Source organism: Papaver somniferum, chromosome 3 (assembly GCF_003573695.1).
Source record: "Papaver somniferum cultivar HN1 chromosome 3, ASM357369v1, whole genome shotgun sequence".
NCBI classification, from domain to species: domain Eukaryota; kingdom Viridiplantae; phylum Streptophyta; class Magnoliopsida; order Ranunculales; family Papaveraceae; genus Papaver; species Papaver somniferum.
In genome coordinates, this window is record NC_039360.1 from 196,169,797 (window position 1) to 196,241,885 (window position 72,089).

The following is a 72,089-nucleotide window of genomic DNA, read 5'->3' on the forward strand; positions in this document are numbered from 1 at the left end:
CAACTAAGTCTGTATTACTGTCAACTTCCATACGCCTAGACGCGCCATTTGAAATTACATCCACATGCAAATCAAAGAAAGCTGATTGCTTTGAAGAATGTAATGCAGAGATGCCCTGGAGTGTTACATCGGCAAGAATAGGAACTATCGCTTAATTCTGGAAATAGTTAACCAGAATAGTCGTTGGAGTCAACCAGCTCCACATATTACAGATGCAAAATTTCAAATCCTCTAAAGTTTAAAACGATGTAACCTCATATGCAAAATGATATTGCTTATGGTATACATGAGAATAGATGGAGAAGTCTGGTTTGGGACCAACGTCAGACATGTTAACCCTGTAAATGATCCAAAAATTAACTAAGTCTCTGAATGGATATAAGTTATACATATTGATATGTATTGGCATCTACTGTATTGCACGATACATACTAAGAGCGTAGGCTATATGTAGTACGTATTGGTATGTAACATGTAGAATAACTAAGTCTCTGAATTCCTATACGTTATACATATTGATATGTATTTGTATGTAACATGTAGAATATATTTTACAACATATCAATATGTTTTGAGTTTCATCTTCTATAAATAGAAGAACTGCAGCTATATCAAAAAGAGAATACAAAATTACTACACGATCTATCTAACAAAACAAACCTATATAAAAAAATACAGTAAAACAAACCTATATCAGATTACAAAGAAACTAAAACAGAACAACATCAGAGAAAAGGTGATTATAGTAACATACATTGTTCGAATCTTAGATTAACCTAATTCGATTTTAAGATACCTAATTGAAACACACAAAAATCACAATGTAAATCGAACGGAAACTGAATTGAACAATATAAATCATCACAAAACTGAAATCATAAAAGAAAGATAACAATGTACATCATAGACAACTATTCTGATAGAAATCAGATCAGAATAAACCTAATTATTCATCAACATTCCAAGAACAACAGCAGAGGACGCTGATTTACGAGATAAATACCTTGTTCGAATCTGATTTCGAAGCACAGATGATTTACGAGATAATAGCTGTGATTTACGAGATAAAATACTGTGATGAACCAAAACGCAGGAGCAGAGAAAAACCAAAGAGAAACAATCTGAGATGAAAAAAAAAAGAGAAAGAAACTGAATTTGATTTGTTCGTGGAGTTGCAGAAAGGGTATTTTTGGTACTTTTAAAAAACTTGTCTTGTGTGACCCGCACGTTTTGGACTAGGGAATAAATATTCTGGTCCAAAACATGTTTTTGGACCAGCGGATAATTTTATTCTAGGGGTGGATTAGAGAGTAACCAGTACTGGGTTTCCTGGACTACCTAGTAATTCCTAGTATATATATAGGTCGCCATGACCCGGTTTTTCTTTTCGAGATTTTGCGTGTACCGGGTCGTGGCCGTATCGCGTTTGTCGTGCAGCACAGGATATAACCCAACCCATCATCGCTAATTTCAAATTTTCACTTAGTCTCACACACTATTTAGATCTCTCTCTCTCTAACTCTCTCTTAAAACTCAAACCAAAGACTCCACTGAAAAATTCATATTCTCTCTCTAAACATCTCCATTACATAGCACAAAGCTTTTATCAAATGGGTTCGACTGAAGCCGACTTCGATCATAGAGTAAGAAATCCATAAATCTTGATAATGATGAAATCTTATCTTCTCGCAACTCTAATTTCTCAGTTAATGGTGTTTGTCAAATTCTTTTGCAGGCATCTAACAACCAGTCGAGTTTCGGGTTAGGGTTAGTTTTCTTTTCTTTATTTTTAGCAGGGTTCAGTCCAAATTCGTTTTTAGGGGTTTTAGTTGATGTTCATTTTTGTTTACACAGGGAATATGCATTTGCAAATACTGAAAACCTAGATCATTGTGCAAAGTATTTGAATCAAACACTCGTTACATTTGGATTTCCTGCTTCCCTTGATCTCTTTGCAAATGATCCAGTAAGTTTTCTTTTCACTTTCTATCTTCATTTGTGCGTTTTCATTCGAATATAACTTAAATTTTATTATTTTTTTTTATGTATTTAGATCTCAATTGCTCGTACTTGCAATTGTATGTATTCACTTCTTCAACAAAGACAACGTGATATCGAGTTCCGAGAATCTACTAATGAGCAGAGACAGAGGTGAATGTAATTCTTTCGTCTTCTTGAGTTTACTTCAAAAATTATGTAGTATAGGAAAATTGAGGAAATTCGATATTTCTGTTTTACTTTTTGATTGGTGTATTCATGTGTTATGTCTCCTCAATCTTGGAAAAAGTTCTGGATGCGATCCTCTATTTTAATTGGTGTCTGGTGAAAAATATCAAATGTAGGTATTAGTTATTAAATTTTATGCCCTCACTTGCAATGTGGAGGGGTAGTTGCTTGATTAGGGTCAATGAGGACCGTTATGACCTTCTCAATTGGCCATTTGGTCGAATATTCCCCCAGTCTCTGTCACATTGTTCCTTCTGTTCCGTTTCTTTGGTTGGCTATTCTTCGTTTCTGTTTTTTGAGTAGCGAAAAATAGTAAAAAGAATTTTTCAATACTTTTGCCATGTGGAATAATAATGCTGACACTAACAGTACATAGTACTTAGAGGAGTGCGATTTTGTTCACCCATTTGCAAGGGGGTAATCATCATGAGCGAACCTAACTTTGCATGTGGCCTTATACTTTCGAAGAATAAGTAACCAGGAGAAGACTGTGGTCATTGTATAGCTATAGCCACCAACCCAATAAGAGGGTAACCTCCATAATACACTTGATGCTATTGCTTTTTTGAAATGTCTTTCCCAATTAAGGTTGTAAGCTGTAACTCAGTATAAATGACATGTATGGTGCTAATTGTAATTCAAAGAATTTTTTTATTGTTCTGTGGATAACCATTAATATTCTATGGAGTGTCAAAGTAAGATATAACAAAAAGTAAATGTGAAGCATTTCTTTCATTCATTGCATTATGTAGTGTAGTTTTAGGTTGTTAACCTTTCTTACTTATGTGGTTAACTAGCAGTTTCCTAATAATTTTTTGTTTTCTCATGTTGTAGGCTGCTATCTGACATGTCGAGATTAGAAGCCAAAGTTGAAAGGCTTGAGGCGCAAGTAGCAGTGAAAGATCGAGAGTTGGCTACACTAACCAGAAAGGTTTGAATTCTTAGGCACTTAGTTTCATAAACTTATCTTTCGAGAGTAAATATATAGGTTCTGTTCTATTTCTAATGGTGGATCAAGGATAATTAATTCTGTATCTGTTATGTTAGAACCATCATATAACATCCCACGACTTTTTACATGGTTAGGAAGCTAAAGCTGCTGCTACCTTCAAGGCCCAAATTGATAAGTTGCAGCAAGAGCGAGATGAATTTCAGCGGATGGTCATCGGTAATCAGGTTAGTGACCATAAGTCGTAAAGTCAACTTTTCATTCTTTATATGTTCCACTTTGTTATCTGTCAGTGTATTATTTCTGACAGTCATCTCTGTGTACTCAATGAAACTTGAAAGCAAGTTCGAACTCAACAGATACATGAAACGAAGAAAAAAGAAAAGGAGTACATAAAGCTGCAGGTAAGATCATATTAGCCATCTCAATCCTTATGAAAGCTTGTCCGTAACTTTTTCCTAATGGTATTAATTCCATAAATGTGTATAACGTGTTATTCTGCAGGAGAGGTTAAATCAAGTTTTAATGGAAAAAAAGAAGGAGTCAAAATCAGGCATGGAGATAATGAATTTGCTTCAGGTACTCACATGCCCATATGCAGTAGTACGGGAATGTCATGTGAGGCATCTAACCCTTTGCTTATATATCCATCTTTACAGAAAGAAGGGCGTCAACGTGGGACTTGGAATGGAAAGAAGGCTGACAGTGACTTTTATAAAATGATTGTACGAAATACATGTCTTCATTCTAATTTATGAATTTCTTTTGGCGCATATTGCTTGTTAGCTCTTTACTAACACCTCTTGTGCAATCAACAGGTGGATGCTTATGAGGTGAAGAAGAAAGAGCTTATGGCCGAGAATGCTGACTTGAGGGCATTATTACGTTCAATGCAGGTACCTGACTAACTGTGAGCAGTGTTTGAGAGTTATCTGTTATGCTAGCCTGTATCAATTTGATAGGCTTGTATTATTGGTATTGATTACTGCAGTCTAAAAACTGGGAGACTAGATTTATCAGCAAACTTTTTGTTGTGTGGGTCAATACAGTTGATTGTAGGATATAATATAACCTATTCTATAATCAAAATAAATGGCTTTATAAAACATGCTAACAATGTAGCTTATTTCTTGTCTCGGTCGACCATGGGTTTCTTCATTTCCTTTGAAAGGATAGAAATTGCGCAAAAAAAAAAAAAAATAAAACAAAAAAAAATCGGGTTGAACTTCCTTTGATAAATAATCATTTTATACATATACTTGTACATTTACTCCCTTGTTAATGTAATTGCTCTTTGTCTACGAGAATAACAATGTCTATAGGGATGCATTAAACTACTACCAAGTTCTTGATGTTTGCAGATGGATATGCGAGAGTTCTTGAATGCTCCAAATGGGTTATCTAAACAAACTTTGTTTGACAATGAAAGACTTGATGCTGATCCACCGCAGTCTCCATTGGGTGGTACAACGGTATTATTCAGCCCCCTTTTTGTTTATATTGCAAATTGATAGTCTGGTGGGATTTTTTTTCTTTCTTTTTTGTCGTTTTTATGTCCTTTTCATAAGTTGACAGTTTAGATTTATTGTGTATATAATGAGGATTTGTAAATTCGTTTATCTGTGTAATTTCCAGGATGTCTTTGACCTACCATTTCCCATGGCTAGAAATCAAATTGAAGAGAGCCTGCGAACTAAAATGACTTCCATAAAGGTGAATAGATTGTTACACGCATTTTTATACCCATGTATTCTTTTTTTTTTTCCATAATACTATTGTCTTCAAACTCGTCTCTCATCATATCACATGTATTTATCTGTTCGAAGGAGCGGATGGTTCAACTGCAAGATGCACAAAAAGGAGCAGATGTTACATCAGAGGCAAGTGAGAGGGAACTTGAACTTGAAGCTCAGCTCGTTGAGGCAAGGAGCATTATCCAGGAGCAGGTGCTGTAATTTTCTGGTTATGTAGTTTTGATATCCATCTTTCTGGCGTTATTGAGAATTGACTGTTTTTACATTGGACCTTCATTAGTTAGATATCAAAGATATGTTGGCTTTTTCCTTTCTTGAACTATCTTGGTTATTTCTATATCCCCGCGTCTAGGTAGTAGTTAGCAGAAATGCGTATTGTTTTAAAGATGTTGAAATGTTACCAAGATACATTAAGACTATTGGTGAGCGGTGGGTATATTAGAGTTTGTAGTTGGCATTATCATCACTTCTAAGACATCTCTCTGTCTCTTTTATTAGTTGTTTTTTTTGAAATTTGCATGGATGTGTTAGTCCTGTTTGAGCTTTCCATTGGTTTTTTCTGATCATTCTGTATTTAGATGCAGGCTTCGGTAATGTCCAAGCATCTGTCCAAATCTGAGAGGCCGAGGTAGCAACACGACTTTGTTTTGGATGGCGGTTCTTCAGTTTCTTGCATATTTATGCACTTTCATTTATTTATGCAGACGAATGAATGACCATTTAGATTCTGGCAGGGAGTTAATCCTTTCAACACCAGCTAAGGTATCATTGTGTCCCTTCTCTTCGTCTTTCATTATCTTCAGACAAAAAACAGAAGTGCAACTTTCTTTTATCTATTTGGGATAAACAGGAAGAAATATATTTTCTTTTCTTCTGTGTTATTCGTGTTTTTGTAAATAATGACAGTCAAACAGACCTCTTTCCTAACGAACTTGATTCGTAAAACTTGACCTCTTTCCAAGATAAATCCCTAACTGCATATATTGCTTTTGAGGCCAATACATTTATATATATATTTTTTTTATTGATGAAGTACATATATTGAATTTAAACAAAATAACTTGCTATAAGAATTTCTTCTTCTCAGTATAGGAGCACAATTTTTGAATCCTGCTATTTGAAATTCTAAAATTTAGTTAAAAGACTTTCTGCAATACTCCCAGTGGTGTTATTCGTTACTGAAATTTGTTCCTTGTTGTTCTTCCAGGGAGTCTAGAAACATCAGTAGAGGTTTCTTCGGAAGCCCTGAGAGTCCGTCATGCCAACAAAGAACTAAGCTTGTAAACTTCTGTAAACTTACTCTGATTGATAGCACTAATTAAGGTCTCCTTGACCTTTGCAATAGACATTGTAGGATAATTAGCATACTGTATTATGAGATTATTTGTTATCGAACTCAAAACTGCCTTTTATTGAAATTAGTTGTTTATATGAGAGTTCGTATTTGCATCCCCTTTCCCTTTTCTACTTTGTAAACCCCCCAAAACACTCAGGACTTCGTTGTATAACTGAATATAAAATCTTAACTCTATATGAACATTTTGTACATTGTCAATAGAGAAACTCAGATTTCTATAAAGAGGGAAATGAAAAGTAGGCATGGTATAGATGAAGCTACTTAGCATGACGTATCAGATAATTTTGTGGGGTGCTTAGGTGCAGAAGTTGGTACGCAGGAACTGTGGTGCATATTCATGTTTCTCTGATGTTTTTTTGCTTTCTTAGTTGTTCCCTAACAAACTAACGGATTCAAGGTTCCAAGGGTTAACGTTTCCACTGAATGCATTCCCTAACAATTTCATTAGAACAAGAATTAAATTAATTTGAAAATAATTAATAGCGTTTTGTTGAAGACAAATCACTTATTACTACATTCATGAAGCAAAAGCAAGATTAGGGTTCCTGACACATTTCCAACAGGTACAGTTATATCTCTCTTCACAACTTCTCAAAGTGACACTCCAGATATGATTTTCTTCGTCCTTGATTTCCATTTTTCTAGCCCTGATCTTCGCATTGGGTCTCTGAAAACCATTCCAGATGCCTGCAACATGAACACCCTCGATGTAGAACCCACTTTCTTCTGCAACAAAAACCTCAACTAACCCAATCATCACATCTCCAAAAGATTTGTAACTTTCTTCTGGATCTCTCATTTGTATCAGCACAGCAATAATTATACATTCTTTTCTCGTCTCTGCTCTTTTTTCTTTAGCGGCCTTTCCTTTTGCGCCCATCATAATGGATAAACCCTCCAGAGCCAAACCTTCCATCTTCTTAATCGAGTTTCTAAGTATGCTCTCCATTAAATTCTTTTCAAAACCACGTGACACCTTCTCAGTTAAATTTTCGCACGCAAATTCCCCCATTGGCATTGATTCGAGCAACCAACAGCACATATGGCTTTCACCCATGGATGTCATTTCTTGCAAGACCTGTTCAAAAAAAAAAAAGAAACAAAGTTTACACGATTATGAACATTTCTTGAAGGAGAATAGACGATCTCTACAAAGAATTAGAGTAAACGTAAACCTGAAAAGCAGTACTAGATCCAGTTTCCTTGTACAAAATTTTTGGGGCAGAAATCTGCATGACCATTCTTCCCCAAGGTCTACTTTTATTGGTGACATAGACATATTCCCCACTAACAAGTCTCATAAGCTTAGATTCTAGGAGAACATTATTGCTAATCCCACTTCTGTGATCTCCTTCGAGCTTATCATTTTTTTTTTTTCATTTCTACTATCAATATAGTCTCTAAGATTCTTCTCTATATCTATCCATTTATTAATTTGAAGAAGATCGAGTTCTAGTTGCCGGACTCTTTTCCAATAAACGTATGCTGCTTCTTTCCCATCAGTGAAGTGATTCTGAGGATGTTGTTCGGTTGGGGGAGGAGGAGGTGGAGAGCTCGGTTTTTTGTTGGAAGTATTTATAGAGATATAAGAAGAAGCCTTCTTTGAGACCGGTTTGATCGATGGTCGGATATATGTTTTTGAATCCTTGCAAAGAAGGTGACAACAAGTAATGTAAAATGATTTGAAACCTGAACAGTTTGTTGAAACTAGTACTGGTGAAGAGATTTATGATTTCTTGTTCTTGTTTGATGTTTCCATTTCTTACTCAGTTTCTCTTCATACATTGATGATGCAAAAATAATAATTCTGTGGAAGAGTTTATATTCTAATATGCGGAGATGAAATTTGTATATTTTTGTATTTGACTGGTTCAAATTATTTAACGTTGTTTGTTCAAATTGGAGGATGATATGGAGTTTGAATTTGATTTTTTTGGTAAACCTTAAAGATAGGCATCATTCCAATCGGATATAAAAAGGAGTTGCGATTTTGTATGAAAATGCAGAAGAGGTTGTTTTAGGATTATTATTACTACAGTATTATATTTCTACTTAACAAGAAATTTTATCGAAACTCGAAACTAAATCATCAATTTAGACAACTCAAATTTGAACCTTTCAGGTAGAATTTTGGGTATAATCTTGTAGATACTGCTGAGAGGTAAAACATGCCGGCCAGGCCTTCCTTTCATCAACCTAGGAAGCAGGCAAGACTTCAACATCCTACTTGGACTCCAGCCATACCCAGCCGAAGCCTTAGCCTAGTATGTGTTTGGAGAAGGGTTCATGAAACAGTTAAAGATAATGGATGATAATTATGTAAATATTAGTAAAGTGAAGGGCATGATAATAAATCTGATTAGTTATTAATTTTAAAGTGTATTATTTTTAACAAAAGTCAAGATTTAATCGAGTCAATATGGGTACGTTATTTTCGTTTATGAGCCCCTAAATTGGACGAAAGTTACACCAAACACTAATATTAGACGGCATGTAAGTACCAAAAATCTATTAGTCATTTTTTTCTTCTTTTCTTTGTGGCTTTTAAGTATCTGCCCATAACTATGCTCAACTGATAAAAAGAAAGATCTAGAAAGAAACAGTGTCTTATTCGCATTTCTACAAATAAGATTAGGAGAGCAAAAATCATTCATCAACTCCCCGAAGCCGGATCTTGCCGAACCCTTGCCAAAATGAAGCTTCATTATGATCGAGGGACTTCCAACTTGTAAGAATGAAGCTTCATCGTGCTTGGCCGACTCGCAGCTTATGCACATATCTGTACACAATTGAAATTTCTTATTATCAAGCGTGAGATTCTTAATAACAATGCCTTATTTTTTGGTAAACAAGTTTTGGCCCAAATAACCTAGCTTATTTTCTTAGTTGCACCTGAAGAACCCTAAGAAAAATTGTGCACGATTAATTTTCTTGGTTTCTTTCCCAACATAATAAGGTATATGAAATATGGGTGCGTATTGCGTAAATTGGCGAACTTGACAACGCACTGTAACCATTCCCTTTCTACCATGGAAAAATATTTTCTCTATTATTAAGTACTCAATTTCTGCTGAAACCTCTGAATGTTTACCTTTTTTTTCCCTGAATCATATATTTAATTGATAAAACTAAAAAGGAGTCACAAAAAATTAGAATCAAAACAAGAGGAGCCAACTACATAGGCTCAATAAAAGAGAAAATAACTAACTTTTGTCAGACCAAAGAATTAATAAAATCCTAACAAAATCTGTAGTATGTAACTCCTTGCATTTCTACCCTAGGAAGAAAATTTGGTCTTCCAATGAATATTTTCTTTCACCTGCACCAAGTCTTGTTCCTTTTTTTTGCTGCTGTGTCTGCAGAAAAATTTACCTCCCTGAGATTGTGTTGAAATATGACAGAGGATAAATTACTAACTGCTTTCTGCCATCTCACTCTGATAAACCATGGAACTTGATTTCAGGCAAAATTTTCAAGTACTGACTTAGAATCAGAACACAAAATGATGTTTTGCAACTTCCATTCTACAACCAATTCCACAACACACACTATTGCATAATGAATGTTTACTTCTCAGACGGCTTACTTTCGAATTTACTTCCCGGTGGAAACCCTAATTATTATGCCCATAGCGGCTATCACCAATTCCGATGACATCATTTTTTCTTCTTTTAGAGTTTATTTTATGCGTGTCGTAGGTGCAGCAAATTACTTCAGCTATCTTCTACCATAATAATAAGTAATATGCAATAAATAAGGTTCATTCCCATAAAGAACAGTGAGTATTCAGTGTTTTTTTTTTTTATAGGGTTCAAAGCCCAAATGTTATATTAAAGTTTAAACCTCAAAGAGGTCTACAGTCTACTACCTACAAGCCCGGGTAGTTAGGAAAAGAAAGATAAAAATCCCTCCACCCCGATATTGGCGAGTTTCGAACTCAGGTCGCTGGTATCATCACCCAACAAATTTACCACTGTACCATACTGACATCTGCAAGTATTCAGTTGTTATGAGAGGTTTTTTGTTCATATTGTAAATTAAATTATAAAATTAATTAAAGGTTAAGTTGCAAGCAACAGAGACAAATGTGATCGAGGAATCCTTCTTCGTTACTAAAATCATCGAGTTAATATACTTATCTATTTTTCATTAATCACAGGTTATCGCCAACTGTAGGATAACATGTACGCTTAGCTATTCCCGAAATTCTTTTTCTCAGAGGATAATAAGTTTGCTTTACTACTAGATTTTATCCATATAAGACACCAAAAAGTACACTCTCAAGATGTAATCCACTTGAATGCTTTAGGATGTGTGAATTTAGGTTTGATTATATCAGTTAAACTCAGTATGCTCGGTTCACTTACCAACGTTATTATTATACGCGATTTTTTTCATAAAGCAAGATCTCACGTTATCTACTTACGCTTTTAGCATTACAGATTTTCTAAATATTTACTATCATTAAAAAACTTATTTAGTTGACGACCTAAATAATCAATTGTCATCATTCTTTACAGTAAAAACAAGCGATAATCATGTGAAAAGCTCAAAATAGTTTCATACAATAATTCATTATGTCTAGAACTTAAAATTCATCCCCAATCGAATAAGTGTTAACTAGTCATAAATTTAGTAAAACCCATGATATAAGAGAAAATAAAAAATCACTATGATAATCAAACCGTTATGAAACCACAACTTTCCTTCCTTGTGTTTCATTCTCCTCCGAAGCTTGGAACGTAGTGTGTATAGATCCTCTCAGTCCAATTAGAATCGTTTTTTATATAGAAATTCAAGTGTAAAACTCCTCATGCTCGAATTCTGGTTGAAAATTAGCCAAAAATAACCAAAGTAAGTCGCTTCCAAATCTAGGCCTGAAGTTCGCGAACTTAACTTATGGAAACGTGTCAAAGAGAAATCTGTCAACCATATAAAAAGTACATAAGAGAAACTTCTTGACTTGGGTTCACGAACCCATATGGTAAGTTCCTGAACTAACTATATACAGGAGAGGTGTTTATGAACTTTTCGTCGTTTTTCTCATAGATCATTCGTTTTGCATCGAATGACCTTGTTTTTTGTCCTTTAAATTCGTATTTTCGTTCTCTACCAGACAGAGGTATTAAATTCTAGATTTGAACGAGTCCCACGTGGTTCCATTTGTGGGTTTCACTTCCTTAACACTTTTATAGCCATCTCCATTGATTTTTTGGATGAATTACCTAAAGAAACGAATAAATTGAGAAAATAATAATAATACAAGGTAAAATGCAAGAAATCTAAATAAATATATCCCTCAATTCATGTAGATTAAGCACTTATTATTACCTTTAAACTTTCTACCAGTTCAAAGTCAAATATAATATGCTTCAAATTTCTAACATGTCCTTCAAAATTATCTAAGAACATAACCTAAAACAAGGTAACTGGATGAAACCTGTCTAGTTGAGTATATACCCAATTATAGAGCTCTCCAACTGACACTTTAAATTTGTAATGACAGACATTGACAGTGTCGGGATACAAATTGACAACCAACAGGGCTAGGGGTGGACCAATAGAGGTGGACCAATTTGATCACCTTCCATACACCACATGATTTGATAGGAGTAGAATCACAAAAGCAACATCCAATGACTAGATTTTAATGATCCACGATTGGTTGACAACTCTATTTTAGACCCAGAAATACAACGACTAATGATAATAACACCCAAATAATTGTACAATTTGTGACTTGGTGAGCAGTGGACTTCCGCACCAAAGGAAAGACAAACACTCCAACAAGCATGGTTCACTCGTAACTAGCTCATATTCCAAGGCCAATAACACGGCGATGCATAATATGAAGTGAAGCTGTAATAGCTTGTTGGGGTTGCAATTTAATCGTATCTAAATCCTTAACTTATAATTTTATACTAATATAAAGAAAAGGGGTAATTGTTTGGTGAAGTCTTTTCACATGACAATAATACCCCCGTTAACCAAGCTATTAGTTAATATTTGTATATTTACAGGAATGCCATTGTTTTAAAAATGGATCAAAAGTATTAAAACTTAGATATCTTCAAAAATATACATCAGAAGCTCTTTAAATTATCTATATAATGAGCACAAATAAGGATACTAAATTTTTATTTTAAGAATTTTATTTTTCATTATTATCAAATTTGGTGTTGTTAAAAGAATCCAATTCAAACAAGTACATCGCACATGTGGCCTTACTAGTATAAAAAAGGAAAAGGGGGACAACGATCAAATACTTCGTTTAGAACTCACGACATTATTGATATGGGGATCTTTGATTAGTTTGACTTTTTTGTTTTGCTTTATTAATAACATACGTTACTTGTTTGATAAGAAAAGATTTTCAAATTTAATGCTTTAGGTATAGAACACTCAATAAGTTAAATTATTAACAGAGTTACATTGTATATGCAGCAAGTATACACCTGCTGCCACTTTTACGAGTGCCAAAGGTAGGAATCCTTGGATGGGCGGCCAATATGCCAATATTTCGAAACTTTCGACATTGCTAATGGGCGCTAGATCAGCGAAAAGGGTGCAAAAATTCATATAAAACAGAGGATTTTTAAGTCTGTCTTATATGAGTTTAGCGTCCTTAATTAACCGCCACGGAAATTTTTAAGCATTTTTACTGTGAAATATGCCATACAATTTGTACAATATTTTGATTAAATGTTAAATTCATAGTAATTTTTTAAATTTTATCGGCATAAAATTTTGATATTTTTACGGAGTTTTATATTATTCAAACTTGTTAATGGTATTTGTAAGAAAATATCAAATTTATATAAGATATACTGAGATGTAAGCCCTGAGAGGAGACAAATATACAAAAAATCTAAGGGTATGTCCGGGAATTTGGAAATGGAATAACATAATCAAAGATAGTGTATCTTCATTTAGTTTATGATAAACCTTGAGATTGATCAATTTTAACTCCACTTGTCACTACACCATTTTTCCAGAATAGCAACTAAGATGTGCAACAGCTCTTACGCAGTTGCGAATTCGCAACTGATTTTGCAAATGCTCTAAAATTCGTAACTAATTATAGCAGTTACGAAATTTGCAACCGCAATAATCCGTTGCGAAATTTTGGGCCCCGTTACAATTTGCAACGGCTGACAAAAACAAGCGTGCAAACCAACCGTGTGTAAGGTAACACCTGAATTGCAGGCGTGCACACCAACAGTGTGCAAGGTAACACGTTATAACCCTGGTTTCTATCCTTCTATCCCATTTTCTCTTTCCATTCTAGAAACAACTCCTTCCTCCTCCTTCTCCTCCCCATCCCCGTACTCATACTCTTGCAATTTCTTACTCTCTTCTTCTTCATCATCATTATCATCATCGTTGGTCAATTGTTTGACTTAAAATCCTTCTTTCAATCTTTCTAAATCTACCAACATAGATAAATAGCAGATTTATTTTAGTTTTGATTTTTTTCATTATATTTATCTAATTTGTTTTTGTTTTTGTTTTCGTGATTGACGGTTAATAATTATAAACGGGTGAAACTTGTTCTCGCATAATTCGTATGAGGTTGGTTAATTTGATTCTGATTTTAAATTTATTTATGACTATGGATCTAAGGATTTGATAGATTTTGGTTCACTGGTTTCTAGTCTTTGTGGGTTTTTAGGGATTTTTTTTTGTTTCAATGAGATTGAATGGGTGTTGTGTTTGACAGGAAGCTGATTTGGGTGATTTCGAGATGAAATAGATGAAGAAGAGATGGTTAATGCTGAGAAGAAGAAGAAGTAATGAAACAAATTATTGATGGGTTCTCGAATTGGTTGATTGTAGATCTGAAAATGAAGAAGAAATGGGTTTATGAAGAAAGAATATGGTTGAAGGGAGAAATTGCACCAGATTCATGAAGAGCTAGGGTTTGGTGGTAATGAACAGCTGAATGGAAAATGACTTTTAAGTTGATTTTAGTTTGAACTCGAGTGTGCAAATCAAGAGTTGTTTGTAGTGGTTGTGTTCAAGAGACTCAGGAGGAATCAAAACAGCTGTTTAAATGGGTTTCTTGAGCTGGATTTGGATTTTGAGATAAGATGAATGTTAGGACAGGGATGAAGCAATTATTGTTTGTGGTTCTGGTTTGTGATGAATTCAGAAAGCGGGAAGACATTGCAACTGGGTTGGTTGTAGCTGAAGATGAAGTTGCAGGTGCAGGGTCAGATGCAGTTGGATTTTTTTGGTTCTGGATGCTACAGGGAAGAAGGTCTGGAGATTGTAGGCTAAGGTGTTAAGAATGGATGCAGTAGTGAATGAATGAGTTAAAGGATATTGATGGAGAATTTGTGTATGCCAATGCATTTTCAACTGGCAAATATTGTCCACCAATGCTCGAGGATGTTGCGACAAGAATATAGCATTGGCTGAACTGAAAACCGTTGCGTCAAAAATTTCGCAACGGCTGGCTGCTGTTGCAACACCCTTTTGCAACTGCTGGCAGCCGTTGATAATCCCGAAAAATGGTGTAGTGTGCGTAAGTATAACAGGTATAGTAGGAGCAAGTGGCAAAATAGGCTTTAAAAAAAATTAAATCGTGGAGTTTGTAGCTCTATCCTAGTTTGGGAAATGGGGAAACAGGTTTTCAGGAGAATACCATAAATTCAACTTTTTAGCCTCCGAAAACCAAGGATTGATTACTATCCTTATCCCAACTTGGAATAAAATGTAAACAAACACTTTTCACACGTTTTTCTTTTATTTTCTTTATTTTTTTTGTTTTTTATGATAACCCAACTTGGGTTGGGATATCCCAATTCCCAAACACAATCAGAAAACTACGGTTAAATAATTTAATTTTAGGATTTTAGGAGGACAAAGTTGCTCTATCTGCCTTTTACCACGAGTTATTTCGTAGATACGATCTGATGGTGGAAAGGGGGGGTGATATTACCACTTGGGTTGCCTGCAGGCTAGGTTAGGTTAATGAGACGCTCCCTCCTTTTTCAGGACAAATCATATAATTTTTTCATGCTCCCTCACTTGGAGGAGGTAACGGTTTGAATCTTGGACCTTGTAATTGCTAGTAGTATTTGGGGCCACAACTAACCACTATACTAACCCATCAGAACAAAATGAATAAAAAAAAAACTAAAAGGAAAACAAAAGAAAAAAACCTTTCTTGTTTTATTGAATAAGTTTAAGTTTATGTCTTTTTTTTTTTATGGTTAAAAGAATATCATATTCACCAAAAGAAGAGGTATATGCTCCAAAAAAAAAAAGTACAAATTTTTTATACCACAAGAACATCCAAAAAAGGAAGTCACAAGACGACTCAAATGTCTTTTTTTTTCTTTTTGTTTTCTTCTGTAAGTGAAAATTCATTCAAAATAGTTAAGAGGAGATCAAAGTCTATAATATATCTAAAGTAGAGTTATCTAATATCCGAGTAGCCGGCTCTAAGATATTAGATTTATTGGGCCGACCGACCGAGCGAGGGAGGGAGAACATTTTATATGGTCATTTTGTGTAAAATATAAGTGATCAACTGATACAAAGAGATTGGAAATGGTCCGGGACGAAAAAAAAAATGTGCCTCTGAATCAAATTTTTCTTTTTTTTCTTTAGACATTTTCGTAAATAAACAGAAGAGGAATGGCAAATAGATATTAGTCATTTTCGTAAATAAACCAAAGAGGAAGGTAAATAGGTATAAGAGTCAAATTGTATTATAATTCCTTATATATTATATTTTTTCAGGGGTATAATTGGCAAGCAAACTAGAATATAACATATCTAAAAAATCTGTGCCTTGGAATTTTACAAATTTTGTCTCATTGGAAAGATTTTAAAGAGATCTACACATTGAGTACAACAACAATATCAATCTTAAAGTTTTTACGAAAAAATTCGGAGGTGTTTATCATTTTAGGCACAATTTTCAAAAATTGATTTCATAGCCATTGTGCAAACCCCAGAAAGGATGCATAACACATTACGTAGCCATATTTTGGTTTATGAATCAACTAATTTTAAAGTGCAACTAATAAAACAATGTACTCCCTCCGTTTCAGGAAAAGTGATACTTTCACTCTAAGCACAAATTTTCTTTTACAGTCCAATTGCAGCAGTATTTCCTTTAATCTTCGGTCGGCTCTCCCCACGTGGCGATGTTGTAGTCTAATGGAAGTTTTCCATGAATACAAGGAGGAATGACATCCCATTCACAATCAGTCACAATTTTCTTTGCCTTTTATTGGCCAAAGTGTCAGCCACTTTATTTCCCAGTCTAGGAACAAAAGAAAAGCCTAAGAAATTCCTACATAGTGAAACTTTACGAATAACTTCATCTAAAGTTGATTTATTAGGCCAATCTATATCTGTTGTTGTTTGATTGTTTCGATAGTTGATTAAACGATCGCAGACTCCCTCAATGATGAAGTCTGTTAGCCTTTTTTTCTCTGCCCATAAAGTTGCCTGGAGAAGTCCTAGAGTTCCCGCCTCTTGTAGATTGAGGATGTGCATCGGTCTTGCTCTTCGTCCCATGAAAGTACATGCATCATTTCTCAAAATAACAGCATAGCTTGCATTAGTGTTTTCTGATACCCAAGATGCATCTAATTTATCTTCTTATTATTTTTATCTGGTGGGGGACAAGGCAGCATTCTTTTATTTCTTTCTGATTTTTTCCTTTCTATCCTTATTGTTATCTTTCCTAGTCCAAAAAGTTATATGTTTCTGAATTTCCTTTCCAAGACTTTGGGTGGACTGTGTAATTCCTTGAAGAGCTTTATTACATCTTTCTTTCCATATAAACCACATTTTTGTAGCTATAAGTTCTAAAGATATTATTGAGATTAGGTTCTGAAACGAGTCTTTGCATATGTCCATGATTTTTTTTACCATTATCAAAATTACAGATCACGGGATTTGGGCCTAATTCCCAAACTTCCTTAGCAAAACTACAATGCAAAAAAAGATGCTCTAAAGTTTCCTCATGTTCGTTACAGTAGGTACAAGCGGGGTTAATGTCCCTAATTATTCTTTTGATTTTGGTATTTATGGATGGTGCATTATGTAGACATTTCCATAAGAAAAGTTTTATTCTATGAGAGACATCAAGGTTCTACAGGGACTTCCAAAAAGCATTTTCTAGGCCTAGGTTTGAGGTATTGATATTATGTTCAGTGAGATAATTATACATGGATTTTACTGTGAAAGTTCCGGATTTGGTTAGTTTACATCTTAGCCTATCATGTTTAAGGTTGTGGTTTTTATCTAGAAAGAGATATATTTTACAGATTTTATTAGGAATTGTATTATGGAAGCTAGCATGAATCAATGATATATTCCATTTATTAGTGGAAGTGTCTATCAGGTCTGCTACACAAGTGATATCCCATTAATTAAAGTGAGATTTGAGTTAGTACTGGATTTATATCCCATTAAAGTTTATGTTAATCCTTTTATCCAGTTATCCTCCCAGATATTTATGCTAAGACCATCTCCTACCTCGCAAATACTATTTTGCATTACCAAATTCATGCCTGTACAAATGCATCTCCAGATCCAAGAACATCCATCTGTGGATTTTATTCTAAGGGGTGACTTATTTCTAAAGTATCCAAGTTTTATTGGTTGGGACCAAAGAGAGTTTGGTTTTGTTATTAGTCTCCAAGCTACTTTGGCTATTAAGGCTAAGTTGAATTTATGAGCACCTCTAAATCCTAGACCTCCCTTGATCATAGGTTTACAAATATTTGGCCAAGCTTTGGGGTAATAACCCTTTGTATTAAGCTCAATTCCCCACCAAAAGTCTCTTTGGATCACATTTATCCTATTTGTGATTTTCTTAGGTAAGATGAAACAATCCATCTGATAGGAAGCCATACTAGCAAGAACTGGCTTATTAAGCACCTTTTTGCTTGTTTGTGGTAGGACTTTACTTTTCCACTCTTGAGATTTGTGTTCCATTTTCTCAATTATAAACTCAAAAGTTTTAATTTTGATGACCATTCTATAAATAGAGAAGTTTCTATATACGAGTCTTTAAGATTAATATCTTTTATTTTTAGAAGTTTTGGCATCATTCTTTGGTGTTTGAGATGAACTTTCTTACTAAAAAATACCTGATTTTTCAAAGTTGATTAATTGGCTAGAGGCTTGATTAAATAAGTTAATGGTTTGCAATAGATTTTTTCATTCCACTAGGTCAGCTTTGATATACAAAAGGCAGTCATTAGCAAAGAGAAGATGAGAGATAGGTGAATTTTATGGAGTTAAAAAAACTCCATGAAGTAGTTTCTTTTCTTCCTGAGCCAGAAGGAGTCTAGAAAAAACTTCCATACATATTATGAAGAGATGTGAAGATAGAGGATCTCCCTGACGAATACCTCTAGTAAGTTTAAAGAGCTACCCTGGAGAACCATTTAAAAGGACATATATGGAGGAAGTAGTAATACACTGCTCTATTAGCATACATACTTTGTTGTCAAAGCCGAAGGTTTTCAGGGTTTTGACAAGGAAATGCAGTTGACTCTGTCAAAAGCTTTAGACATGTCAATTTTGACTCCTAATCCTCCAGTTCTGGATTTATTTTTCTTAAAAGAGTGGATAATTTCTTGTCCCACTATAACACTGTCTGATATTTGTCTAGAAGAGAGGAAGGCATATTGGAATGGGGATATGATTTTGTTTAGTAATGGCTTTAGTCTATTTGATAATATTTTAGTGATAAGTTTATAGATAATGTTGCAGAGTCCTATTGGTCTGAATTTGCCTGGATCTTTGGAATGTTGAACTTTAGAGATTAAGAAAATGAGTGTTTTGTTTAAGTCAGGGTTCATTTTCCCTGTTTCAAAGAACTCTTTAACTGTGAGAATGACTTGATGGTGTGTTTGTTTGCAGAGTTCACCATTTCCAGGAATTTATAATCCTATTGGATTACAAATTCTAGGATTCATGTAAATCTCTTGTGGGTTTGATAACTAAGTTAAAACTCCTCGGATTCATATAATTTCTCTTGGTTTAATGTATTTGTACTGTTTGGCATTACCCCAAATCTTAAAATTGCATACATATGGGGTTTAGAGTGAAAATAAAAGTGGGTCTATAAATCCTTGATAAGTTTCCCAGCAAATCTTAGGGGGGAGGGGTCAGACTTCATATGGAGGATTTGCTGGAAAAGTGATTCTCATAGGAAACGTGATTTAAGGGATTTGGGAGACCAACGTATCGAGGGAAACGTAATTCCACCAAATCTCCTGGACCCATAAATCACACCTTTAAAATTCTACATCCAAACCCACCATGAGTTCCTATTGTATCCCATTTATTTAGAAAAAACTAAATGGGAATCCATTTGGCCCGAGAGACTTATTTGGCTTCATATTTTTTAGGACTAGAAATATTTCTTCCCTAGATGGAATAGATGTAATGGATATGTTCTCTGTCTCAGGGATACAAGAGGGGATATTTTGTAAAATGTTTTCATGCAAGGAATGATTAACTGCTTCTTCAGTGAATAGAGTTTTAAAATAATTTGTAAGGATTGTTCCTGTTTTCGATTTCCTGTTTATTGTGGGTGACTATATCCCGGCTATTAAGCAAACATTTTCTATTATTCCACTTTCTCCTTTTTAAAGTGACAGTATGGAAGTAATTTGTATTTTGTTCTCCTAGATTTATGATATTATCCCTAGATTCCTGCTTAGCTACTTCCTTTTGTATATCATAAATATGTTCTAGTTGTGTTAATTTCTGTGAAATAATAGCTTCCTTATGCCCATTATTGCTCCCTGGGTTCTTAATTAAGTCTCTCTATTTCTTTAATGAGTTTGCTTATTTTCGTACTTGGTTATCCAAAGATTTTTTTTTTTCCAGTCTAAAAGGTTTATGCCTAATGTTTTTAGGTTTGAGACTAAAGTTTTAGAGATATCTTCTCCTTCAAAGTCTTTCCGGAACTTCTGAATTACTTGGGCACAAGTGGCATCCTTTAACCAAGTGTCGTAAAATTTGAAAACCCGATCTTTCCTATGATAGGATAAGTCTGTGGCATCCTTTAGCCAAGTATTGTAAAATTTGAAAATCCAATCTTTCCTTTGATATGATAAGTCTAGGGATAGGCTGGGTTTGGTAATGCTTTTATTTTTCCAAAAGCACTTTCAAAACCTATATATGTTAATAACTTTTGCAATTGGTTCTTGGTAAAAAAAAATCAAAGTGCTTTTTGCCCAAAACACTTCTCAAATTCCTCAATTTTTAAAAACTGGAAGGAGGAGCTTTTAAAAGCTACAAAACATAAGCTTTGGTCCCACCAAAATTTGATGCTTGATTTATTCTTTTTGTCCCTAATTTATTTTTTAAATGACAAAATCACCCATAAATATATGTACAATTAATTTTTTCATTTCTTATATTTTATTCTTTAAATATTATTATAATCTATTTTCAAACTATTTTATGTTACTATTTCATTTAATTTGTCAAAAATAAAAATAAAAATAAAAGTAAAAATTAAATAATTACCTACTTAGTTTAATTTTTTTGTTTGAAAATTATATATAAAAAGTGGTTAAGTAAAATAATTTTTTTTAACAATTATAATACTAGTAACAATTAGTAAATTTAATATTTAATATATTTATATTTAATCGTAAGAAAAGTAATTATTTTTATATCCAATATAATTGAATAAAACTATTTTCAAGGATATGTTTGTTTTTGTCATTTGACACAACAACAATGGTTGAATCTGATATTCTACCGAACACACTTTGATTGCTTTCTTAATCAGCTTTAACTTTAATTAATATTTTACCAAATGTCTAACTGTTTTTTTCTCACAGCACAACACAACACAACAACGCATATCAAAAAAGTGCTTTTATAAAAGTCGCAGCACTACCAAACTAAACCTAAGACAGGACAGTGATCATATCCTATTGCACTTACTCTAGAAACAACAGTAATGTTGGAAACAATTTATCGCTAAAACCTACGGTAACAATCTTTAACAATTTATCGCTAAAACAAACAAAGTACGGCCCTGCTTAAAAGAAAAAATGTATGGCCATGTGAACTTCCATAACATAGGTACGCAAGTAGCGGTCAACCCCCTTGTTCTCCTCACTTTTTAAATAATTTTGCTTTGTTTTTATTATTATTCATTAGGAAGAAACTATCATTTTGAAACGAAATATTAAGTTTAAGATCAAACCACTCTATACTTGGAACCGACTGAAGCCATGAAAAAAGCTTAATTACCCGAGTCTTATGGTTTTGGTTATCACAGGTGATAGCCGCCCAACATACTAACTATTCGACTACATACTCAACATAACTCTCAATTTTAAAAATGAAACTGCCTTTCAACTTTCGAAAGCAATGGATCTTGTTCCCCAATATTGCAACGAACTAGGTAACTCAAACCTTATATTTAAACTCCAATCTAACTCTCTTAAGTTCAAATACAAAAACCTTTAGCTTATTCTCATTTCAGCATTCAATATTCATCAAAAGGCTTCAAAAATCCATACAAGAAAATCAAGAACAAAATCGAATAGGAGTACTCCCTGCTATACTAAACAGTGCATTAACATACCGCAATATAGTATTTTCTAACATAAAAAAATGAATTGCGAGAATCTTGTGGTCAGCCTAGAGAGCGAAAACTCGAATGAGAAGAAAAACAATATTGTTTCATTATTTCAAAGAGATGATATTTTCTCCTGTAAACTTCTTACAAGAGATTCATCAAAAGGTTTTTCTTCACGTATATATTATCGATCTACAGAAGGTGTACCATTTAAGTGGGAATTGCAACCGGGTACACCCATCAATCCAACAACTCATGAGTCACTTCCTCCACTTCCTCCACCCCCGGCTGCTCTAATTAGTTCGATGTATGCCCCGCCACCATGCCTGACTGAGTGTAATAGAAGCAAGGGCTTGTCATGGTCAAGGGTCATGTTCTTCTGGAAGAGAAGTAAACCAAGTAACAGAAGCAAAAAACGAATGGTTCACAGTAGCCCGGACCTAGCTAACTTTGACCGGGTTGAAAATTTGGAGTTTTGGAGTTCCGACTGTGAATCGGTGTTGTCGGATTATCGTTCGAGGTCATCATCATCGTCTTCGTCTTCTTTCAATTGTTCTTCTCCTCGGTCTCCGAAGATGTTAACTCCTAATACATCACTAAATTCCCCTAGAAGTTCTATCGGTGTTTCTCATGGTTTTATTTGCACTCCTTGGAATTTTGGAGGATTTGTGGGTTCTTCGCCTAGAGGAGTATAACGTACAAGATTATATGTAAACAAGGGTTAGTGGCAAAGAAAAGTTAAAGTTTCAACTTACAGGGGACTTCACGATACATGCATAGTGGTTAAATACAAGAAAATCTAGCTATTGCTACACCATATATTGCCATATCTTCAATATAAGTGTTGCAAAAGCAAATATCTAGTCACAGTACTTTTCAGCTGCAACTAAAAGTTATAATTTACTGTTGCAAAATGAAATTTTTTCCACACAACTGTAACAACAATATGAAAAGAGTGTGGCAAAAAAGTATAATCTCTTGCTGCAGCAATAAAGATTGAGTACATCAATAGACTTCTTGTTATATAGATTATTGCGACACTAGTAGGGATTTATGCCATAACCATTGGGTGCTGCAATATATTAAGTTTCTTGTAGTTGTTGTAATCTTATGGTATTAGCATTTTAATTACGTGTGTAGTGTTCTTTGTATAGGAATTTTTTTATAGAGATTCACAGTGTTATTTAATTGTAATCCTTTACTAATTCCTCTCTAAACTTTCTCAACTCTTTTTTACCCCCTTTCAATTTTGAAGGTGATTTTGTGTGATTTTTTGGCTGTAATTAAAAGGGTGTAATCTATACTTAAAGGTCGTTTTATTTCATTCTTCAACTTCGAATTCCATCCACAAAATCAAAGGTAGGTCATTCTAATGTTAGGATTTGAAATTACTTTTTGTTTGATAGTCATGAAATTTGTGATACTAAGTTGATTAAGTATATTGTATGCAAGTCAATAACAACATTAAAACATAAATGTAGTGAAAATTCCATGATTATTACTTTTTTTGTGATGTATTTCTTGATTTATGTTCAATAAAATATTTGTAAACTAATATTCTAATGATGTTTAAATGTTGATTGACTTGCAATTCATGTATGGTATAGCGAAATTGAAACTATGATTGTTGTTTGCAAAGGTAAAAAATGAACCGCGTGCTTATGTGAGAATTAAACACGAAATCTATTTGGATACTTCAAGTGATGAAGAAGAAAAAGCTCTGCTAATGTTTACAAAATTGTGTTTGGAAGAACGTCTGCGTATTATTCGGCAACCGATGCCTAGGGAGGTGCAGACACGGAGTGTAGTTACCCGAGATCGAGTGTGGCATGATGCAAAATGATGAATGCTTACTTCACACCTGGAACTGGTTATGCCTCAAGAAAATTCAAACAATGTCTAGGCATGAAGGAAGATTTATTCGAAAAATTGTTAGGAAAATTATTTGAAGTGGATGGATAATGACATCAATGTCATGATGCAACTGGTGTTATGGGGCACTCTCCACATATGAAATTAGTTGTTGTGCAAAAGTACAGCAACTGGTAGTGTCGATGACTACACTTGCATGGGGGCTACAAAAATATACCAATATCTAAAATGATTTTGGCACATGATTTGCATGACTTTTGGAGAAAGATACTTTTGTCAACCTACTCCTGAAGATGTTCATAGGTTTCTAGGTGAGAATGCCGAACGAGGATTTCCAGGAATGCTAGGTAGTATTGATTGTATACCGTGGAGATGGAAGAATTGTCTGATAGCTTGGTGATAGACACATTTTTGTGTCTAAGTCGTCCTCAATTTTCTGTATTGTTGGTACTCGTTTTCGTACTTATTATGGTGTTTTATGTGGTTTTGGGAAATAAACAATTTTGGAAAATTCGGCTCGAAAAATCACTCTGAGCAACTCGGAGGACATTTGTTAAGCGGATTCCAAGTTTTTATAAGGGGCACCCATGGCTATGTATAACCCAATTCATTCTCAGCACCCATGGCTATGTGTATCCCAAATTTGTCTTTATCACCCATCTTCATCGTTTGAAACTAAATTTTGGCGGTAAACTGATCTTTCACCTGCGACATTCTCTGTTTTGATTTTGGAGGAATTGCAGTGAGACTCAATCACTGTTTTCGACTTGGATGATCTTGTTAGGTCCAAACAGGGTTGGTATGGGATTTTGGGTCGACTAGTTTTGGCTGAATCGTTGGAAGTAGAGAAAACAGGGACGTGTACTTTTCCGGGAAATAATCCTGGGGATTTTCTTATCTTTGGAAGGTGGCATGTGTCTTCTGCGAGTTGTACATACTCTAGAAAAATTATTCTGCACCATTGGAGTATGCCAGCGACCAAATAACGCGTGAAGGAGCTACAATAGGAAATTATTCCCGTGGCTGGAAGTAGAGAATAATCGGATTTAATGAAGGATATTTGGAGTTATGGAGGAGGATTCTTGGTGCTGGGAGGCTACATAAATAGTGGAGGGTTGTTAGAGTCGGATATGGAGAGTTTGGGAGACATTTAAAATATCACAGAGTCATAAAAAATCAAGTTGCAGAGGAGAAGAACTTGCTGCTGGTGAAGAACATACGAAGAACATAAGACCACTGAAGACTGTCGTGTCTGCTACAGTGTAAACATCATATATTGAGAGAGTCGTATTGCTACAGCGTCAGTGACACTTTATCTGTATCATTCTTTGGTTTGTAACAATTATAATTGTTACAAAATCCGGTTTTCACCATTTTTTCTTATTTTCTCTCATTTGTAAACACTTTAAGAAATGAATCCATACTTTGAGCGTGTTTCCATGATGACGAGCTAAACCCAACCTCTGGGGAGACAGAGGAAGCTATTTAGTCAATGAAAAATTGGTAATTCCTAATTATTTAATTTGTGCAATTATAATTTATGATTATTTTCCTAGATTGAAAATAGAATTTATGATTTTTGTTAAGCAATTGTATTTTCTATTGATGGAACATGCTTAGCCTAAGGTTTTGATGTCCCTAAAAATCTACTCTTGCAATAGTTGAGAATCAAATTGAACATGTGAAATTGCTTGAATATAATTAAGGGTGCACAGGAACCGAGCCGAAAAACCGGACCGTTCCGGAACCGGTGGAACCGTACCTGATTTTGTACCGAACCGAGGAAGGGGGTACAGGTACCGGTCTAAAAACTGAGAACCGACCTCTAGGGGTACAGGTACACGTCCCTATTCATGTCCCGTACCGTCCCGTTTGTACCGAATAATACTGACCATTAGATTTAGGGATTTAATTTGATGGTGGTATATATACAAATTAGGTCAGAAAAATATATGAGTTTCTCATTTTCTTTTTCCTCATTCTTCTTTGCGGTTCTTCTTTCTCTGATAGAATAGAGTGGATGAATACATGTGGTGATAATGTTGACAGTAATGCAGGAGATGCAAAGATTCAATTGAGTTGGTAATTGGTTAGTTATGAGTATCCGTGGCTCTGGTGGTGTGGTAATGAAGTAAAAAGAACTAGGTTGATATTTATGTCACTGCAGAAGTTATGGGCTTGCCGGGATTGGAGATAAAGAAGTTATGGTAGTGTTTGTTGCGCGAGAAATAAAGAAGAGTAGGACTGTTGAATGCCTAGAGAGTTGCAGTGATGGGTTGAGCTGGAACTGCAGTTTAAGGTGGTTTAATTACAGTAGTCTAGAGAGTATGTTGCAGTTGATGGACGTAGCAGTACATGACAAGAGGAACTGTCTAGAGAGTGTGTTGAAGTTGATGGATGTAGCAGTACATGACAAGAGGAACTGAAGATGTTGTGTGACTCTAAATTGGTGGTAATGAGATGATAGGATGTGTATGAACCGATGATTGTGAGGAATTTCAGGAATTCAGATTGTTTATAGTGAATACAAGCTAATAAGAGATGGGATATGCACTTGAATTCAAGCAGAGATTGTGGAGGAGATTCAAGGATTTGAGGTTGTTTATTTAAATTTTCGGTCTATGGTTGGTTTTCAAGGGTCAGCTGAAATGGACAAAAAATGGTTTCTCATTTTCTTTTTCCTCCTTCTGACAGAAAGTACCGACTGGTACCGGAACCGTCCCTGGTACCGTACTTGTCCCGAATGGTACCGGAACCGGGGAAAGAGGTACAAGTACCGGTCCAAAAACTAGAAACCGAGACTAGGGAGGTATAGGTACTCTACCTCGACAAGAACCGAGCCGAACCGTACCGTGTGCACCCTTAAATATAATTAGTATCACTTTGGAATTGGTAATAGTGGAATCCTATCCCCGGTCTCTCCATAATTTTCACAACAATTTATATTTTGAGTTTGCTATATTTTAGTTTTAAAATTAAGTCTAAAAATCTGCTTTCACAAGTCTTGAATGAACCACTTTACTTAGCACTTATACAACCATTGTAAATATAGCATCACTTGGCAAGGAACTTACCGGGGTAAAGAGAGACATAGTTCTATGGTGTTAGAGGCGGTGGCATCATATCATTCATGGTTTTGGAATGTTTTTTTTTTTGGAATGCCTGGGTCAAATAAAGATTTGAATATGTTGGTACACTCACCCTTTTTTAATAACATGCTAAAGTGTGTAGCACCTCCAAGCAATTATGTTATCAACGGTCACCAATACAAGATGGGTCATCTTTTTAGCCGATGGCGTTAGAGCATTGCTCGGTTGAACCCACAAGTTTTGTTATCTCAAGATTGTCGTCAATATTAATTTATCAAAATTAGATCTTGATTTCTAGTCTACTAAGTCAAGTCTCGGACAAGGTTAGAATTTGTAGTTGAGTATCAGATATCACCCTTGAGGAATGAAGATCGACGAAGACATTTGGAGAACTTATGTATCAGGTATGTGAAGACAGAACCATTATATTTTAGTTATTATCTCACCATTCTATCTATTGAGATTATATCGTATCACTTCAAGTATATTTACAAAGAAGAAGTTTCGAGTCAAGCTTGTCTTGTGAAAAATCTCGAAACATGATTTAGAAAAGATGTTCAACGGTCGTTAACAATATTGGTTCTATAAATTAATATGTGGATCAATTGAAATTTTCCCACGCAAATGATTTTATCACTTGGGAATGTATCAAACATCATAAGAGAGAAATATTGAACTCACTGATATTTCTACTCAGGGTAGGTTGGCGAACCATTTCGCAAACCGTAGATATCTGAGTTTCAGAAATACAGGAAGGTTGACGAACTAGAAAGAAAACTGCAAGTTCAGTTGGGAAAAACTCACGAACCGTGGTGAAATGAATTTTCAAAGTAAGTATAAGAGGCTAGCAGTTAGCGAACTCAGTTCAGAACCGTTGTCAACTGATTTTGGTAGCCTAGTAGGGTTCCAAACCCGGTTCACTGACTGTTGCACCCTAACTCGGAACAAGCCATGCGTTTCAAGAACAGTTCTACCAACTGTCCCAGTTTGTATTTTAGAAACTGCTCAAAGACTTGTTTTTAATATGTTTAGCATTGTTATTACTCTGTTAAACGTTCGAAGACTTCATTGATCACTTAAACACTTACGTGTGTGCATCATGATTAATTAAACTCTTAGGTGTTTAAATGAACATCAAATCGTTTTTAGTTCTTTGGGTAAGTTTCCAAACCGAACAATTATTATACATTGTTCGGTAACTGGACCAAAGTGTATATTCTTCTATTGTATTTTTCAAGAATAGAGTTTGCTTGATTCTCAAGTTATATTAGCTTTAATTCTAAGCAACCCCAGTCTTGGGAAAACTATAAATGGATATGCTCTTTCAACTGGGAAAATTAATCTCTGACACTTTGTGTCCTAGTTGATTCTAGAATCATCCTCTATTGACCTAGGTTTCATATGAAAACATAATTAGGTCTACGACTAAAAGACTTCGATTTTGGGATTCGTGAATCCATGTTCCACTATCTTTACCTTGATAGTTCGTGTATCTTGATCTTGTTTTTTTGTTATCGAGGTTTTCGTAATCCTTTTCAGGCAAGATAGATAGTAATCACAAAATTCTCTTTGTCTCAGACTTTGTGATTCCTCAAGATAGAAACCTGAAAACTGATCTTAATTTATTTTTTAAGATTGTTCTTGAGAGGTTTTTAAGAATCTAAGCTGCTCTTCGGGAGTCGTAAGTTCCGGATTTGTGAGGTTTTCTAGCTTTGTCTATTGCAAACAGATTTCTTCACCTTGATATTTGATCTAAATGGAAATCAAATAGGCTTATCTGTTAGAGGCAGATTGGTATCAAAAGTCTTTAATTTTGCTGAAGAAACTCTTAGGTTGTAAAGGACGTCAACTAAGGGAATCAAGCGCGTAGAGCCTTGTGAGGTTCAAGAGACGTAAGGAGCACGACTATAACTGAATCGCTTGGATGGTGGGTTCGGTCTCAACTTGAAAAGAAAAGGGTACCCAAATACACCACAATCTTTTATTTATCCACCTATAAGTCCTCTTACCGAAAGTGATCGTCTATGGACAGAGTCGAGACAATACAAAAAATCAGTATTCAGACTTTGTGTGATTGTCTATGGATACGAGATCGAGACAATACGACTACCAAAGTGTGATACTTGATAATAGGATCGGACTTAAGAAAACTCTATTGATCACTATCAAGTATATGGATTTAACGTTTGTGTAATTTACTTTAAATTATATAAACAAATATAACGAGGAAAACTGCAAATGCAGAAAAACCTCAGGACCTAGTCCAGAATGAAAACTCTCAGAATTAAGCCGCTATACAAAATCTACACCAACTTCGTATAGTTGTGACCAATAAAATACCCCTAGTTCACTAAGTTTCCTCAGTATCCCTGCGCTTCCGACTTCGATGAGTACACACATTGGAACAATTCCTTTGGATCGTATTCTTAACAGTAAAGGAACAACAAATATGTTTGCTAACAACTCTTTCAATTCTTTCAATATAAAGATATTTCAAGTCATATGCAAAGGCTCTTCCATATAATCTAATAAACTCCTTTACCTGGTTAGATCAATCTATCCAATAACTACCAAAGTAGTCAAGTTTAGATTCGCAATCAATCGATATAGATTCCAACAAGAAACTAATCAATCGATTAAATCTGATTCTAGTTGGATCCCAACCGATCAAGGCACACCCAAAGATGAGAGAACCAAATAAGAAATCTTCTTTGTCTTCAAATCTTCTTTAATCTTCAATAAACACCTGCACAAAACCACTTGAATCTCTTTTGATCAATCACACACTTAATGGAGTCTGTTAACAATGAATTATCACAAGATTTCTTTAGATATACAAACAGTTCTAAAGATCACGTCGATACTTCGATCTAGTTTGAGTGAATCTTATATCAAAAGAGAAGATTTTCAAGAATAAACAAACTAGGTGCAATCAAAGTTTCAATATCCGTTAGTCAATCAAATTAATCGAAAACTAATAACAATGCAATTATCTAGTTTCCAACCAACAGTACTCATAGAGCTTCTTGATCCCACAGAAGTCTTTAAACGAGAGGTCGTAAGAGATTTCACCTAATTAGGATACTTTCCTCTCCGAATAGACGGCTCCACCAGAAACAACAAGAATGGAGTTTTCCTGGGTCTTAGGATAGTTTGCTAAAAATGCAAACTTAGGTATTTATAGACCAAGGATGTTTGGACAATAAGAAATTTTCAAAACCGAAAATTTTATCAAGATATGCAGTGAATGGCAAGATTCGGTTTTCCTAATTCCAATAAATGCTTGTCCAATATTTCCGAAATATCTCAATATAAAATCTCCAATTAGTAAATGCACATTACTAATTTTTATTCTCTAGATATATGCATTTAATTGCTGGTAATTAAAGCATATAAATCTAAAAACCTTAACTAAAAGATTATCAATTTATTTTGGCACATGATCTCCTTGAGTACTAAGGAATATCTTTGAATAATAAATGATAAGAGTTACTGTTCGTGTTCAAAGTATATTGACATCTTTTCACTATAAATCCTTATTCATATTTACATGGATTTACAATCTTGGAATCGGTCATATCACACTTCCAAACAAGTTTAGAATTGGTTCACCTGTATTCCAAGATCACTATGTGATTGATCAAATATCAATCCACATATATGGGTTCAATCGGCTCTACCAATCACTAGGATCAGTTATACCTTAATATGGAAATACTTTTGATCGGTCACACAAGTTACCAGGAACGGTTACTGTTAGAGCACTGCTCGGTCGAACTCGCAAGCATTGCTATCTCAAGCTTGTTGTTAAGTTTAGTTGCCAAAACTATAAGTCTTGATTTCTAGTCTACTTATAGCTAAGTCTCGGATTATGATAGAAAGTGTAGTTGAGCTTTAAAAATCACAGCGTTCATCGATTAAAGAAGAAGAACTACTAAGGGGAGCTTGTGGAACTTCATCAACAAAAGGTATGTGGAGACTTGAACTCATCTATCACTCAAAAGTCTATCTACTCTATTTTATATTTGAGACAAAAGTCGTATAGCTATATAGACTTCGATTATACACATTTGATATTTCGAGCTGAATTTAACTCGCTTACATATTTCTCGGAGTATTTGTTGATAAGCTTTCGCTGTAACCAAGCTCATCTTATATTCTTGATGAAAGTCAAAAGATGATCATCTGAAAATCTCCTGGTAACATCTTACATGATTTGTGTGAGACAGTCATTTGATGTAGACTCAGAATATTTCGTATTGATCATTCGATCACTTGAAAATTGCTTTGAAGCTAATAGTTTGTGTGAGACGGCTATTGTCGTCTTCCGAGAATGTTTCAATGGTTGAAATGAGAGCTTAGAACAATTGGATATAAGCACAGTGTGCGTACTTTCATATGTGTAATCCAAGTCCGGGAACCATGGTATGCATACCCGTATGCGTACTGATTAGTTTAGTCAAGGTACGGGAACCAAGTACGCATACCGGTACGCGTACTGGCGCGAGGTTCAAGTTCCGGGACTTTATTGAGTTTGGTGGTATGCGTACCCGTTCGCGTACTGGCGAAACCAAACTTAGTCCGGCCACTTAGGTATGCATACGCGTTTGCATACTTAAGTGGGTTATGTTCTAAAATCGGTTTGTTCATGAACTAATATATTTATATAAGGAATGAAATCTTTTGCAAACCGTTTCTATGATGTTTATGAATTGATTTGAGTGAATCAATATAGATTTTTCTTCAATTGTGTCTTGTGTACTTCTAGAGGATATAAACAATTGAACAACTCTAGAACTAGTTTAATTTGAGTCATTTGAACTAGTTATGGTTAAGATGAATAAGGTTGATATGAAAGTGTTCATATGGCTAACTTCGGTTAACTATTGTTGATCCAACAAAGGTGCACACGTTTGTACAGTTAATCATATCTAAATGAAGTCATTTTTCATTTGTGTTTAGCAATCTATGTTCGATCTAACGGTTGAAATATATTATCTTGAGTCTAATTATGTTTTCATCTAACGGTGAATATTGAATGCTTTGTTACCAAGGTAACATTGATTGCAAGCACTGATTTGAAGACTATATAAGGGAGAACTATACCAACTGGGAAACCTAATCCCCACACCTCATGTGTGATACTAGTTGTGACTAGAGTCGATTCTCCTTTAACTTTAGGTTTTTCTCGAAAACCTGTAGGTTGACGACTTGAAGACTTCATTCAGATTGTGAAGCCAGACCCAACTATTTTCTCTGTAGTTGCATGTTCTGATCTTGCTGTTTTTTATTGTGATTGATTACTATCTTCTCTAAGATTTGCTCGAGATTTAATCTCCGGTAGGCAAGATAAAACGTAGTCACAAACATCTTCGTCTCATCGTTTGTGATTCCAAAATATCTTGTTTCGCTACCATACGATTAAGATTATTATGAGGTGATTGATATTTCTAGGTTGTTCTTCGGGAATATAAGTCTGGTATATCAATTGGATCATGTTCACCTTTATTTATCAAAAGATGGAACAAAACTCATAGGTATATCTGCGGGAGACAGATTTATCTATTCAATATAATTTAAAGTGTGAGACATATTGGTTTATGAAGTCTTCAACTTTGGGTTGTAGCAAATCTTAGTTGTGGGTAAGATCAGCTAAGGGAATCAAGTGCGCAGAATCCGGCGTGGTTGTAGATACGTAAGGAGCGCGACTGTACCTTGATCAGTGTGAGAGTGGTTATGGATCAACTATGTTCCATACCGAAGTTAACTTAGAGTAGGATAGTGTCTGTAGCGGCTTAATACATTGTGGTGTTCAAATATGGACTAGGTCCCGAGGTTTTTCTGCATTTGCAGTTTCCTCGTTAACAAAATTTCTGGTGTCTGTGTTATTTCTTTTCCGCATTATATTTTCTATATGATTGAAATATCACAGGTTGTGTGTAAGTTCAATCAATCGTGAATCCAATCTTTGGTTGTTGATTAAATTGATTGACACTTGGATATTGGTTTTTGATACCGTCAAGTTATTTCTTATATTCAATCGGGCTCGCAAATTCCTATTTGTTTGATTGCAGATTGATTTGAGAAATTGAGATATATCTTCTTGATATACTTTTCTTAAGATTGAGTCTGACTGTCTAGTTGATTCTCTTGAAAGTATATTGGAGTAATTAGACCCCCGCTTTTTCAATTGGTATCAGAGCAGGAAAATACATTTAAGACCTTATAAGTCTTTGTTTTTAGCGATCTGACTCTATGGTCATAAGTGCTATCTCTGATAAACGCATCACCAGAGAAAAAGTTCTGTTTCGATAAAATCTATTAAAGAGAAAGATTTGTCTATCTCGAATTTAGAAGAACATTATGTACCAATGAAACAGGATTGTACTGATAAGTGTTCTCCCGATAACCTTTTAAACGAGTCCGACTCTGTTGAAGAAAGGGAAGCAACCAAAGAGAGTGTGATTTTAAGACTTATTAGAATCTAGGATGATAAAATCAATCGGTTGAAACACAAAGTCAATGCACTTATTGGTATGGTAAATGATCGTGACTCTCAATTGAAGGTTCTCCATGAAAACGCTTTAGTTTGTTCCTCACGAAACTTACTAGAGGCTAAACTCAAAGAGAATTCCTGGGAAATTGAACGTCTTTTGAGTAAACTCTCAATTCAAGGATATTCTAAAGAGTCCACTATACCAATCGCTTCTGTACCAACTGAAAATTCAGTTCCAGCATCTAAATCGCAATCCCTTACGATTGGAAAAGATGTGATTGTATCTTCCTTTAATCAAGGAATCCTCCACATCACAGGAAAGAAAGAAGTCTCTCAACAATTGTGTTAAGTCTGTTCACTGTAATCACTCAGGTGATCAGAAAGTGTGTCACTTTTGTAATTCAAAAAGACATGTTGAGCAAATGAGGAAATCGAGGTTGAATGACAATTCTATTGTTCGACTTCAACACACCTTAGATTTTATTCTCAAATGTGTAAGTGACATTCGTATGTATAAACCAATTAGTTTTAGTACTCACCCTGTGAATCCTACCAGGAAAGTCAGTTCTATTTGTTTCTCGAATGTTCATGCATGTAACAGTAATCTTAACACAATTCATCCACGAAGAGTTCAAGGATATTCTTCATCTAAAAAGGGAGATACTGTTGTTCTTGATGCGAATAAGGTTTCAGGAGAAGGAATGAAAAATGAAGGTATGAAAGACAACCTAAATTTGATAATTGAAGGATATAAAGAACTCATCAACATGCTGTCGAATCCTCTGATCAAAATCCTTCAGGTAAGAATCCATACTATGCATCGTATTTTGATGATAATAAGTTTTATGATAAATTTTCGCATCAAAACGATTTTCCTCCAAAGATTAAGAAAAAGAGGGTTAACCAAAAACAACATTCATTTAATGATCTCAAGGCTCATACTTGTGCTAATTAATCACAAGGTTGAAATCACACTCATAAAAATCCTGGTTGAGTGTGATATGATCAGGCGTACTTGATGAAAATGTTCTCTAACTGTCTAGCTGTTTTCTTATCGTTCTTAGCTGGATTATCATTCACAAACATTCTTGCATAAGTATTTGTGTTGGTCTTGTCAAATTTTTGATTTTTGATTTTTGTTTTCAGTCAAAAATGCTACTCTTATGCTTTAAATTTTTCTCCTGAGAATATAAAATTTATTGAGCTAAGACTTGTGAAAATATTCACTCAGCAAAATATTATTGTGCAAACAGTATTTTGTTGGTTTGCAGTTGATGTGTTTTTTTCAATGATGTTGTAGTAATAAGTTCTTTGAGACTTGTGAAAGCAAAAAAATTTAGACTTATAAAACTTAAAAATAGAAAACTTATTGCAAAATTGATTTCAAGATATTAAAAGTAACCAAGACACTAGATTCCACTATTACACATGAATGAATTATACCAAATATGTTTCAAAACTCTAACTATCCTTTAAGTCCTTTATTTCTTACTCCCTCCGTTACTTTTTAATAGGCCAGTTTCTTTTTTTGAGAAAATTAAGGAAATTAAGAGAAATAATTATTGAAAGTGGTCCTCTACAGACTTGTCAATAAAAGAAGTGAAGTGAAATGGTCTCCATGACACTTGTCACCCAAAGAAATAAGTGAAATGGTCCACATAACAGTTGTCATCAAAAGAAGTTAAAAGAAAAGTGGTCCCAGAAAATTAAAGTAACATTTGACTTTCCCAATTAGGAAACTGGTCTATTTTTTTGAAATATTTATTTATAGAAACTGTCCTATTAAAAAGTAAAGGAGGGAGTAATTCACACATAATCAAACATATTCCCAAATATTAATTGTATTCCCTAAGAATAGACTATCAATCAATTAAACAAAGTATAATCTATCAAATTGAATCACAAGTAATTAAGAAAATTATGTGAGCATTTAGAACTCCGCAAAAGCGGTGATTGAATGAATTATAAATTGTAAATTAGAGAAAATTAAATTATTACCAATCATTCATGCATAGATAGCTTCATCCATTGCCTTGGTTGCGCGAGAATTAGCTCATCATCATGGAAACACGCTCAAAATTCATTTTTATTGCTCAAAGGGTGTTTACAAAGATGAAATGGGAGAAACAATGATAAAACAATGATTTTCTTTTCTCTCCCAAAAACTCTCCCCAAATGTGCTCTCTAGCTCTCTATTTATACACACAAATACACATCACTCAAATATATTCTTCCATAACTCCAAAATCTTCTTCTTTTTAATTAAAAATATCTTCAGAATTTTTCCTTCTCTTTCTTCTATATATTTCTTTACTAAACCCATATCTTCTTTAATTCGCAGAATAAAATTAAAGATAAAATCTTCTAAGGATATCTTTCTTGTTTAATACAAGATAGCTTCCTTTTTCTTCAAAACTTCATGTTTGTAAGGCAAGAAGATATTCTTATCTTAAAGATAATAAATCCTTTACCGTTGAAACCAAATTTCCCGCCAATTTTTTCTTTTCAAATCAAGGAAGAAGATGGAGCCCCCTTAACCAGTAATGGGGTGCGATTAGCAGTTGGTTCTCTGGGGCACCCCTTATCAGTTAGGTGCCCCTTATCCAAAACTGAGAGTCCGAATAACATGTGTCCTCCGGGTGCCTATACCAACTTTTCGAGCCGAATTTTCCAAAAATGTTTATTTTCCAAAAATACCTACAAACACATAAAACACCATAATAAGTAGAAAATCGAGTACCAACAATACTGAAAATTGAGGACAATTTGGTCACAAAAATGTGTCTATCAAATAACCCCAAACTTATTATTTGCTAGTCCTCGATCAAATCTAATCTAGAAAATAAAAAGGACTACACTTAGCACGTGCAACAAGCCGTTAAACCACTAGGTGGCCCTAGCGGCGGAGTGTTGTCTCCGGAGGGTTTACTAGAGGTGTACCCACAAAACCTTTACTCCAGACCCTATCTATCTACGCAGAACCTTGGAAGGCACTAAAGAATTTCCTTGGTTGGCATACAATCATTGAATATAGGAGGAAGTACCCTGATGCGAAATTCCAATTGTTGTACACAAGTTTGTACTCAGCATACTAAAATTCATATATAGGAGAAAGAGCTCTACTTAGATAGTTTCTAGACATCATAACCGGAGTCAACCAATCACATGGAAAGATTAAGAGGATGGATAAAGAGAAAAATAGATGGTTCAAAGTGAATGGTATTTCCCATATCTGTCTGAAGGCCTCTGCCAATGAACCTATCCTAATGGACTGAGATACCGGTCTGACTAATATCAACACAACTGGGATATACAAGGGGACCAGTGGTCGATAAACCTAACTCTAGGTCAACACAACTGGCATATACAAGGGCACCAGTGGTCGACTTTATTGATTTTATTCCGGTTGGTCTGATGGTCTGGTCTTAAACTTTTTATTTATTTATTTATTTATTTTAGGTATCTCAATCACCCTATTTCACCCTAGCAATGGTAACAACTTTAGTCGTGTGCCCCATCAAATCACTTAAGAAATAAAAACAGAAGGGATTAGGATTCAACGAGTTATGGCGAAACTACCATGTTTTTTTTTTTTAATTCTAACACCTGAGCTCTGTGCTTTTATGAATAGACTCTTTAGATGTTTCCATCTAATCAGATTGGTTCCTCAACTCCTACAACCAAGATGTTCCCATCCACTTAGATTGGTTAGTGCCAACCTTAATAAGCATAAATTTTTAGGCTCTGGAGTTTATTTATTGCAACTAAAAGCTAACAAAAAGTTTCTTCCCCACCCCCAAACTTAAATCTAACATTGTCCTCAATGTTTCTAATGAAAGAGCAATACCAAAAAAGTAAGGTAACACGAGGAATCAGTAAAGAGAGAAGTCGGAAAGATAGTACCTGGGTGAAGAGAGAAATCAAAAACTAATATACAACATACAATCGCCTCGATGGTCAATCAAGGGTAAACAGGGTCCTCCAGAGGGACCTCCTCAACATCACCTGTAGGAAAGGGCTCTAAAAAGGGTTTCAATCTCTGACCGTTAACCTTCGAAGAACTACTACCATCTGGTGTCTCGATCTCAACAGCTCCATGAGGAAAGACAGTGCGAACAATAAAAGGACCCGTCCACCGAGAACGTAACTTCCCAGGGAAAAGATGCAAGCGGGTATCATACAGAAGAACTTTTTGACCTGGAGAAAATGACTTTCTTAAAATATTCTTATCATGCACAAGTTTCATTTTGTTCTTATACTCCTTCGCACTATCGTAAGCATCTATACGAATCTCTTCCAACTCATTGAGCTGGAGTTTCCTATGGGCTCCTGCCTTGTCAAGTGAAAAATTTAGCTGCTTAACAGCCCAATAAGCTCTATGTTCTAACTCAACAGGTAAATGACATGCCTTGCCATACACAAGCCGATAAGGCGACATTCCAATGGGGGTCTTAAACGCAGTACGGTAAGCCCATAAGGCATCAGTAAGCCTAGACGACCAGTCTTTCCGATTAGGATTAACTGTTTTCTCTAATATACGCTTTATCTCCCTATTGGAAACCTCTACCTGACCACTAGTCTGTGGATGATATGGGGTAGCTACCTTATGTGTAATACCATATTTCTTCATCAAAAGCCTAAAAGGTCCATTACAAAAGTGCGACCCTCCATCACTAATTATAGCTCGCGGTGTACCAAAACGTGTAAGTATATTATTTTTCAAGAACTCAATCACAACCCTATGGTCATTGGTTTTACACGCAACCGCCTCAATCCACTTAGAGACATAGTCTACACGACAAGGATGTATAAGTTACCAAAAGAATTAGGAAACGGACCCATAAAGTCAATACCCCACACATCAAAGACCTCAACAACTAAAATAGGGTTCAAGGGCATCATGTTCCTACGGGAAATGGTTCCTAATTTCTGGCAACGTTCACAAGTAACACAGTAACTGTGGGAGTCTTTAAACAACGAAGGCCAATAGAATCCACACTGCAATATTTTAGCAGCAGTCTTCTTAGCACTAAAGTGACCCCCACAAGCATGATCATGACAAAAGGAAATAATACTGGACTGGTCATTCTCAGGTATACATCTCCTAATAATCTGGTCTGGACAATACTTAAACAAATAAGGATCATCCCAAAAGAAGTGCTTCACCTCGGCTAAAAACCTAGAACGATCTTGTTTACCCCAATGTTGGGGCATTCGACCAGTAACAAGATAATTCACTATATTCGCATACCAAGGTGCTTGGGTAACAAAGAACAGTTGTTCATCAGGAAAACTATCCCTAACAGGAGGAGAATCATTAAGGGTATCCACAACAAGCCTAGACAAGTGGTCTGCTACTACATTTTCTGCACCTTTTTTATCTCTAATGTCTAAGGAAAATTCCTGCAACAATAGGATCCATCTAATCAATCTAGGTTTAGTATCCTTCTTGGAAAGAAGATACTTCAAAGCAGCATGATCAGTAAAGATTATGACCTTAGAACCTAAGAGGTAGGATCTAAACTTGTCTAAGGCAAACACAATAGCTAATAGTTCCTTCTCCGTAGTGGTATAGTTCAACTGGGCATCATTCAGAGTTTTGCTAGCATAGTAAATCACATGAAGTAACTTATTTTCTCGCTGACCTAGCACAACACCAATAGCATAATCTGAAGCATCACACATGATCTCAAAGGGTAGGTTCCAATTGGGTGCCTGGACTATGGGGGCTGTAGTGAGTAAATTCTTAAGCTTTTCAAAAGCCTCTAAACAAGCATCATCAAAGACAAACTTAACGTCTTTTGCAAGCAAATTGCAAAGAGGTCAAGAAATTAAGCTAAAATCCTTAATGAATCGACGATAAAAACCTACATGCCCTAAGAATGACCTAATATCTCTTAGGTTTTTGGGACCTGTAAAGTTTTAATAAGGTCAACTTTGGCTCTGTATACCTATATACCCTTCGAACATACGATATGCCCGAGAACAATTCCTGAACGAACCATGAAGTGACATTTCTCCCAATTAAACACTAAATTCTTTTCCTTACACCTAGTCAAAAATAATGACAAATGATGTAAGCACTCATCGAAATACGAACCAAACACTGAAAAATCATCCATAAAGACCTCTAAGAACCGTTCTACCATGTCAGAAAATATGATCATCATACAACGCTGAAAGGTCGCAGGGGCATTACATAGCCCGAAAGGCATGCGTCTATACGCAAAGGTACCAAAGGGACAGGTAAAAGTGGTTTTCTCTTGGTCTTCTGGGGCTATAACAACCTGATTATAACCGCAGTATCCATCTAAAAAGCAATAATGGCTACGTCCAGCTAATCTCTCTAGCATTTGGTCGATGAAGGGAAGGGGAAAGTGGTCCTTCCTAGTGACCTTGTTCAATTTCCTATAGTCAATACAGACACGCCAACCCGTGGTCACCCGGGTTGGGATTAACTCATTGTTATCATTCTGGACTACAGTAATACCGGATTTCTTGGGAACAACCTGAACGGGGCTGACCCACTTACTGTCTGAAATGGGGTAGATAATGCCTGCATCTAACAGCTTAAGAACCTCGGTTCGAACTACTTCTTTCATATTAGGGTTCAGTCGACGTTGCATCTCCCTAGAAGGTTTGGTGTCACTCTCTAAATAGATATGATGCATACAATCAGTAGGACTTATACCCTTAATGTCTGCTATGGTCCACCCTAAAGCTTCCTTGTTATTCTGAAGGACGATCACTAGCCTACTTTCCTGATCACTATCCAAGTCGGATGCTATAATCACAGGTAAAGTTTCAGATGGGCCTAAAAACACATACTTCAGGGAATCTGGTAATGGTTTAAGGTCCAACTTAGGAGGCTTTTCTAACGAAGGAACTAGGGTAGACTCAGAAACGGGTAGAGGTTCGAACTTAGGTTTCCATCCATTACTAGTGTCTATCAAAGGGGTTGAATCAACAAAGCATTCACCTCATTAATCACATCATCATCAAAATCAATCCCAAAGTGGGCTAGGCATTTCTCTAATGGATCTTCTAACAAAGTGTTTGGTAATGACTCCTCGACTAATGTTCCTATCATGTTCACCTCTTCTATGTTCGAGTCATCTAGTTCAGAGGGTAGCTTACTAATATTAAAAATGTTCAGCTCAATAGTCATATTACCAAAAGACAAATTCATAATACCATTTCGACAGTTAATGATCGCATTGGATGTAGCTAAAAACGGGCGACCTAAAATCACTGGTATTTGGTTCTCTGGGTCAGGGACAGGTTGGGTATCTAGGATAACAAAATCCACTGGATATAAACTTGTCGACCTCAATAAGAACGTCCTCGATCACACCACGAGGAATTTTAACGGACCTATCAGCTAACTGAAGTGTCATCTGGGTAGGTTTCATCTCACCAAGTCCTAGCTTAAGGTACACATGGTATGGCAGTAAGTTCACACTGGCTCCTAAGTCAAGCAAAGCTTTCTCGACACGGTTTACCTATTGTGCAAGAAATAGTAGGGGACCCTGGGTCTTTATACTTAGGAGTAGTGGTATTCTGAATAATAGAACTCACATGACTAGCTAGGAAGGCTTTCTTCTGGACACTAAGTTTTCGCTTTCGCGTACACATATCCTTAAGAAACTTGGCATAAGCGGGAATCTCTTAATCGCATCTAACAATGGGAGGTTGATAGTAACCTGCTTAAAAACCTCCAATATATCATTAAAGTTGGACTCCCTCTTAGTTGGAACTAGCAGCTGGGGGAACGGGGCTCTGGGAACAAACGGGCTCAGCAGACCCTCATTGGTCTCTTTGGAGACTCTATCAGTCTCCTCATTTTCTGGCTCAGAAGGGTGAACTACAACATGTTCACTATCAGGCATGGCAACCTTATTGTCAACTTTCTTTCCACTCCTAAGGGTTGTTATAGAATTCACATGATTGTACGATTTCTCTCCTTTAGGGTTAGGATCAGTTTGACTAGGGAATCTTCCATCTTCTCTTTCACTAAGAAACTTAGCTATTTGGCCGACTTGAAGTTCTAAGTTAGCAAGAGACTGGGAATTATTCTTAAAATTCTGCCTGGTTTCTTCTTGAAAACCACAGTGGTTCTTTGATAACATCTCATGGTTCTTTGCTAACATAGTAAGGATTTCTTCTAAGGTGGAGATCTTTTTCTCATTCTGAAACTGGGGTTGATCTGAAGAGTTCTTAACATAACCAAAACATGGGGGAGGCTGAGAATTACTAGACTGTCCTTGATTCTGACCCTTAGACCAAGAAAAAGTAGGATGGTTTCTCCAACCAGGGTTGTAAGTCTCTGAGTATGGGTCAAACTTCTGACGGTTCTCAAACCTAGCATTGTTATACACAGCATGGGCTTGCTCTTCACTAACCTGACCTTACCAAAACGAGTTATTGGGTTCTACTCCACAACTAGACATTTGAGAGGCTCTAAACCTATCATCAGGTTCAACAAGAGACCTACGTTTAGGATGATTCAATTCCAAAGCTTCTAACCTTCTAGACAAAGCAGCAAACTTAGCATCAGACCCGAAGCTTGTATCTACCACATTGGTGCTACTTCTATTGACCAAGAGTCTTTTTGGGGGTTCAACACAAGACTCCCACTATTGGGATTTTTCAGCGACAGCTCCTAAGAAGGTAAAAGCATCATCAACACTTTTACTAGTGAACTCACCAACGCACATAGACTCAACCATGGCTTTGGTTGAATAGTCTAAACCATCATAAATAATCTCTACGAGTTTCATCTTATCAAATCCATGGTGAGGACACTGGATAGGAGATCATTGAATCTCTCTAAGAACCTATAAAGAGACTCTCCCTCTTGTTGCACACTAGCACTAATTTTCTGCCTAACAGACGCAGTTTTATGCTTAGGGTAGAATTTCATATAGAAAGCAGCAATAAGTTCCTGCCATGTTTCAATGGATTCAGATGGTAGGTTGTTCATCTAGGTCTTGGCTTTATCTCTCAAGGAAAAGGAAAACATCTTAAGTTTCAAGACTTCATCAGTAAGGTCTTTTATTCTAATTGTCCCACAAATTTCCTCAAAGTCCCTAATATGAAAATAAAGTTTCTCATCATCTTTCCCTAAGAATATAGGGATCATCTGAAGAATACTAGGTTTTATCTCGAAATTAGCCGTAGTGGCTGGAAATTTAATGCACGAAGCTCGGGTGGACCTAGTTGGGAACATGTAATCTTTCAAAGTTGCCATCGCTGGCACAACTTAAGTACTAGGGGTATTTTCCTCACGAAGAGACAAATATTCAAAACTGAAGTTTCCAAAAACAAGGCTCTCAAAAGAAGAGTCTTCGAGCTCCCCGCCTTCACAAGAAGAACTACTAGGTTTATCACTAATCAAACGACCTAGAGTGTTTATTTTCCATGCCCGCTCTTTAATAACCTTGGGCATACACTAGAAAAACAAAAGAAAAAGAAAGAAATCCTTAAAGGAAGGGAAGTTCTATGCAAACAAAAACAAGGCTGACTCCACCAAAGCAAACCTAAAGATTCTAGCAAACAAAAAGCATGATGGATCCACTTAGATTGTTTCTAGACCAGCTTCTAATCCTTCGAAAGGGAATTCGTTACAATTTAAACAAACCCCTCTGGAATCAATCCGATTTTAAGTAAGTTGAATCGAGACGAGGGAAGCTCAATGGAGCTTTGATACCTAAGGCCTCACCGACGTTACAAGGCGGCATATTCAACTCACAGAAACCATCATGAACTTTGAAGCATGCTTAAAAGAGTAACCAATATTTTTCGAATGACTTTCCTATTAAGCTCGTTATCCTATAGGTCTCGTTCCAGTCAAATTTTAGGCTCAGGTTCGCGTTTGTTTTCGTTTTCCTAAGGCGGGCAAGAAGGGAACAGTGATGAAATCCGAACCCTTATCTTGTATGGCCAGTCCTTGACCTTTGCTAGGAAATTAAAGCAGCCGTTTTCAAATCCTCAACATATATGCAAACGAAGGAATACAGTAACTCGCTGACGGGAGATTCGCGAGTGTTTCGACAAACTTACGTCCCGTATCAGACGGGGGATGAACCATTGAAGTCGACTCGGGCCACGACTCCTATGTTATGTACGAACTCGAGGGGCCGAGGCGATATCGTAATCGCCGTCCTTCTCTGCAAATGGTTTATATTTAAACTACCCTTCCGTAGGGTTTAGAAAAAAAAATAAAGTCCCAAAAGTCCACAGTCCAAAGTCCAAAAATAAAGTGCATAAGAAAAAAATAATCTAAAAGAAATTCTAAAAAAAAAAATTGTCTCTCTTTCTCTCTGTTTTTTTTTAATAATTTTTATTCTCCTTTTCTTTCTCTCCTTTCGCTTTGCTTTTACTCCAAATCTTTAAGTATTCACCAAAAGCTTTGGAAAAAACTTTTTTCGCTCCAAATTCCAAAATCTGTAAGGAAAAGACAAAAACCCAGACACGTAAAGAAGAACAAATAAAATAAAAATGAAAAACAAATAAAAACCTAAAAAAAATCTAAAAACTCTAGCCTAAAGACAAGTCCGCATCGGCGGCGCCAAAAATTGATGTGTTTTTTTCAATGATGTTGTAGTAATGAGTTCGTTGAGACTTTTGAAAGCAAAAGATTTTAGACTTATAAAACTTAAAAATAGAAAACTTATTGCAAAATTGATTTCAAGATATTAAAAGTAACCTAGACACTAGATTCCACTATTACACATGAATGAACGATACCAAATATGTTTTAAAACTCTAACTATCCTTTAAGTCCTTTATTTCTTAATTCACACATAATCAAACATATTCCCAAATATTAATTGTATTCCCTAAGAATAGACTATCAATCAATTAAACAAAGTATAATCTATCAAATTGATCACAAGTAATTAAGAAAATTATGTGAACATTTAGAACTCCGCAAAAGCGGTGATTGAATGAATTATAAATTGTAAATTAGAGAAAATAAAATTATTACCAATCATTCATGCATAGATAGCTTCATCCATTTCCTTGGTTGCGCGAGAATTAGCTCATCATCATGGAAACACGCTCAAAATTCATTTTTATTGCACAAAGGGTGTTTACAAAGATGAAATGGGAGAAACAATGATAAAACAATGATTTTCTTTTCTCTCCCAAAAACTCTCCCCAAATGTGCTCTCTAGCTCTCTATTTATACACACAAATACACATCACTCAAATATATTCTTACATAACTCCAAAATCTTCTTCTTTTTAATTAAAAATATCTTCAGAATTTTTCCTTCTCTTTATTCTATATATTTCTTTACTAAACCCATATCTTCTTTAGTTCGCATAATAAAATCCAAGATAAAATCTTCTAAGGATATCTTTCTTGTTTAATACAAGATAACTTCCTTTTTCTTCAAAACTTCATGTTTGTAAGGCAAGAAAATATTCTTATCTTAAAGATAATAAATCCTTTACCGTTAAAACCAAATTTCCCGCCATTTTTTTCTTTTCAAATCAAGGAAGAAGATGGATCCCCCTTAACCAGTAATGGGGTGCGATTAGCAGTTGGTTCCCCGGGGCGCCCCTTATCAGTTAGGTGCCCCTTATCCAAAACTAAGAGTCCGAATAACATGTGTCCTCCGGGTGCCTATACCAACTTTTCGAGTCGAATTTTCCAAAAATGTTTATTTTCCAAAAATACCTACAAACACATAAAACACCATAGTAAGTAGAAAATCGAGTACCAACAATACTGAAAATTGAGGACAATTTGGTCACAAAAATGTGTCTATCAGCAGTCTCTGTTGTTTTTATTTGCACGCCTATGGGTCAAGCTTGTGTTCGTACGAGCACCCGTGCTACTTGTCACGAACCAACTATGGAAACCCTAAAAGTTACCATCCCTAAGAAACCATTTAAATACCAAACCTATTGAGTTACGTACGCATACTCTAGGTTTTTTTCTTTTGTGAAGAATGTCTTCACCTTCTAGCATTGGTGGTTTTGCAAGAGGTTTTCTTGATAAAGGTATTGGTTTCGAGTCTAAAGAGGGGAAGAAAAGAACCCTAGTGGAAGATGATGATCGAAATCCTTATGCCTCATGCTACTATGCCTATAAACATCAGGATGTTGAGAATGAGGATATGGTTTCTGCTGAAGTGGTTCATGATTTTCTTAAATACTTTGAGGAAGCAAAACTGCAACTCGTTGATACTATGAAGGGTCTTGATGTGTTAAGAACTGAGTTGAAAAGGGTTAATTCCGAGCTTGTTCTCATGAAGACACATGTTAAAGATCTTCTCAATGAGGATGTCTTCTATGGAGAAGCAGTGGATGCTGTCAATCACAAGCTCCTCGTGGGGGTTCCGGAAGTGATTCTTGATTTTCGTTCATTATCGGTTTTGTTGGTTTAGGAGTCTTTTGAATTTTTTCTTGTCGTCTTTATTTTGTCTAGGAAACTTCTTATGAGAATTTATTCTTGTGTTTTAAGAAGGATAACTAGGGTTTGGAATAACAATTATTGTGAGTACACATAACTATTGCCAACGACTTTCATCTTGCAATGTTTTTAGATTTATTTATTTAAATTATAAAGTTTATTTGGAAGATGATTTTGCAGTATTAATCTTTATGGTTTTATATATTGCAACTTGTTATGGGATATGTGTGTTTGCATCCGTTAACTATGATTGTTCCATATATGCTCAAAATTTAAGTCTATCATATGTCTTTATGCAATTATTAATAAAAGATAAAATGGACTTTTGACAACAAAAGTTAATCCTATTATGTCATTATGCAAATATTGATGGAAGATGGGATGAACTTTTGTTTACAAAGATTAAGTCTATTACATGTCTTTATTGATGAAAAATAGAATGAATCTTTGAATATTCCGCAGTATTGGTCTTTCCCTGATCCACTTCTATGTGAAAGCACTGTGTGGCTCCATAAGTTCTCTTGTGTCGATCATTTCCGATTAAATTAATCATGGGTTCTCTTGTGGTTAATTTAATTGAGTATTTTGGATACAAATTCATGTTTCATGTGATTTGTTTTTTTTTTTTTTTGACACATTCCGCAGGGTTTAAGGAAACACCCAGAACCTTACAAGGAAAACTAAAACAAAACAAAACCATAGAAAACCTACTGCCTATAATAAACTTTTTCCACTCCTATCCTCCTCAAGAATCTTATTCATCTCACTATAAAAACTGTCAGTACCAATGATAAGAAAATTTTCATGTGGGTGCTTCCCAGCAAGACAGTCTGCAACCCTGTTAGTCTCTCTATAGAAATGAGTATATCCAATCGCCATAAAATCTTCCTGAATATGCCTAATACGCCTCCAAATAAGTAACACACTCCAGATAGGATAGGACTTCCCAGAAACCAGTCGACACACATTCATAGAATCAGAACAAATATGAAGTTTTCTGCAATTATTAATCTTAGCTAACTTTAGCCCTACCTTCACTCTTTGCAGTTCATGGGAAAAAAGAGTGGCATGGATGGATCCACCACAAGCTGCATCAATATTATCCCCCTGGTTATTTCTGATGATAACACCACTTCCTCCAGATTCATCTTTTCGAGATCCATCAATATTCACCATTACTTCATCTTCACCAGGAAACAGCCAAGAACATTATATTACCCTCACCCCCTTATAAAGACAATCAATGCCCCAACCTTCCATAAATCTTCTAATATAAGGTTTATCAACATCAGAAACCTTAGCATCTAAAAACTTAAGCCTGATATCCATGGTAATTAAGTGACTGACCCCACCAGGATTGGTTTTTTTTAGTGAAACATACCCTGTTATTGCGTTCCATCCAAATATGATGAACAAAGCTATTGAGACACAATTTCTTGATAGTAGTAACAACTCCTTCACCTTTGAAATTGTTCTGACACCAAAGAAGTTCTTCATCCCAGGTACTGGCAACATCTCTGAATATTCCCAACTTGATTAGCAAGCCTTTCCAAATAATACTGGAAAACGAAAATGTTAGGAATAAATGTTCTTCATCTTCAGTTCCTCATCCACACAAAGCACAAGAAACATTATTCACAAGTCCCTATTTCTGCAATTTTTCTTTGGTTTTAAGTCTCCTATGACAATCTAACCAACATATAAATGAATGTCTAGGGATAATATTCTTGAACCACACCAAATTTGTCCAACCCACCTCAATAACATCTCTAGTGAGAGCCCTAAAAGCCTCATTTATAGAAAAATCACCATTTTTACTGCCCTTCCATATCACCAGGTCTTCATCTCTATTATCATATTCTACCCCTTAAAGTATATTCCTCCCATCACAATGAGGCCAATGATTACACTCTGTAAAATCAGGAATTCCATTAACCATATAATGATCTACTTTTAGTTCTTTATTGGGGCAGATAGTATCTAGACATTCACCCACCATCTGGTCACATAACCTGCCATTGGGATGCCAAAAGCCATAATATAAGCTAGTATTTTTACCATTACCAAGGCAGGTACCCGTAAATTGTTTAGCAATATCTCTGAATTCAAGTATTCTCCTCCAGGTCCTGGAGTAATCCTTTGGAACAACCAAAGACCAGAAATCCCCCTGTTTAATAAGATTAGTATGGATCCACTTAGTCCAAATGGTGTCTTTACCTGAATTTATGTCCCATATGTATCTTAAATTAGCACTAATATTTGTTTGTTCCAAGTCTCTTACACCCAGACCCCCATCTCTCTCAGTAGTGCATATCTGGATCCAACTGATTGGATTATGCTTTCTTCCAAGATCAGACCCTGCCCAAAGAAATCTCTTAAAAGTAGTGTATAACTCTTTTATCACTCTTTTAGGAAGTATGAAGCAAGAAAACCAAAAGTGAACCATGCCATAAGAACAGCTTTTATAAGTAACAACCTTCCAACAAAAAATAAGTGTCTAGACTTCCAAGATTTAACTCTCTTAGTCACTCTACATAAGAGAGGCTGACAATCTACATAAGATAGTCTTGAAGAAATCAAAGGAATTCCCAGGTACCTAACTGGAAACTCCCCTTTAGAACAATTCAAGCAACAAGTAATATCTTCTAGAATCCTAGCATCCACAGAAGAAGAAAAAAGAGAGGTTTTATTGCAGTTCACTACTAGCCCAGAAAATATACGGAAATCCTTCATCACCTGAGATAGCACCTGAGCAGATTTCACATTACCTTTGAAGAAAACTAGAGTGTCATCAGCAAAACATAGATGTGTTAAGGTTGTTCCCTTGCACTTAGGGTGTAAACCATAATTGACATAAAGAACTTGCTGCTGTAACAAAACACTTAAGACCTCCATTACCATTACCATCACAATCAGATAAGGATACATAGGACACCCCTGTCCCACTCCTCTTTGAGCACCAAAAAATCCATAAGGGGAACCATTTATCATAACAGAGAACTTGGCAATATGGATACACCATAACCCAATCAATGAACCTCTCTAGGGAACCAAACTTCCTCACCACAACAGCAATAGCTTCCCAACTGAAAGTATCGTAAGCCTTTTGAAGATCTATTTTAAGAGCACACCTAGGACTACCACCAGATTTATGGTAATTCCTAACAATTTTATGAGCTAGAAGTATATTATATCGAACATATCTCCCTGATATAAAGGTAGACTGGCTAGAACTAATTAATCCCTTTAAGATAAACTTAATTCTAGAAGACATTATTTTAGTCAAACACTTGTAAATGACATTACAACAGGAAATAGGTCTGAATTCAAAAATAGTGGAAGCGTTCTCACATTTAGCAACAAGAGTAATAAGATTACTATTTGCCTATTTAAGTAACTTTCCAGTCTTGAAAAAATTATTAATAGCAGCAACAAAATCATCCCCAACCACAAACCAAGCACTTTTGAAGAAGTAACTATTGAAACCATCAGTTCTTGGAGCTTTAGAAGAATGAACGGAAGACAAAGCTTCAATCACTTCATCTCTAGAAATAGGCATCACCAGTTTTTCAGCATCAGAAGGATGAATAAATCTATTAAAGTGCAGTTTATTGAGCACCTCTTGTATATCCCCTGATCAGAAGCTCCACCAAATAGTTCACTGAAAAAGTTCACACATTCTTCTCCTCCAACTTGTTAAAAGAATCTTGTATTTAAATCACCATCCTCCATCCACTTTACCTTAGACTTCTCCTTATTAATGGATTCTTCATACCTATCTAACTTAGCATAGGTCTTAACAACTTCTTTTTACTTGAAAACTAATTCATTCCTCAAAGGTTGAGCTTGAAATTGTCTTTGCACTTCATCCATAGAAGACTTATCAGTTAAAACTTGTTCAGAGAATCTCTTGAATCTTTCATTTTTCCACTGAATAAGCACCTTCTTAAGTCTTTTAAGTTTATTCACCAGCACCATCATGGGGTTACAATTCATTGGTTCTACCCAAGATTGCATCACAATAACCATAAAGTCTGGTTCATTCACCCAGAAACTGCAGAATTTCTAAAGAGGTGGACCATGATACCTCCCTTCAAATATACTCACTACCCTTGGACTATGATTTGAAATGCCTGGAAGTAGAAAATAAGCAGTGGAGTCAGAAAAGGCTTCACCCACTCCATATTCACCATTATTCTATCAATCTTTGCGGCAATTTTATATTCCCCCTCCTGTTAGTGTAGAAGCAACCAGTGTATCTCAAATCAAAAATACGAGCATCTTGAGTGCAGTCATAAAACTCCTTATAATTAGAAGGAACAACCTCAGCACCCCCACTTTGTCTCCAACATCTAACAAAGAATTAAAATCCCCCAACAGAATCCAAGGTTGGTGGCTATAGCAAGTAAAAGCTGTTATTTCACTCCAAAAATTTCTTCTTATAATACTATCATTAGTACCATAAATAATAGTAACCACAAAGGATTTATTATGACAGTCCGATACCTCTAAGAACATAGATTGAGAAGAACAATGAATCATTTGAGCCTTCATGATAGTAGTATCCCATCCATTGAATAATTATCTACAAACTTCCAAGAAGGATTAATATTTCTCCTAATTTTATCCTTATTTGATTCTTGGACATGAGTGTCCCCAATACAAAGTAAACTCAAACTACTATCTCTAATCAAATTTCTATTTTCTACTTGTTTCAAAGGATCATTAAGACCTCTTGTGTTCCAACATACCATTTTTATCATATTAAACATCAAAGGAATTTGGTTTCCTACCTTTAGCAGATCTACCTACTCCCTTCACACCCAGAGATGCCTTACCAACTCCTGCAGATTTAGAAAGAAAATGGGATCTTGCACCATCCCCTTCATCTCCTTTATGCCCATTATCAAGCTTCTCAACTTGAGTCAAAAAAAATCTAACAATTTCTTTACCAACCTTTTTAGGGAAGTCTTTCCTCCTTTGTTGATCACTAGATGACATAACCGCTTCCATAACCATCTCATTCTCCTTGTTACCTCCAATTTCTTTAAGAATATTGTATTCCTTTTAAACATGAACCACTGGAGTCTTTATATCCATATCAGTATTCTCTCCTTCAAGATGGTGAAATTTATTTTGTGTAGGAATTGAAGTATCCAATCCATCTGTCTCCATAGACTTACTACTAGAAGCTCCATTGGTTCCTTCCCTACTAGCCTCATCAATCTTGCCTACATTCGTTCCTCCACTTCTTTTGAGATTCTTCACTTTCCATCCATTGGACTCAATAACTTTCTCCTTATGGGAAGAAGCATGTAAAACCAATTTAGCTGCAGAAGCAGCTTTAGCAACTTCAGCTGCAGCAATAGCAGCAGCAACTGCAGTTACAGAACACTTGCCTTGAGTATGTCCAAACACATTGCAGTGTTGACACCTGGGAGGTATCCAACTATATTCCACTGGTACCTGAATCTTTACATTTCCCACAAGAGCATCAAGATGAGAAGGAAAATCAGAATCAACATCAATCTCCACATAAATATTTTCATAAGCCATCCTGGATCTTGATGTTGTTTGTTTATCCAACATCAAAGGAACTCCAATGAAGCTTTTAAGCTTCCCCAGTCCCTTAGCATTCCATAAATAAGGAGGAACTTTCCTTAAATTCACCCAAACAGAAATCATTTTAAGTTCAGACAACTCCTGCTCAATCAACAATGTCCATGGTGTTAGAGCACTGCTCGGTCGAACTCTCAAGCGTTGCTATCTCAAGTTTGTTGTCAAGTTTAGTTTCCAAAACTATAAGTTTTGATTTCTAGTCTACTTATAGCTAAGTCTCGGACTAGGATAAAAAAGTGTAGTTGATCTCAAAGACTCCATGGTGATCATGATACAAAGACGAAGAACTACTCAAGTAACTGGTGGAACTTCATCGACTAAAAGCTATGTGGAGACTTGAACTTATATATCACTCAAAAGTCTATCTACTATATCTCCTATCTTGAGACAAAAGTCGTATTGCTATATAGACTTTGATTATACACATTTGCTATTTTCGAGCCGAGTTTATCTCGCTTATCTATTTCTCGAAATATGTGTCGGTAAGCTTTCGCTTTGGACAAGTTCATCTTGACTAGTGACAAAAGTCATTTAAGTTTCAATTACTTGAAAATTGCTTTGACGAAAAATGGTTTGTGAATAACAACTATATAACGTCCTCTAAGAATGTTTCAATGATTGAAATGAGAGTTTAGGTTATATAACCATGGTTGGATATAAACGTTATGTGGTAACTCATACGTGTGCAAGTCTTTATTCCTTGAACCAGAGTATGCGTACTTTGCTGCTCAGGAAAACCGGAACTAAAGTCCGCGTACCAGTACGCGCACTGTCGGAAGTTCACATCCCGTGAATTTCTGTTGGAGTTTGTGAACTGAAAACAAACTTAGTCCGGGTACTTAAGTCCGCGTACCAGTGTGCGTACTTAAGTTGGTTATTTTCTAAAAACGATTATTCATGAACTTAAACTTATATAAACTAAGGAATGCAAGTTTGCAAAATGTGGCTATAAAGTTCACGAATCGATTCGAGTGAATCAAATCGTTTTTTCTTTGAGTGTGTCTTGTATACTTCTATAAGATCTAAGCAATTGAACAACTCTCTAACTAGTTCATTTGAGTCATTTGAACTAGTTATGCTAAAGAAGAATATGGTTGATATGAAAGTGCTCATATGGCTAACCATTTGGTTAACTACTGTTGAACGAACTAAATGTACATGTTTGGGTACGGTTACACAAATCTAAATAAATGTGCTCATTTGTCTGTAATAAGCTAAGTTTCGATCTAACGGTTGAAAGATATTAGATTGAATCTAATCAGGTTTTCATCTAACGGTGAATATTAAATGCTTTGTTACTAAGCTAACTGTTAGAGAACTGCTCGGTAGAACTCGCATGCGTTGCTATATCAAGCATGTTTGTCAATGTTAGTGATCAAAACTATAAGTCATGATTTCTAGTCTACTATAGCTATGTCTCGGACTAGGATAGAAAGTGTAGTTGAGCTCAAGAACTCCATGGAAATCATCATACAAGACGAAGAACTACTCAAGGAACTGGTGGAACTTGATCGACTAAAAGGTATGTGGAGACTTGAACTTATCTATCACTCAAAAGTCTATCTACTCTATCTCCTATCTTGAGACAAAATTCGTTTTGCTATATAGACTTTGATTATACACATTTGCTATTTCGATCCGAGTTTATCTTGCTTATCTATTTCTCGAAATATGTGTTGGTAAGATTTCGCTTTGGCCAAGTTCATCTTTACCTAGTGACGAAAGTCATATTATGTATCAATTACTTGAAAATGTCTTTGACGAAAAATAGTTTATGAACAACAACTATATAACGTCCTCTAAGAATGTTTCAATGATTAAAATGAGAGTTTAGAATATATAACCATTGTTGGATATAAGCATTGTGTGGTAACACATATATGTACAAGTCCTTATTCCTTGAACCAAAGTATGCGTACTTTGTTGATCAGGAAAACCGGAACAGAGTCCGCGAACTGTCGGAGGTTCTCTTCCCGAGAAAACCTGCTGGAGTTTGTAAACCATTTACAAACTTATTCCGGGTACTTAAGTCTGGGTACCTAGTCCGCGTACTTAGGTTGATTATTTTCTAAAAACGATTATTCGTGAACTTATACTTATATAAACTAAGGAATGCAAGTTTGCAAACCGTGGATATAAAGTTCATGAATCGATTCGAGTGAAACAAATCGTTTTTGCTTCGATTATGTCTTGTATCCTTTTATAAGATCTAAACAATTGAACAACTCTCTAACTAGTTCATTTGAGTCATTTGAACTAGTTATGGTAAACAAGAATATGGTTTATATGAAAGTGCTCATATGGCTAACCATTTGGTTAACTACTGTTGAATTAACGAATGTACATGTTTGGGTACGGTTACACAAACCTAAAATCATGCATTTCATTTGTGTGTAACAAGCTAAGTTTTTGATCTAACGGTTGAGAGATATTAGCTTGAATCTAATCAGGTTTTCATCTAATGGTAAATATTGAATGCTTTGTTACTAAGCTAACATTGATTGCAAACCCTGATTTGAAAGACTATATAAGGGAGAACTCTAGCAACTTGGAAACCTAATCCCCACACCTCCTGTATTATCCTTAAACCTTAGGTTTCTTCTCGAGACCCTGTAGGTTAACTACTTGAAGACTTCATTGGGATTCTGAAGCCAGACCGATACTACTTTATTGTAGTTGTGTGATCTAATCTTGTTGTTTCTATCATATTGAGTAAAATCGTAACGATTGGATTGATATTGATATCTCCGATAGGCAAGATATAAAATTAATCACAAACATCTTCGCCTCATCGTTTGTGATTCCACAATATCTTCTTTCGCCGCGTCGATTAAGATTATTGTGAGGTGATTGACAATACTAGGTTGTTCTTCGGGAATATAAGTCCAGGTTATCAATTGGTTCATGTTCACCTTGATTTATCAAAATACGAAACAAAACTTGTAGGTATTTCTATGGGAGACATATTTATCTATTATCGTAGACTTTTCTGTGTGATACATATTTGTTTATTAAAGTCTTCGAATTTGGGTCGTAACAACTCTTAGTTGTGGGTGAGATTAGCTAAGGGAATCAAGTGAGTAGTATCCTGATGTGATCAGAGACGTAAGGAGAAAAAATGTACCTTGGATCAACTATAGTCCAGACCGAAGTTAGTTTGTAGTAGGCTAGTGTCTGTAGCGGCTTAATATAGTGTGTGTTCAATCTGGACTAGGTCCAAGGGTTTTTCTGCATTTGCAGTTTCCTCGTTAACAAAATTTATGGTGTCTGTATTATTTATTTTCCGCATTATATTTTGTTATATAATTGAAATATCACAGGTTGTGCGTTTGAATCAATCAATTAAAATATTGTTGATGGTGGTTTTTAGTATAGGGCGAAAACTGTAAAAGTCTATCTACCTGACCCGACATCAGATGTAGTAGACATTGATATGTCTATATTCCTCAGGAAATTTGGAGAATATATCAAAATCTGATGAGTGCATATGTCTCTCTTCATATTATATTGAAACTCAAGCTCCTAGATGAATTGTTCACTAGTATAGAGCCTAATGAGTATATAAGCTCCTAGCTGCATTACACACTAATGCCGGAGCTTGCCGAGTATTTTTCCTGTGCTATGTTCCCCGGATGAACCCTTAATATTTATATGGCATGACAATTTGTGTTCACTCGCAGCAGAATAACACGAATTTCCATGTATCAAGGTTAAGGTCCTTGCATAAAAATACGCAATCGGAAAGCATAATGCTCTCTGGAAATAAACTTAAAGAACTCTGTGTCAACACATGGAATTCAATCAATTTTGTGATAATTCACAAGATTCATATATTACCCTAACTATTTTGCAAAAATTAGGGTTTTGCGCCCTGCGCAGTATATTAGACCCCGCCGGTCGAAATTAAGCTTAGGAAAACTAGGTAATTAATCCGCCATGAATTAGTAGGTGCAAAATCCTACCCAAAATCAGAAAACAAGGAATAAAAGGAGCCACGGAATAGGAGCAGCATCAAAGGGATGTGTGGCCATGCCATAGGCCAGCCGGCACCACCTGCAAATGGCCACATCCCATGTTGCCCGACCGGCCCTATTTCCCGTCGACCAATCAGGTCGCTTTAAATATGCTACACGCACCTGGAAGTGCGGCCACGCCCATGCTTGGCCGACCCCTCTTTTTATCGACCAATCAGGTCGCTCTAAACTTACCATAGTATTAAAAGAGGCAAAATTGCGCCAGATGGTCACAATGCCAAATTGGCTTTCCAAAACCGCGCCGACATGCCAATGACGTGCCAAACATGCCATGCCCCGTCAATCCACTAAATGTGCATGCCACACATGCCAAACGTGCCACTTTTCCACAGCAGCATGTCGAACGTGCCATAAATAGCGCGCCTACGTGCTAACCCACTTTCTGTTCGTGGCCAACGCCGTAACAGAGTTTAGTCAAGGTTTTCCAACTAGAACACGATTTCCTTTAGTGGAATTAGTTGAAACCCTAACTTTGGTCGTGCCCCAAATTACGCCACTTTGGGCCCCACAACATGCCAGGAGGCATGTGGGACCGGGAAACCCTAAAAATGACGCCATGCTATGGACACTCATAGCCTCCCTTGCTCTTATGACCATCCCCACGTTTTTGCTTCACCATAATTCCTCTGGCGTGGCCATGGCGCCGTTTGCACAAAAAACGTCATCGTTCCGCGGTCACATGCCACAGGTGCAAATTAGGGTTTCGGCCAAACCCTAACTTAGCTAATGTTACCACGCCAACCAAGCCAAGTAATGCTCCCTAGGGCATTAATTTTGATATGGTAACTGGAACTAATGTTGCCGAAGCCATATTTGGGTCTAACACCAATATGCGTCAAATTCTAGCTTGACCATGCCGCCAAGCCCTAATTTTGTCCACGACGCCAAATTCTAGCTTGGACATGCCGTCAAGCCCTAATTTTGGCTACGACGCCAAATTCTAGCTTGGACATGCCGCCAAGCCCTAATTTTGGCAACGACGCTAAATTCTAGATTGGAATGCCGCCAAGCCCTAATTTTGGCCACAACGCCAAATTCTAGCTTGGCCACGCCGCCAAGCCTTAATTTTGGCCACGACACCAAATCCTAGCTTGGACATGCCGCCAATCCCTAATTTTGGCCACGACGCCAAATCCTAGCTTTGGCCATGCCACCATGTCACTGGCATGTGCCAATATGCTCCATTATGCTATTAAAAGATGCCAACAGAATGTGGCCATAATCGATTGTCACGCTTTCTCATGAGTTACAATCTCTGACGTCCAAATTCGCCACCGAATTGACAGGCCCGTGGCAAGTCTTAGGCGATCATCCAAGGCAAGTCTAAATATCATCACGTGCTATCTTCCTGCAACAAGTCTTCTGACTTTGACTTGCCACACATAGCAAACTGCTACACGTTTTCCACGAAAACACTCGAGAAATCAAACATGTCACAAACTGGGTGATGCTCATCAGGGTATTGGTCTGGCGGTTTACAGCGTAAGTGTCGGAAAGTAAGGAAGTTAGTGGTGGCAAGAAGTAGTGGGTGTAAACTAACCCATCTCCTTCATAGTGGGAATGTGGTCTTTGGCATTTACATATTACCCCACTTTTTCATCACTCAATCATTCCCACTTTCTACGAGATCAGGGTGCGTTCAATATGACTTGTATAAATAGGTTCTACCTATTTCAACCAAAAAACAATTTGGCTAACAACAACAAAACAGTATCCAGAAAACACAAAAGAACTGATAGCTTGCATTCCGCAAGCCAGCTCCATATTCTGATATAAGTCATAAAATAACCACACCTTCAGAATTAACCATTCTGGACTCAACACCTTCTTCGCTTCTCTCCCTAAAACCAACCCGTATACTTCACTTTGTTACCGAAGCAAGACTAGAATGGCCATTTCTTGGTTTAGGCCAGGATTGTACAGATTGATCTCTCGAATCTAAAGTACTCCCGTGCAGTGCATTTATTTTAGGTTTAGATTTGTTTCTCATCCACACACCCAAATTTACCAAAACCAGCAGAAACAGTTTTTACCCATAAACAATTGGCGACCACAGTGGGAGATTAAATCTCTCGGTTGCAAATTCAATTCTCAATTTCATTTCCATCCCAATTGGTCTTATGCCAAATTCAATTGTTAATTGAAACCCATTTCAGTCAAAGATTCTTTCTAGATGTATTCGGGTCATTTGAAACTTGCAGAAGCAATGAATAGCTGGAAGCCAACTACCATGGAAGATATGACAAAAATGCTAGAGGATATGGTTGCCAACCAAGTCGATATTATCAGGCGGCAAAACGAGACGCTTCATATATTGAAGAGTATAATAAGCCGATTGTGGGAAGAATTAACAAATTTCAAGAGTAATACGAAGTTGTTTGTGGGTGAAAACTGTTTCTGCTGGTTTTGGTAATTTTGTGTGTGTGGATGAGAAACGAGTCTAGACCCTAAACAATGCACTACACGGGATTACTTTTGATTCGAGAGATCAATCTGTACAATCCTGGCCTAAACCAAGAAATGGACGTTCCAGGATTGCTTCGGTCACAAAGTGAAGGAGAAGGGTTGGTCTTCGGGAGGGAGGCGAAGAAAGTGTTGAGACCAGAATCGTTGATTCTGAAGGTGTGGTTGTTTACGACTTGTATCAGAAAGTGAAACTGGCTAGCAGAATGGAAAGCTATCAGATGATTCATGGATACTATGTTGGTCTCTGGCCAAAACTTGTTCTTTGGTGGAAATAAGTGAAACTTATTTATACAAGTCGTAATAAAATGTACGCTGGTCTCGTAGGAAATGGAAACGATTGAGTGGTGGAAGAGTAACGCGTAACGTCAGGAATAATGAAGGAAGTGGATCCGTTTACACCATTACTTATTTCCATTACTAACCGCCTCGCTTTATGACTCTTTCTTGTAACGGGCGTATTGCACGCCGCACACTGTAAAGCGCCAGACCAATACCCTGATGAGTATCCCCCAGTTTGTGACATGTTTTATGTCTCAAGTGTTCTCGTGGAAAACATGTAGCACTTTGCTACGTGTGGCGAGTTAAAATCAAGATACTTGTCATAGAAAAATAACATGTGATGCTATTAGGATTGTCTTGGCTGGTCGCCTAAAACTTTCCACAAGCATGTCAGTTCGGTGGAAAACTTCGATGGTTGAGATTGCATCTCATGAGGAAGGGTAGCCGTTGATTATGGCTACCTTCTGTTAGCGCCTGATAATGGCACAATAGCGTTTTTGTGTATGCCTATGGCAATGCGGCATGGCTGGCATGGATCATGCATGCCAGTGGCACGGTGGTGAAAGTGGCGCCTGACGTAGCCATGGCCACTATAGTTAGGAGGTTGGTCGCCTAAAACTTGCCACAAGCCTTCCAGCTTGGTGGAGAACTTGGATGGATGAGATTGCATCTCATGAGGAAGGGTAGTCTTTGATTATGGATACCTTATGTTGGCGCCTGATAATGGTATAGTGGCGCCTTTAGCGCATGCCAGTGGCATTGCGGCATGACATACCTCGTGCATGCCAGTGGCGTGGAAGAGTGGCTTGCATAGTTTGTGCATGCCATCGGCACGATGGTGTAAGTGGCGCCTGGCGTAGCCATGGCCACTGAAATTTTGGCACGTTGGTGTTAGACTCAAATGTGGTGTGGCAACATCAGTTTTAATGGCCACATTGATCCCCATGTTATGTGGTGCATTTTTTGGCTCAGTTGGCGTGGCAACTTTGCCTAAATTAAGGTTTGGCATGTCGAAACCCTAATTAGCATATATGGCATGTAGCATGCGGTAGGTGGCCGCGGCATGGCATTTTATACAAACGATGCCATAGTCATGCGGTAGGCAGGACACCATGTAGAAACGCCCACAAGAAAAAATATTTCCACGAGTGGCCATTGTATGACGCCTTTTTTAGGGTTTCCTAAGTCCGTACAGCTTGCGGCACGTTGCGGGCCCAAGGTGGCATAGTTTTGGGCCACAATTAGAAATTAGGGTTTCATCCACCGCAACTAGAGCATGGCCGCGCCTAGGGTTCATTCTAGCCAACTTGAAGTCCGTTGTGAAGCTGGTCACGCACGGAGAGTGGGTTGGCAAGTTTTGGCATGCTATCGCGGTAAGTGGCGCGTTTGGCATGTGCACTTGGAATGCCTGTTTGGCGTGTGCGATTGGCATGCTTTTGGCATGTTTTGGCATGCCGTTTGGCATGTGCGCCTGGCATGCGTGTTTGGCATGCCGTTAGTGTGTTGGCATGGTTTTGGGAATCCAACTTAGTATGGCAAACTCTTGACACAGTTTCCACCTATTTTAAGGCTGTGGCAGGTTTAGAGCAACCTGATTGGTCAATGAAAGTAGGGAGCCGGCCAAGCATGGGTGTGGCTACCCTTTTGGTGCACGTGGCAGGTTTAATGCGACCTGATTGGTCGATGGGGAATAGGGCCGGAAAATATGGGCCCAACCACAACTCATGGGAGTGTGGCAGGTTTAAAGCGACCCGATTGGTCGACAAAGGAGTAAGGGCCGGTTGGGTAGCATGGGGCGTGTCCAAGTGGCGCCGGCTGGCCTATGGCATGGCCACGCTTCATCTCATTGTTTCTCCTACTCCGCGAATCCTTTATTCTTTGCTTTCTGATTTTGAGTAGGACTTTGGACCTACTAATCCATGGCGGATCAATTGCTTAGTCTGGGATTGTTGCTACATGCACCAGTCTGGATAAATTTCATATTGAGTTGCTCAATAAATATGCCAGCGGAGAGGTTGAAAACTCATCACTTTACATGGCTCCGTTTCTTTGCAGAGTGACGGCACATTAAATATGAGGTTTTACAATTTTAACCCTGAACTAAAAACCACCATCAACAGAAGTATGTTAAATATGTGGCTAAAGCCCGCGCCTCTACTAATGAGGATGCTGACGGAGCACGTAGCCACATCATAAAGGAGCAGCAGAAGAGAGGCCAATTGGATTCTGCCAACACAGGGAGCTAGGACAATTTCACAAGACCGGGGGAGGAGACTTGTCAGGTGCCCCACAACATCTGCAAGACAAAATTAAAGAGCCTACCTATGAATCCTTGATGGAAAACATTTATCTCCAAACCCTCTCAGAAGTTCAAAGAGTTGTCCAACAGTCCGCAACCACGACTGCTTTGCTGAAAAGAGAAGCACCTGAAGAGGGGGAAATATACCAAGACGCTTATGGAAGCGAACACTGTGCCAATGAACAATATCCAGATCATCCACCAAGTGTCGTCGTCGCTGACGCAGGCCCCTCAAGATAAATTACCTTTCAGCAATACGGTAGAAGTAAACGGTCCGCTCATGAACCAATGATCGCTCAAGCGTCAGTTCCGCCTTCAAAGAGAGATTCATGCCAAAGCCTGCAAGAATTTCCGGCACAACAACTACTGATGCGGGAGAAGCCAGACTCAAGATATCCACGCTTCCTGTTTCCTATCATAAGAGTTATAGAGTTACTGGAAATTTGGGTACGAGAGGGAGTAGTCCAACTACCCCTGGTAGGTCTTCCACCAACTGATCAGGAGATGCTATATTCAACATATTGCCACTATGATAGGTTTATTCATCATCCTACCAACGAGTTCAACGCTCTAAAGCGTTCTGTCCAAGAAAAGATTGATTTAGAGGAATTACACCTGGGGACTGGAGGTTCTCAGCGTTGCATCGGATCGACATAGAGATGTTACAGAGACAATAAAGGATGACTGGGGACTTCTCGTGGCCAGGATTGCGTCACACAGTAAACTTTGATTTGCAACATGAAAATTCAGGTTTGTGGATAGACCCCTAAGCGAATAGAGTATGTGGCCGTATCGGACGAGAGCAAAAAAGGAATGACCAACACCAATCTACCATCCGCGAGCGCAGTCAACACGTCCCATGGTGTTACATCTTATACCACCAACACCAGCAGCACCAGAAGCATCCCCTCTGACGTGACGCCTCTTATTACCTGAGCCAGAGCCACCGCTACTCCTAATATTTCTTCGAGCATGATGCCTCCAATCATCACCAGGGCTTCCAGCACTTCTTCGCCAGGACGAGAGACTGGAGAAGCCATAGGAAACCAACCTTCCCATTACCATTATCGATTCAATTGAGAGACGGGATGTCACACCCTGTGTTTTTGGCGTGGCGCATGCTAAAAGATGCACCATGGCCTGAGATGAAGCTTCATCCAAATCTTCTGTTGTTTGGTAAGAGGTAGATTTGCTTAAGGCCAATACCGTGTCAAAATGGCGCGGTGTGTGTGGCATTTGGCCAAGAGCCAAATCTCGCATAAAATGATGCATTAGGCCAATTGGGTAGGTGGCCTTGAGCTTGCAGCGTAATCATTACGCATTATGAAAGCTATTGGCCTATAGCTAATATCGCATAATCATTGTGCATCAATCCAGAGAGGGCTAGCCGAACGAGTGTTGCGCAATCATTGCGAAGTAAATAAATCATTGTTAATTAACACAATCATTACAAAGTAACGCAATCATTACGAAGTTACTCAATCATTAAGATGAAGCGCAGTCATTATGCGCAATCATTGCGCCCAATCATTGTGCATCAGGACATAAAGGGCTGGCAAAACGAATAGTGCTCAATCATTGTGCATCAGGCCAGAGAGGGCTGGCCAAAAGAGTGCTGCGCAATCATTGCACGAAATCATTGCGATGAATAGTGAAGCAGGCATGTCAACGTCCTCCCCTTTTCATACTTGTAGAAATGTCAAATTAACATATATAGGGAGGGGTGGTGAGTTGAAGGTGCACTTGTGGACCATGCACCAAGTAAGCTTCATAGCTTAGCCGAAAGAGTATAAATGATGCGTAAGCCTCATTTATAGCTGCGTAGCCTTACGAAGAGGGCATTTGATGCTTAGGCATCACTATGTTGTGCCGCTGACCCGATGATGCATATCATTATGCATCTTGACGGAACGACCTATACGGACCAAGCTATTACTATTATTGCTAGGCTACGACCTTGCAATCGAGTTGGTTTAAGTTCCTGTCCCTTCGAGGATGAACTATGGTCTGTGCTTGATCCCTTTAGAGTAGGGAAGGGTACGTAGGCAGCCGCAATGAGTTGCAGCATTTCCGGTCCAGCACGTTGTCGCTCATATCATTTAATTGCGAGATGATTGCGGAAGAGTGGCCCCTCATATCATCTAAGATCGGTATCTCGATGCAAGAGATGATTGTGTCAAGCTTTATGAGGCTTAGTTGCATGCCCGAAAGTGGGTGCTCATACTTCCTATCAATCTACAAAGAGCAAATTATAGCCTATTTGGAGGCTAAAAACCCGAGTGTCGTAATTTAGCTCAAGAGGAGTCCATTTTGATAGGAAACGACCCAAATATCAAGACATGTGATATATAGATCCACATGGTCACCAAAATATATCCAAATTCCATCGTTTAAGGCTTCAAAAGGACGTTTTTTGTCATTTTAGGAAAGTTCTTGTTTTCTTAATAAACCCTTTGTGGGTTAAGGGTGAGTTGGAATGGTGTAGAAGCTAAGTTAGTTTCATCATGCTCCACGAGCATGCTTGCAAGGGCAGATGGACGTGCATTTGCATAGCCTTAAGGCCCGGATCGGAGATTCATCATGGCGCACCGGGGGAGTTACGGCCTACGGGGCAACGCGCCAAAGGCGTAATTTTCCGGTCCGTCACACAAGAAGTTCTTGCCAAAACTCAGACGGACATGGACACAACTCAGAAGGAGCCTCTTCAACGTTTCGTACCAGAAGCCGCTTCGCTTCAATGTTTCGCTTCAGAAGCCACTCCGCTTCAACATTTCACTCCAGAAGCCTCTTTGCTTCAACGTTTCGCTCCAGGAGCCGCTCCGCTTCAACATTTCGCTCCAGAAGCCGCTCCGCTTAAACGTTTCGCTCTAGGGGTTGCTTCAACGTTTCGCTCCAGGAGCCGCTCCGCTTCAACGTTTCGCTCCAGAAGCCACTTCAACGTTCTCTCCAGAAGTCGCCTCCTTGCCAAGGATCGTGCCGTAGCCGCCACACTCCTCCCTGCCAAGGATCGTGACATAGCCACCACACTCCTCCCTGCCAAGAATCGTGCCGTAGCCTCCAAACTCCTCCCTTCCAAGGATCGTGCCGTAGCCGCCACACTCCTCCCTGTCAAGGATCGTGATCACAGCCAGCTAAGTTTCGTAGTTGTGGCCACTTTTTGATCCATCTCGCCAAATCTCGTGGTTGTGGATAGTTTACTCGCCTACGCATCCAGCCAATCCATTTGCATCCATGCAATTCCATCCAACCTATTTTGGTTCCCACTACAATGTAGTCTCTTCTGCTGCCAATAATTGTTGATGTTCGTTTGTTGATACCAGACAAATCTTTACCATAGAAAAAACCACTACAAAGGTAATCCATACTTCTCCATATTTAGTTTCACATGGAAGAAGTAATGGAGTCACCAGTACGGACGCAAGATGATATCTTTATCATGGTCAACTCACCGACCATACAAGATAGAAACATGTAAACCAAACTTGGGGACTGAGGCTCTACACGGAATCCCTTCACTGTCAAAGCTCATGAGACACAGTCAACCCAAAAGTCATAGCCACGACAAGGCCATATACTCTTCAAAGGTGTAACGTAAGGATATCATCACCTCTCCGTCTAGAAGGCGCCTGCAACACTTTACGAGGCCCACGACGGATCCGAAGCCTAATCAGAGAAAACAATTTCAGTAACCGAAGAGAGGTGCGGCTGGGGACTACTCATCGCGGTCCATCCCCGACAACAATCAAGCATTCATGAGATAACACCAGATGATATAACTCCAGAGACGCGGCTGAAACATTTTTCTTGAAAAGACAGAGGAAGCCACGATTAATGACATAACTCTCTCACTTCTACCTCTTCGTTATCCAGAATGTTTCGTCCATGTGATGTTCCAAACATCCCAGCATCACATCCAGGAGAGTACAATAAGCTTGTATCAAATACCATAGGCGTGGATTCAAGGCGATGCAATTAAACTAGGCTACACTTGGGGACTGAAGCCTCCTTCAGGTTTAGAAGTTTAAACGCAGTCACCACCTTATCAGTGAATGTTGTAGAAGCACATCTTCCACGAAAAAATAGGCTCAGGATAATTAAACATGGGGACTACCAGCATGGGATGCTTTCACTTCCCTCATCCAGGTTATTTCTGATTTCAACACCATCACTGTCGAAGCTTTACGAGCCGCAGGAATTTCTCAACATGAAGCCGTACACGTGCATCAAAGACTCCAAAAGCACGCCACATAGATACATTCACATATCTGGCCACGCCATCGGATCTAACAGAAGTATAACTGGGGACTTCTCATTACATCCCATTCCATACAATAGTCCAAGATTCAGAAGATGGTTCAAAGGATGTCGCTTGGAATGAAGTCCTTGAAGACTTGATAGCAGCACATAGGCAAAGGAACGCCTCTCAACTCATCTATTTCACCCAATGGCACCGGAAGATTTCGACCATATAAGCATCCATAACAGATCACCATCGCAATCAGAAAGTCCAGGCACTAAATAACCTAAAGTCAAGGATGGACCAACAACACAACCACAATCTCCAAGATTAACCCTGACATGATCATTGCTGAGCATATATTTCATCCATCCACCCCAATAGTGCAATGGAGTTTGGTAAATTTTGAAATCCACTGGAGAGGTTAGATACTCATTCTTCTGGAGTCAGAACCTTATTAAACATTCTGGAGAAGATCGATGGTACTATTGGGTGGCTACATGCGCAAAATAGGAGAGAGCACCTACCTTGAGTTATCCTGGCTCGCCTTGCTGCTGATTATAACTATTGGAGATTGCTTTGTTTCCGTTAGTGATCACTCTACCACCGCTAACAAATGACGAAGAGGAGACAGCCGATGCAAACGAAAGCACGGATCCGGACGAGCAACAAAAACAGAAGAAGGTCGATACTCATTTTCATATGAACGAAGTTTCTAGAGTTTGAATAGAAGAAGGATTCCTTCTTGCTCCATGAACGGTAATAGATGACTGGACGCACCATACTCATGCTCCATATCGAAATAAGTAGCGCACCAAGATCACCGCTTCATAGCCTAACAAGCATCGCACGAAGATCGCCACTCCACGACCTAACTAGCAGCGTGCCAAGATCACCAGCCACTCAGACTTGTAACGCTCCATAGCACCAGCATCATGTGGCCAAACTAGAAGTACGCCAACGCTTCATAGCATCAACACCATGTGGCCAAGCCAGAATTACTCCAAGCGCCAGTGCCGTAGCAAAGCCATAGGTACGCCAAGCACCAATACTCTATAACACTAGTACTCCGTGGCCAAGCCAGAGGCGCGTTGACACAAAGATCACGGACTGTTCATGCCTCTTTCCAAAGGTTAGTAAGATTTTTTTCCTGGTAACCTGTTCATGTCCTGCCCTTTCGATTTGTTATCCTTGACTGTCACCATCTCATGCTTACCCCGAAACTATGCCACTGTTACGTGCTAAGCAGGGGACTTAATGTTGATGGTGGTTTTTAGTATAGGGCAAAAACTGTAAAAGTCTATCTACCTGACCCGACATCAGATGTAGTATACATTGATATGTCTATATTCTGCAGGGAATTTGGAGAATATATCAAATCTGATGAGTGCATATGTCTCTCTTTATATTATTGAAACTCAAGCTCCTAGATAAATTGTTCACTAGTATAGAGCCTAATGAGTATATAAGCTCCTAGTTGCATTACTCACTAATGCCAGAGGCTGCCGAGTATTTTTCCTATGCTATGTTCCCGGCTGAACCTTAAATATTGATATGGCGCGCCTACGTGCCATAAATAGCGCGCCTACGTGCTAACCCACTTTTTGTTCGTGGCCAACGCCATAACGGAGTTTGGACAAGGTTTCCCAACTAGAACACGATTTCCTTTAGTGGCATTAGTTGAAACCCTAAATTTTGTCGTGGCCCAAATTATGCCACTTTGGGCCCCACAACATGCCACGAGCCATGTGGGATCGGGAAACCCTAAAATTGGTGCCATGCTATGGCCATGATGTAGTTTTTTAAGTGGTAAATAAAGTTCGTTCAACTCGGACTTGTGTAGACTCAATTTCAGACTTAATAATTGAAAACAATAAAAATAAAGAAAATATATACACAAGGTTTGTCACACTGTCGAGAGATTACTGAGACTCAGGATTCCACCAAACCTCATACCATGTGGTTCAAAAATCAATTCTTAGACAATTATAGCTCTTGTTTATTGACTCTAATTCTTTGCCAGGATAGATTTTAAAAAGATTAACTGTAAATCACTAGCATGATGCATCAAAAGCACTTAGAACAAGCATACATCATCATACGAATTCACAACTAATTAAAAAAAAATCATAAAACGATTAAATTAATGCAAAAAGTCATAAAAAGAATTAAATATAATTACCACACGTATGAAATATGACTTCCTCCGTCATCCCAGTGTTGGGGTTTATCTCCTCATATCAATCATGATCTCAAAATATGTGTTTGTTGCTCAAAAGATGATTAAAAGAGTGAAAAGTAATAACACATATTGTTTGCAACAGTGTATTGGTGTTGCAAAACAGCTGTTACAATGGAACTGTTACAGAAAAACTGTTGCTTTGTCTGATTTTAAACCCTAGAATAAGACTGCCCTGAACAGCTTAATGTTCTTCAGCTGTTAAACAACGACACTTTTCTGCGACTGTCTACCGAGGGTCAATGTTCTTCAGCTGTTCTTCTTCTTCAACAGCAGCAGCAGCAGAAACAGAGTTTGGTAAAGCTCTGATTTCTTCTTCTCTGGCTCTCCTTAGGTTCCCAAACTCTCGACACCTCTTCTATATGACCCAAGACATCTATTTATATCAAAAATACCGATTAAATCTCTCCCAAATCTTCCAAAATCTCTTTCCTTCTCTTCACGGCCAAGTTGCGACAATTTCTTGTTTTAGGATTTCTACGCGTTTCTGAGCTTTCCTTTTTATTCTAAACTCTTCCTTAGATAGATACAAATCTTTGGGAAGGTTTACACGTTTTAATCACTCTAAAATTCCCTAAAACAGGTCACACACGTGACTTTCCATATTTTCTTGTTGTGAGAAAAATCCGTCGTTTGAGCCCAATCTAATCGATTTAAACACCCATATCAGATTCCTAGACCCATAAGGAGTCTATCCTATGAAAATCAGAGGTTTAATCGACCTCAAACTCCTCCAAATCACGATTGCCAAAACTGCTCTTTAACTACACTTTTTTCCCGCCAAAACCTGATTTTTGAATGTTGAAGATGGTTGCCCCTTATCCAGAGTAGGGGTGCGATTAGCAGATGCCTGGAAATGGGATGCCCCTTAGTAATTAGGTTACCCCTTATCCAAAGTGAGGGTCCGAATAGCAAATGTCCTCCCATGAACGCAAAAAACACTTTTCGAGCCAATTTCGCCGCAAAATCTTATTTTTCCAAAAACACCTACAAAGACATAAAAAGCCAAAATAAATACAAAATCGAGCACTAACAATATATACAATTGAGATTATATCAGACACAAAATGTGTCTATCAAATACCCCCAAACCTATTATTTGCTAGTCCTCGAGCAAAAATAAAATAGAAATAAAATCCTAACTCACTGTCGCAGGCATCGTCGATTGCATTTAGCGTATGCAATAAGCCTTTAAACCCCTAGGTGTCCCTAGTGGCGGAGTGTTGTCTCCGGAGGGCTTACCAGAGGTATACCCACAAAACCTTTTTACTCCAGACCCTAGCTATCTACACAGAACCTTGGAAGGCACTAAAGAATCTCCTTGGTTGGCATACTTATTGACTACAGGAGGAAGTACCCTGATAAATTCCAATTGTTGTACACGAGTTTGCACTCAAGCATACTAAAATTCATATGAAGTGACAGAGCTCTACTCAGATAGTCGCACTATGGACATCAATATCCGGAGTCAAAACTAATCACATGGATAGATCAAGAAGATGGATATAGAAAAACATAGATGGTTTTGATGTTTACTAGGTGAACGGTGTTTCTCATATCTGTCTGAAGGCCTCCGCCAAAATGAACCTATCCTAATGGACTGAGATACTAGTCTGACTAATATCAACACACTGGCATATACAAGGGAACCAGTGATTGATAATCCTAACTCTAGGTCAACACAACTGGCATATACAAGGGTTCCAGTGGTCGACTTTATTGAATTTATTCCAGTTTCTGATGGTTGGTCTGATTCTTTCTTTTTCTTTTTTTTTTTTTTTTTTTTTTGTATCTCAATCACTCTAATTCACCCTAGCATTGGTAACAACTTGAATCGTGAGCCCCACCTAATCACTTAGAGAAACATAGTTTAAAAACAAAACAAAATAAAAACAAAGTGAAAAGGACTCAACGAGATATGGTGAAACTATCATGTTATTTCTAACACCTGAGCTCTGTGCTTTTATGAATAGACTCTTTAGATGTTCCATCTAGTCAGATTGGTTCCTCAACTCCTACAACCAAAATGCTTCCATCCACTTAGATTGGTTAGTGCCATCCTTAATAAGCATAAATTTCTAGGCTCTGGAGTTTAATTGTGCAACTAAAAAGTTTCTCCTATACCCCCAAACTTAAATCTAACATTGTCCTCAATGTTCTAAAGATCAAATTAAAAGCATGAACAAGGAGAAACTGTTACCATTTGAAGCAAAAGAGATAAGGAAAGATATTACCGTGTTGCATGAGAATGGGTTACCTCCCAAGAAGTGCTAAGTTTAATGTCTTCAGCCAGACTAAGAAAGGATTAGTCACCTTATAAAATCATAAAGTAATAGCCGAAATATCTGTGGGTCATCAAAACCAAATAGAGCTATCACAAGTAAAAGGAATCTGCAACATGCCAAGAAAATGAACAAATAAAGCACACCCTTGTCTAGTTTCCTGTTTAAGACAACTACATCTAGTTGTGGTTCAGGTTCAGGATCTATAACTGGGTCCAAATAAAATATTTTCATGGGTTGCATTTCCTCATAGGTTAGATCCAAATGTTCAGGTTCTAGAGTCTGGAAAAACTCAAATAAAAACTTAGAAGCACATAATAATAACCTGAATAATTGAGGATCCTCTAAGTCAATCAGATTTGACTTACACAGCTGACCACAATGAGAGTGGTGATCTTCCTTAAACAAGTATGTCGACCTAATCTCCTAAAGTAATTAGGTTTAGTCTCAAAACTTAATATTCGACACATTTGAAAATCAAACATTCCCACATTTGGAAGAAAAATATTTGGTGGGAAAACAAAGTCAATCTGGGTATCATAGCCTGGGTAAACCACATCAACCAGAGGATGGGTTTCTAATAACTGAAATTTCTTGTGGACATCACTAGGTTCAGGAAAACGTGTATGAAGATAATCTTGTAAAATGGTTGAGGCACATATGTCAAGTCCCAAGTGAGGGACCTTTCTAAGAGTTAAATCACATGGAGAATGATAATCACCCCCAAACTTAGAGTTTTCAGTGTCTCTAGAAAGACTAGTCACAACTTCCCTAATTTCAAGGTCATCTAATTCATGAAAATGGTCAATTGATTCTTCTAAGTCGGTACATCCTCACTCATCTCGACGAGTTCATTTTCTTTTTCTAAGTCTATTGTTTCTAAATCGCTAGACTCAAAATATACTCGTTCCTCTAAACCATTATTAGCTTCGTAATCAAAAGGAAATACTACATCGTCTAAAACGGGGGTATCTCTAGTCAAATCCTCGTCCTTTTGAATAGGTGAATAATTATTAAAATTATTTGGATTTGAACTAGAAATAATATTATTATTAAGCTCAGTTGGAGTAGCAAATTCCTGATCACTATGCCTATTTATTTCAAATTCTTCATCAACACTATCCTCATCATAATCATTATAATAACATGAAAATGGTTGAACCTCATCTAAACAAGTAGTGTACCAATTTATCCTCGTCATCCTGTTATGCAAATAACTATCCTCATTTTCAAGGGTATTATTGGAGACACTATATTGAAAATTAAGATTATTTCGAGCAATTCTTTCGTTTGTCTCAGCTATCAGCTTGAGGGATTCCTCTAAAGAAAGTTTTCTTTCGTCATAAACTAAGTTATTCATCTCAGCTATCCTACGTGTCGACTCTTCTAATTTCCTGAGAGACTCTTCTAAAGGAGAAATATAAGAATTTTGCTCATATGACTGGTGCGTATGTGGATAGTGATTGGGCTCACCATGGTATGGACCATAATCTTCAAAAGGCTGATGTTCCCAACCACTATTCACACTATGGTCAAAGTAGTAACGTCCATTTTGAAACTCAGTCGGATATTCGTTGTATTGGCTATTGTAATACCAGTTCGACATTCTACTGCAGGGGTGTGAGTTGTCACACAAAATAAAACCCACTGATAGGGGATTCTTGGGTGGATAGAGTCTTACCTCCCGTACCAGACGGGCGATGAACCGTTGAAGTCGACTCAGGCCACCGACTCCTATGTCAGTGTACGAACCCGAGGGGCCGAGACAGTATCGTAACTGTCGTCCTTCCCTGCAAACAGTTTATATTTAATTTTTAACCCTTCCTTAGGGTTTCAAAATAATAATAATGTCCAGTCCAAAAATAAAGTCAAAAATAAAAATGTCCAAAAAGGAAAAGAAAAATTACAAAAATAAAATTCTATTTACAGTTTCTAAAAATAAACAAAATAACTACATACAAAATCTTCTTCTTCACTCCTTTCAGATTCCTCTTTTCTTTCCTTCTTTGGCGATGCTTTCCTTTTATTGTACTTTTCTTTCCTTGTAGCTTCGCTCCAAATCTGAAAAGAATCGAAAAATACCAAAACGCGTAAAAAAGAACAAAAAAAATAATAAAAATAAAAATAAACCTAAAACAAATCTAAATACAAATCCTCGGCAGCGGCGCCAAAAATTGATGTAGTTTTTTAAGTGGTAAATAAAGTTCGTTCAACTCGGACTTGTGTAGACTCAATTTCAGACTTAATAATATAAACAATAAAAATAAAGAAAATATATACACAAGTTTTGTCACAATGTCGAGAGATTACTGAGACTCTGGATTCCACCAAACCTCATACCATGTGGTTCAAAAATCAATTCTTAGACAATTATAGCTCTTGTTTATTGACTCTAATTCTTTGCCAGGGTAGATTTTAAAAAGATTAACTGCAAATCACTAGCATGATGCATCAAAAGCACTTAGACCAAGCATACATCATCATACGACTTCACAACTAATTAAGAAAAATCATAAAACGATTAAATTAATGCAAAAAGTCATAAAAAAATTAAATATAATTACCACACGTATGAAATATGGCTTCCTCCGTCATCCCAGTGTTGGGGTTTAGCTCCTCATATCAATCATGATCTCAAAATATGTGTTTGTTGCTCAAAAGATGATTAAAAAGTGAAAAGTAATAACACAGACTATTTGCAACAGTGTATTGGTGTTGCAAAACAGCTGTTACAATGGAACTGTTACAGAAAAACTGTTGCTTTGTCGCTGATTTAAGACTGCCCTGAAATAAGACTGCCCTGAACATCTTAATGTTCTTCAGCTGTTAAACAGCGACACTTTTCTGCGACAGTCTAGCGAGGGTCAATGTTCTTCAG

At 37.1% G+C, this 72,089-nt stretch overlaps 4 protein-coding genes across 6 annotated transcripts; 1 reads left to right on the forward strand and 3 right to left on the reverse strand.

Moving 5' to 3' along the window:
• The first annotated feature begins 1,494 nt into the window (after nucleotides 1–1,494).
• On the forward strand, nucleotides 1,495–6,363 carry LOC113358365 (afadin- and alpha-actinin-binding protein-like). 3 transcript variants are annotated; one of them, XM_026601914.1, is made up of 16 exons: nucleotides 1,495–1,643; nucleotides 1,736–1,767; nucleotides 1,855–1,966; nucleotides 2,054–2,151; nucleotides 3,061–3,157; nucleotides 3,313–3,402; nucleotides 3,517–3,579; nucleotides 3,680–3,754; nucleotides 3,835–3,900; nucleotides 3,994–4,071; nucleotides 4,537–4,647; nucleotides 4,811–4,888; nucleotides 5,002–5,121; nucleotides 5,508–5,557; nucleotides 5,634–5,691; nucleotides 6,137–6,363. In XM_026601914.1, exons 1-16 carry the CDS (start codon nucleotides 1,611–1,613, stop codon nucleotides 6,143–6,145), a joined length of 1,170 nt encoding a protein of 389 aa, XP_026457699.1. In that variant the 5' UTR covers nucleotides 1,495–1,610; the 3' UTR covers nucleotides 6,146–6,363. The 3 variants fall into 3 exon arrangements, with proteins under 3 accessions (XP_026457699.1, XP_026457700.1, XP_026457701.1); XM_026601915.1 differs by having other exon boundaries at nucleotides 5,514–5,557; XM_026601916.1 differs by having other exon boundaries at nucleotides 1,736–1,761.
• A 201-nt stretch (nucleotides 6,364–6,564) lies between these two features.
• LOC113362001 (protein PLASTID MOVEMENT IMPAIRED 1-like) lies at nucleotides 6,565–8,114 on the reverse strand. The gene is made up of 2 exons (XM_026605032.1): nucleotides 7,462–8,114; nucleotides 6,565–7,364 (listed from the first exon to the last, which is right to left on the reverse strand). Exons 1-2 carry the CDS (start codon nucleotides 7,585–7,587, stop codon nucleotides 6,804–6,806), a joined length of 687 nt encoding a protein of 228 aa, XP_026460817.1. The 5' UTR covers nucleotides 7,588–8,114; the 3' UTR covers nucleotides 6,565–6,803.
• Nucleotides 8,115–37,902: 29,788 nt separating this feature from the next.
• Nucleotides 37,903–39,937, reverse strand: LOC113362259 (the record flags this gene model as incomplete). The annotated part of the gene is made up of 4 exons (XM_026605186.1): nucleotides 37,903–38,120; nucleotides 38,369–38,731; nucleotides 38,933–39,119; nucleotides 39,845–39,937. Coding segments are annotated over 4 exons (861 nt in total), but the record flags the coding sequence as incomplete, so codon positions are not given.
• A 7,686-nt stretch (nucleotides 39,938–47,623) lies between these two features.
• LOC113360492 lies at nucleotides 47,624–49,030 on the reverse strand. Its single transcript, XM_026604000.1, has 3 exons — nucleotides 48,795–49,030; nucleotides 48,525–48,706; nucleotides 47,624–48,114 (listed from the first exon to the last, which is right to left on the reverse strand). Exons 1-3 carry the CDS (start codon nucleotides 49,028–49,030, stop codon nucleotides 47,624–47,626), a joined length of 909 nt encoding a protein of 302 aa, XP_026459785.1.
• Between the last annotated feature and the right edge of the window lie 23,059 nt (nucleotides 49,031–72,089).

Excerpts from the sequence above, each read along its gene's own strand:
- LOC113358365 (XM_026601914.1), top strand. The coding sequence starts at position 1,611 with ATGGGTTCGACTGAAGCCGACTTCGATCATAGA. Across the intron at positions 3,901-3,993 it reads GTGACTTTTATAAAATGATT|GTGGATGCTTATGAGGTGAA; the intron begins GTACGAAATACA and ends TGCAATCAACAG. Across the intron at positions 4,648-4,810 it reads CTCCATTGGGTGGTACAACG|GATGTCTTTGACCTACCATT; the intron begins GTATTATTCAGC and ends TGTAATTTCCAG.
- LOC113362001 (XM_026605032.1), bottom strand. The coding sequence starts at position 7,587 with ATGAGACTTGTTAGTGGGGAATATGTCTATGTCACCAATAAAAGTAGA. Across the intron at positions 7,365-7,461 it reads GATCTAGTACTGCTTTTCAG|GTCTTGCAAGAAATGACATC; the intron begins GTTTACGTTTAC and ends TTTTTTGAACAG.
- LOC113360492 (XM_026604000.1), bottom strand. The coding sequence starts at position 49,030 with ATGTCTTCTAGAATTAAGTTTATCTTAAAGGGATTAATTAGTTCTAGC. Across the intron at positions 48,707-48,794 it reads AAGTTTGGTTCCCTAGAGAG|AGGAGTGGGACAGGGGTGTC; the intron begins GTTCATTGATTG and ends TGGTGCTCAAAG. Across the intron at positions 48,115-48,524 it reads CACTCTAGTTTTCTTCAAAG|GGTCTGATCTTGGAAGAAAG; the intron begins GTAATGTGAAAT and ends TTCTTTGGGCAG.